Source organism: Pinus tabuliformis, chromosome 8, assembly GCF_031772625.1.
Source record: "Pinus tabuliformis cultivar Carrire ecotype Pingquan chromosome 8, CPIR1, whole genome shotgun sequence".
NCBI classification, from domain to species: Eukaryota; Viridiplantae; Streptophyta; class Pinopsida; order Pinales; family Pinaceae; genus Pinus; species Pinus tabuliformis.
The window spans coordinates 967,127,762-967,199,850 of NC_142294.1; the positions used below are offsets into that span (position 1 = coordinate 967,127,762).

The window sequence follows — 72,089 nt, forward strand, 5'->3', positions numbered from 1 at the left end:
GTTTTTATGTCAAATAAAGAATCGATGTAACATGCATTTTTGTTTTCAACGCTTGCATAGAATTCAATGCCTCCATTACTCAGCTATGCCGAGGAATCACCCTCTTCTCTAAACTAAGTGAAGCCATGGCCTTCTACCTTCACTATGCAACGCAAGCCATGGTCGTCTACCATCAGGGTTCCCTGGTTGAAGAAAAAGATGAAGTTTAGACTGTTATTGTTTCAGTTATAACCTTATAACTACATTTTAACGGCAGCAAACATTTCAATCGTCTAACATCAGATCAAACAGATCATAGTTTGATAAGTAAAATAGTTTGATAAGTAAAATAAGAGGAGAGTGGAGTTAAGAGGGGAATGCCTTACGACGTAGAAATAAAATTAGTGCATCTACCCCATTCAACCAATTAGATCCAAAAGCCAATCACAACACGTTTCTATATTCAGAAACCTCAAGGATATGCTGACCTGGGGAGATTGTATTTGTAGTTCAAGGTTGAAGGGATCAGCTGCCAAAGCCAAGTCTATGTTGGTTAAGTTATCTCTATACTATTTATTCCTAAGCCTTTGTTCTAATAACCTCTTTGCAATAACCTCGCATAAATTTCTCCCTCAACTTATACCTTCTTTGGTCATCTGTTCGTAATGGACAAGATTCGTAATAGCTATAATGCTACCAACAAAGAAAAGGTTGTTAAGATGGAAGCATAAAACTAGATGTTATCAAAGCAACTACTCCATTACTACAACTGAAACAAAACTTGGTAATGTTGTAACTGAAGAGGACATCATAGATTAAAACTAAAAAGGGTAGATGATTGTCCAAGTAATACTTGAAGTCTGTTATAGATAGTTGAGTTCTACCCACTCTCTTCAAATTTCTATCCTTTGCCTGCCGAAAATGGATCAAGTGGGTCATTTATGAGAGCATTCCTTGTTATGACAGGGATTGACAAATTTAAGCTAGAGTCCAATCCAGGCTAACTCTCTTTAGTTGAAACTTGAAACCATCTGAAGAACAAGTCTCGTCTAAATTATCATCTGCAGGAGCATCATGAAAGACCGCAAGAGCGTCGTGAAGATTATATAGCCAAAAAGTCCCCTTATTAAAATTGCTAGATCACACTTTCAAAATTTGTTGAAAGATTGGAAATTTACACTATAATGATAAGGACCATCAATCATCTCGTCAAACAAATGAAGCAGGCATCATACATTTGGACTACTCATTCAAAACATGACTGAAAAATTTTAAGAACAAATAATTCACTACTTTCTTCATTGAAATGAATTGTTAGCTTTTGCAAAGATGAGGTGTTTACTTTTGCAAACTACAAATGAAACAAAACTTGGTAACGTTGTAACTGCAGAGGGCAGCGTAACTTAAAACTTAAAAAGGCAGATGATTGTCCAAGTAATACTTGAAATCTATTATAGATAGTAGAGTTCTGCCCAATCTCTTCAAATTTCTATCCTTTCCCTGCCCAAAATGGATCAAGTGGGACATTTCTGAAAGCACTCCTTGTTATGACAGGGAATGACAAATTTAAGCTAGAGTCCCATCCAGGCTAACTCTCTTTAGTTGAAACCATCTGAACAGCAAGCCTCGACACTTTTTTAAAATTACCAATCATATTGAAATACCGCAAGAGCAATCATGAAGATTATATAGCGAAAATGTCCCCTTATTAAAATTGCCAGAAGTGGAGCGTTTACCTGGATTTCTTTGGTGAAAAAAGAGAAACTATGAATAGGAAAAATCATATTAAAAATCTATCTCTCATAATCTTTGCAAATGCTTTTATTGACAAATTCAATGCCTGTCTCATTTTAATAGGGATTTTGTTCAGATCAGATACAACTTACAATGATGAGCTTTTTATCTACCACTAAATTTTCTCATGAATTTCAAAGACTGGCAGTTCTCTACCGAGCTATTCTCATGCTAAACATAATATTTCCCAGCTGCAATATCATCTGTATAAAAAGACCAAAAAAAAGTAATCCACCAAAACCTAACATCGCACTTGGTTCTAAAACACTTAGACAGATTACAAAATTTGCTTCTCTATAATAGAGCTTATCTGTAGAAATAGCCATATTTTGTCCTCTGGTCACTAAAGAGTAGCCATATTATCCCTTGTTCATTCTGACCTATATGCTGATGTGTGTAGACAAGCTTGATCTCCATGTTGATGATGTGATCTCACCATTCGTTCACTGAAATATCCTGCAACAGATTTTTAAATTCTTTTCATTTAGGATGACTTTCTTCATGACCTAGCCTTATCCCTACATGTGATTCAATAAGCGTTTCCTTCTCCACGCTCAACTTTCCAGCTTTCATGCCTTGGCACGTGGTGAATATCCTTGGCCCTATATCTGATTCACTAGATATCTCCTTGTCAATGTTCAACACTCCACACTTCACATTGTGGTAAATATCTCGCAGAACTGAGGATTCTGCATTCGAACCCACATATATCTCCACGAAACGTTTTTCTGTCAAATAAATAATCGATATAAAATGCATTTTTGTTTTCAACGCTTGCATAGACTTCAATGCCTCCATTACTCAGCTATGACGAGGAATCACCCTCTTCTCCAAACTAAGTAAAGACATGGCCTTCTACCTTCACTCTGCAACGCAATCCATGGCCGTCTACCTTCAGGGTTCGCTGGTCGAAGAAAAAATAAAGTTTAAACTGTTATTGTTTCAGTTATAACTACATTTTAATAGTAGCAAACATTTTAATCAAATCAAACGGATCATAGTTTGACAGGTAAGATAAGAGGAGAGTGGATTTTAGAGAGAGTGGATTTTAGAGAAGAACGCCTTACGACGTAAAAATAAAATTAATGCATCTACCCATTCAACCCATTCGATCCTAAAGCCAACGGCAACACGTTTCTATCTTCAAAAACCTCAAGGACATGCTGACCTGGGGAGATTGTTATTGTAGTTCAAGGATGAACGGGTTAGCTGCCAAAGCCAAGTCTATGTTTGTTAAGTTCTCTCTGTACTATTTATTCCTAAGCCTTTGTTCTAACAACCTCTTTGCAATAACCTCTCATAAATTTCTCCCTCAATTTATACCTTCTTTGGTCATCTGTTCATAATGGACAAGATTCGTAGTAAGTGTAATGCCACCAACAGAGAAAAGGTTGTTAAGAAGGAAGCATAAAACTAGATGTTATCAAAGCAACTACTCCATTACTACAACTGAAACAAAACTTGGTAATGTTGTAACTGAAGAGGGCAATATAGACTAAAACTAAAAAGGGTAGATGATTGTCCAAGTAATACTTGAAGTCTGTTATAAATAGTTGAGTTCTGCCCACTCTTCAAATTTCTATCCGTTGCCTGCTGAAAATGGATCAAGTGGGGCATTTCTGAGAGCATTCCTTGTTATGACAGGGATTGACAAATTTAAAGTAAAGTCCAATCCAGACTAACTCTCTTTAGTTGAAACTTGAAACAATCTGAACAAGAAGTCTCGTCTAAATTATCATTCGCAAGAGCATCATGAAAGATAGCATCACGAAATACCTCAGGAGCATTATGAAATACAGCAAGAGCGTCATGAAGATTATATAGCCAAAAAGTCCCCTTGTTAAAATTGCTAGATCACACTTTCAAAATTTGATGAAAAATTGGAAATATACACTGTAATGGTAAGGACCATCAACCATCTCGTCAAACAAATGAAGCAGACATCATACATTTGGACTACTCATTCACAACATGACTAAAATTGTTCAAGAACAAATATTTCACTACATTTTTCATTGAAATGAATTGTTAGCTTTTGCAAAGATGAGGTGTTTACTTTTGCAAACTACAACTGAAGCAAAACTTGGTAACGTTGTAACTGCAGAGGGCAGCATAGCCTAAAACTTAAAAAGGCAGATGATTGTCCAAGTAATACTTGAACTCTGTTATAGATAGTAGAGTTCTGCCCAATCTCTTCAAATTTCTATCCTTTCCTTGCCCAAAATGAATCAAGTCATTTCTGAGAGCACTCCTTGTTATGACAGGGAATGCCAAATTTAAGCTAGAGTCCCATCCAGGGTAACTCTCATTACTTGAGACCATCTGAACAGCAAGCCTCGACATTTTTTTTAAATTACCAATCATATTCAAATACCGCAAGAGAAATCATGAAGATTATATAGCCAAAATGTCCCCTTATTAAAATTGCCAATAGTGAAGCGTTTACCTGGAGTTCTTTGGTGAAAAAATAAAAACTATGAACAGGAAAAATCATATTAAAGATTTATCTCTCATAATCTTAGCAAATGTTTTTACTGACAAATTAAGTGCATGTCTCATTTTAATAGGGATTTTGTTACCTGGAGTTCTTTGGTGAAAAAATAAAAACTATGAACAGGAAAAATCATATTAAAGATTTATCTCTCATAATCTTAGCAAATGTTTTTACTGACAAATTCAGTGCATGTCTCATTTTAATAGGGATTTTGTTCAGATCGGATACAACTTACAATGATGAGCTTTTTATCTACCCCAAATTTTCTCATAAATTTCTGAGACCAAGAATTGCAGAATCTGCCAGTTCTCTGCTGAGCTATTCTCATACTAAACATAATATTTCTCGGCTGCAATATCATCTATACCAAAAAAAAGAAAAAAAAAGTAATCCACCAAAACCTAACATCGCACTTGGTTACAAAATTTGCTTCTCTATAATAGAGCTTATCTGTAGCCATAGCCATATTTGTCCTCTGGTCACTAAAGAGTAGCCATATTATCCCTTGTTCATTCTGACCTATATGCTGACATGTGTAGACAAGCTTGATCTCCATGTTGCTGATGTACCACTGAATCTGAGGAAAGTGTGAGTGATCTCACCATCCGTTTGAAAGCCACAGAATAGACAGATCCCGATCTATCATTTGCGAAATTTTTTTCTTTGAGAAACCCAGACTGCTCAAACACTGTAATCTTTTCTTCTAAGGTTTCTTTCGCTAGATTAAACGTTCCATGTACCGCAACTACAAAAAAGTTCATTTTGGATCTATAAAAAAGGAACCTAGGGTTGAGATAGACCACTCTTCGAAACTGAGCAGGGGTGGTCAAACGACAGCCCTTTAACAATTCCAACACTTCTTCCAAATTTTGAGTCGATTTTTCCCTAAGAAGACTGTTGTGATGTCTAAAGTATTTTGCAAAACAAAAATAAAGAATCTGTAAAATTAACTAGCAGACAGGCAATCGCATTGAAGAATTTCAATCCAACCGACAGTTCATCATTCATGGAGGAGAAACTATGTCAAAGGAAGAAATGGAAGCAATTTTGAATAACGCTTCATCTGTGTTTAGGCTTATGTCAGAGCTTGAAGGCAGAGTTGAGACGGTTTCAAAATTACTCCATCTCATCCAATGCCATACTTCCTGCTCCATGAAACAATAATGAAACAATAATCTGAACTAAACCACACACAATTAAAGTAATCCACAATCTACACGTCATTGATACATTGAATAGATTTCATTTGCACATTTTATGATATTAAAAGAGAGAAATACATGAAACTAAATTTTAGACATTGAACAGTTTTCTTAATGCCTGATAAGGAAAACACATACATATGCATCTGTGTAATTTGGAGGTCCGATCGGTATAAAACTCTGGTTTTGGTAGCCTTTAACCACCAAACTAAAACCAAAGAAGATGCCGATAATTATGTTCATGAATACATAACTAAATAACAACCAGTAACTATGTTCTTGACTACATAACTAAATAACATCCAACAAACCGAAAGTTGCTGGGTGCAGACTCCACTTCAGTTTTTTCCCTATGAATCGTGGAGATAGCACTTATAACAATTGCCTGACACATTTCAATGCCTTTATTTGCAATTACAAAAACCATGAACGTCTGATTGTTCATGTATCCTCAATTCAAAACAATTTTTTACAAGAGCTTAGTTGTCTGTAAAGTTCAAAACTTGTACTCAAGTCAGATGCATTGTCCCCTCCATAATGGAATGCATCATGGATTCAATGGCTTCATCCTTAGAGGGATTAGTTTTTTTCCAGAGAATATTATTCAAAGAAATCATAAATGCATCCTGGAAAACCTTAAATCTTAAATCTGTGTCACCATAGACTAGAGCAGGTATAATTTCCTGGATTATGGTCTTTCTCATTTCCTTCCTCTGTTCCTTGGGGATTTTCTGAAGAGCCTCTATCACATTTATATTATTTTCTTCAACTGTCTCTTCTGCTATGCAAACTGAAGATGCCATGGATACTTATAATATGCTGTAAAGGGATTGAACAACACATGAATGCACCCAACTTTAAGAGAATCGAACAGGGATCTCCGAGTAGGGCTATCACCAGGAGGCTGAAGGTAGAATTCGGATTGCATGAAGAGCTTCACTGTGTTTTTGGGACCTAGGCAAACGTAGGAATTGCAGTTCAAAAAATTGCAACTCTATGGTCTGCCTAACACTGTTCAATGAGGACGGAACGAATGGATTTTGTATTGTTGCATCTTGGAGAACCTGCAAAGCTTATTAGATGGGGTCTCTGGCTTATCCTGATCTGCCATTGCCATTGCCAAATATCTTCATCAGAAAGAGGATGAAAGAAAATACAAGCATCCAAGTATTTAAAGTGCAGTAGAGATTCAACAGTCCCATGTGCATGAAAGAGAACTCCTACATTGCCAGCTTGGTTAGCACAGTAAATGTGAAAGGAATCATACCATCGTGGGTTTTTGGGTTCGTCAAGGATCTGAGTTCAACCCACTAGAGCTTTCTCTAGACCGAGTTCAACCCACTAGAGCTTTCTCCAGATCGATGGTCGCGTACAGTCTGTTAGCTCCTTTTCCAAACCCCATAGTCTCTTGAATGCCCCTCAATGTCTTGAATGAACTGTAACCATAGACACAAACAATAATAAAAAAAAGGACAAAAAGACAAAATGAATCACAGAGGATTCGATCGTTCTATATCTTAGAACTCAAATTACGCCATTTTTTACCTTTCTGAAGAACTTGGGAGCTCCTCCCGTTACTCGACCAGGATCACTCAGTGAATCTGCCTCGAAGATAGTTACATGGAGATTTCCATGAATCAATAGCCGAGCCATTACTGATCACAGCCCATTTAGAGCGATTTCTAAGCCAATCTAAAGATAATCCTTGCAAAAATGGAGTCTTTGTTCCATACACAGGAAAAGGAGCCTCCATAGTTATTAGCAGGTGGCTTACAAAGTCTTCCTCTATCACCACCATTGCTGGTCTACTGAAGCCCTCCTATTTTACTTATTGTGTGGTTTCTTTACCGTTACAGCTGCTTGGCAGTTAATAAACTCATGGATATGCCGGGAGTTAATAACCGCATGGATATGCCCCGTATCCCATGGATATGCATAATGGAGTTATCAATCTCACGGTATAAAATAGTTAATAACATCATGGATATGTCAGGAGTTAATAACCGCTGGATATGCCCCGTATCCCCTGGATATGCGTAATGCAGTTCTATGGCAGTTGGGAGAGGGCATACTATTGGGTATTAAATACTCGGTTATATGGTTCTTGATAGTTGTTTAACATACCCATTTATTTTTTATTTAATGCTCAATAGTATGCCCATTAGCTCTTGCGGTTGGGAAAGAAAAAAAGAAAAAAAAAAAGTTGCTATATTACAGCAAGGTGTTGGAGATGGCATAGTCGATTTAATAGAAACTTTTCCATAATGAATATTTTTACAGAAAGCATCTTAGCGTGATTGTTGTAATATTGGAAAAAAAGGGTATAGTTTTAAGTGGTTAGGTTTTTCCGAGTTTAAGCTTCTCTCACATTATTTTTTATATGAGATTTTTTAACCATTACTAAGTTTTTGAAGTCTTATTTCAAAACAAATAACATTTTTATTATCTTATTATTAATATTGTGAATTAATTAAATTTCAATGTTAAAAAAACATAATTTTAAATAAATTAATATAGATTGATTTTAAATTTATTAAAAAATAGACTTATTGTTAAATATTCATAATTAAAATAAATAGTTTCATTAAATTTATAACAATATATATAATTTTAATAGTTGTTAATTATGTGAAGAGGTGAGGTGAGGTGTTTTCTGGCTCAATATGGTAGAGATGGTGTAATGTAATATTTAACATTTTGACTAAGTCAAATTATATAAAAATTAAAATTAAAATTAAATTAAATAAAAAGATTAATGTAATATAGTGTAACATTTTAGCTTGGTCAAAATAAAAATAAAAATAACACTGTTAAAATAAAATAATATTAAAAATAAAAGTGACTCGCAGTATTGATCTGTTGTATTAAGAATCCATGATTTTTCCCATGATATTCATGTGGAATATATCCTATTTAAAGGGAGAAATTAAACCAACCTAGATCTATCTTAGCTCTGGATTTACCAAGAGCCCATACCATATTTAAAGAGAGAAATTAAACCAACCTAGATCTATCTTAACTCTGGAACTACTAAGAGCCCATATCCTATTTAAAGAACATATACTTGTCAAATTTTCAAGAAAATAAAAGTACTAAATTGTATATGTTTTCAAGATCTTTATATGAAATTAGAGATATTTTACAGTGATTAAAAGTTTCTCAAATTCATAATCACTTTATTTTTTTTAAATCATTTGAAAAATTTATTAAGAGGGTGCAAGACGAAGGTGCTCACTCAAGTGTGTTATCACGTAGACCTGATACCGGACAGACCTCCTCAGCTAAACCTGGTTGTCTCGATATTAACAGGTCTTCATCAAATTTTTGCGCGCCTATCCCTGAGCCATCGGATGATAAGGTTGTCCCTTCTCCTTCGCCAATGCAATTGAAAGATTTTATTGTCGGCTCCCATCCCATTCCGATCTCATCCTCCTCCCCGTCGCCGGTTAAGAATCTTCTTCCATCCTCAAAAGGAAAAGAGCCTTGGGTGGCAGCCACTCCTTTCAATTCCCCTGAGACATCTCCGGTTAATAGGTATGACAGTGACATTGATTTCTTGCTCTGTAAAAAATCTCTCGAGCTGGAACCTCTGACCATTCATAAACCGAATAGCCCTGCTTCCCCTTTCATAAGCCCTAATTCCGCAAGAAATATTACTGTTAGGAAAAAACACATTGGAGGTAGTTCGCATTTTAGGGGGAGATCGATTGTTTCAGAATCTGGAGTAAGAAATTTATCCCTTGTAGATGTCCCCATTCATGATATGATTGATCTTCAGCGCCTTAGAGCGAGCATGGCTGGTGAGCCTTCCAAATGACTTTTATTGTTTCCATGAGTATTAGGGGTTTAGGTGCAAAACCAAAATTCTTGGTGCTAAAGGAAATCTTCCATTCAGCTCGACCAAAAATCATTTTAATCCAAGAAACCATACACAGCAGCCGAGTCTCCATATCCTACTTTAGGGAAATGTTTCCTACATGGTTTATGGTTGCTTCTGAGGCAAGCGGTCTATCAGGGGGGCTGGCAGTCTTATGGGATCCCGATTGGATCATTGCCAAAGCCTACAAGTGCTTTGCTGGTATTCTTATTTCCGCATTTCTCAGAGGAAGTTTTCATATTAATATTCTGAACACCTATGCGCCCTATAAGAACATGCTCCCTTTCTGGGAAAAATTGTTTGCCTCCGAAATTTTTGAACTTGAATCTCTGATAATAGTAGGAGACCTAAATCTAACCTTAAGCTCTGATGAATGTTGGGGTAAATGCAGAAAAAGAGACCCGCTCGCTGACCATTTTAAGCTGGAACTTCTTAACAAAAATTTTGTGGATATTGCTCCTACTAAACTGATGCCTACATGGGACAACAGTAGAACGGGAGAAGCATATATTGCCAAGAGGATTGATCGGTTCATTCTGCATGCTAGCATTATAGACAAAATGGGTATGCCCATCTCATCCATAGGAACCGCCTTCACTTCTAATCACAGGCCTATTTTCCTCAGCTGGCGGGAGAAGGGCTTCAGAATGGGATATCCATTCAAATTTAATAGAACTTGGTTAGAGGACCAAGATTTCAATGAAATTATATCCAATTCATGGAAGGATCTATCGGCAAGAGATTTATCCCCCCCATTTATGACTTTTAGAGAAAAGTTGGCGGTTCTGAGAAAGGTGGCGAAGGAGTGGCAACATGATAAAAGGAAAAGGGACAGACAGTCGCTTCAAGACATAAAAAAGGAGATGGACAGCATTTTAGGAGCTATGAATGCAAATGATTTTCCTCTCAGCATCAAATGCCGCATAAGAGATCTGGGAAAAAGAAAACAAAAGCTTTTGGAACAGGAGGAGGCATCATGGAGGCTCAAAAGCAGGGAAATCTGGCTAAAGGACGACGATTGTAACAGTAGATTTTTTCATAAAGTTGCAAATGCCAGGCGGGAAAAAAACACAATTTGGAGAATTAGTGATGGTAAGGGTGGTTATTATGTATCCCAACAAGATATTTCAAATGAAGTTGTGAGGCATTTTAAAAATCAATACAAAAGAAGGGAAGTCTATGATTTTCAGGATGTTCTTTAGGGGATTGAATTGGCTCTAAAAATGTTTGATGATGAAAGAAATGTGAGCTTTTTCCAGCCAATCACAGAAGAGGAACTCCTTGGCATTCTCAAAGCTTTTAAAAAGGATAAAAGCCCAGGCCCGGATGGCTGGACCATAGAATTCTTCACTCACTTTTTTGACATCATCAAAAAAGACCTGCTGAGGATGGTTGAGGCATCTCGTATGTCTGGAAGTATTCACCACATCATATCATCCACCCAGATTGCTCTAATCCCAAAAAAGGCAGAAGTGGAATCTTTCCAAGAGTTCAGGCCGATATCATTATGCAATATCTCTTTCAAAATCATTTCCAAAATTATTGCGGAGAGATTGAAATCGACAATGGCCTCTTTCCTCTCCAAGGACCAACATGCTTTTTTAAAGGGGCGCAACATTTTGGATGTTGTTGCTATTACTCAGGAAAGCCTGTTTTCAATGATATCAATTAAGATGGATGCGGCCATTCTTAAAATCGATCTGCAAAAAGTTTACGATTGCTTGGATTGGGGATTCATGAGGTGTTTACTGGCAAAGATTGGTTTAAACTCTCAATCCATCAATTGGATCATGTCATGCGTAGAGAACGTCCACTACTCGGTCATCATCAATGGAATGCCTTCTCCTTTCTTTCCAGTGGAAAGGGGGCTTCGTCAGGGGTGTCCCCTCTCCCCTCTTTTATTTATTCTGACGATGAACTCTCTTAGCCTTCAGATTAATAAAGTCGTGGCCGAAAAGCGATGCAAGCCGGTTAGGATATGCAGGGACATCTATTTATCTCACAACCTTTTTGTTGATGACGTGCTCATCTTCGCCATGCTGTGTAGAGCTTCCTGGATTTGCCTCAATGACATTCTTAATAGATTTCAGAGGGCTACTGGATTATATATCAACAAAGGAAAATCTACCCTTTACCATAATGATACAAACATGGAAATGGTGAACTGGATTGCTGATCTGCTTGGTATTGATTCGAGATCGCTTAAAGAAGGTCTGAAATATCTGGGATTTCAACTAAAGGCCAAAGGCTACTCCAAAGCGGATTGGCAATGGGTGTTGGAAAGATTCTATAAAAAGATCTCCGCCTGGGAATTCAAGACTCTTTCTCTGGCAGGCAGACTTGTTCTTACCCCGTCAGTTTTTTAGCGCAATTAGCTGTTTATTGGGCCCACATCTTCTTCCTTCCAGCTAGCATTATTCACAAGATGAATAAACTGATGGCAAATTTTATATGGGGCGGTAGTTCCAGTCAAAGTAAAATCCATTTGTCGAAGCTGGAGAAGATCTCTTTGCCAAAGAAGCTTGGCGGTTGGGGCTTGCTAGATATGCGAAATTTTGGAAGAGCGCTATTATGCAAATCGCTGTCGAGAGGCATTTATGGTGAAGGTCTGTGGAGTCTAACTATTAGAAAGAAATATCTGCAAGATAAAGATCTGGAATTTTGGTACAAGAGGGGATCAATCAGAGTCAGACAAGGTTCTGCTATATGGCTCAGTCTCAGGAAAGTCTAGAAATACTTCTTGGAGCACTTGAGATGGAACCTTTTCTCTGGCAACCGAATCTTAATCGGGATCGACTCCATCGTGGGTGCACAAGAATGTGTTATCTTCCCTGAAAATCTTATTCTTTTTCTTCATAGGAATGGTATTTTCACGTGGGATAAATTAATTTCTTCTTGGTGCGGTCCTATCCCCTTATGGAAAGATGGCCACGATCTTCATTTGCCAGTCCCACTGCTTCCGGTATGGAAAATAGTTAAAGATGCTCTATGTAGCTTGGGAATCCATCGTTCTGGGACAGCGGACCATCTTGTGTGGATCGTTCCAAATGCAAAGTCGCCTGCTAGTGTTAAAGACATCTACGCTAATATGATTTATTCAAAGGCTTCAAACTCTTGCTTAATATATCCCTCGTGCTTCTAGAAGTTGGGATGCCCTCTCAAAATGATCCTGTTCTTGTGGCTGGTCTTCAACAACCGCAATTTGTCTTGGGATAAGTTGAGGAAGAGGAGCTGGCGTGGTCCGAGTAGATGTTCTATGTGTGAAGCTGCGGAGGAATCCAATCTTCATATGTTTTTCCAATGCAGCTCCTCTCTTCAGATCTGGTATGAATTGTCTCTGCTTGATGGTTTTCCTCATGTTGTCTTTGTTTCAATTCAGGTTGCTTTTCAATGGTGGTGCGTGCAAAAGGACTCTTGGCGATCTCTGTTTATCATTGTCTTATGGAGCTTATGGAAATGGAGGAATGCCAAAATTTTCCAAGACTCAAAAGAGCCTCTAAAGTCATCCTTGCATCATATTCTGTCCACACACGATATGATGCATGTTAAAAAGCCCAAGATGAAAATGGATCACAAAAAAGAGGTGGAAGATCCTCTCAATAGTGTTCCCTGTGTTTCTTTGATGGGGCCGAGCAGAATAATATTTGTGGATGTGGGGTCCACGTTATCATGGATGGGAAGCTGCAATATTTTTTATCATGGAATGGTGGAAGTGGTACAAACAGCTTGGCTGAGGCGAGAGCTCTTGCAGGACTGCTTGCCTTCTGTGTGTTTTTTGAGATTCAGAACATTTCAATATTTGGTGATTCAAAATCCATGATTGACCATGTTAGGGGAGCCTGCCACATCAGTTGTCCTCATTTATCTGGGTGGATGGACAGGATTATGTATTTCTGGAGAAATATGAAACAATGCTCTATTCACCACATCTTCCGCTCCCAAAATGTTCAAGCTGACCGTCTGTCGAAGAAAGGGCTGTCTTTAGAGCCTGGTTCTTGGTCTATGATGGTTTCTGATGGTGAACGTTCTTGCTTCATCCAGGACTTTTCCATCCCTGGATTATGATCTTTTCTTTTCATCCTTCTGCTTATTTGCTATTCAGCTAGTCCCTTTTTGTTATATGTGTATAGACATCTGTTGATCCTGTCCTTGAAAAGACTGTTTTGCTGTGATTTTGGTATGATGATGTTTAGATCTCCTTTGGGATGTCCTATGTCTGCAAGGTTTTGATTTCATGTGCTGGCAAGGTGGCTAGTTTTGATCCTTGTTGTATCTTATGTACTTTTTATATTGACTCAATATAATACTATGAAGTTTTTTTTCTCTGAAAATCAATGGATTATTTGCAATGCGCAATTTTTTTTAAAGTCACGTGGGAATTGAGAATTGGGAGTAGGAAGATGTAGCATTCCCACGATGATTCTCTGTAATATTCCGTGGGACCACACTGTATACGATCGACGTGTTGGGATGTCATGTATGGATGCATATCTTTTTCATGCCATGCCATTCATACATACATAAAATGCGCGTAACTAAAATAAAACCTAATTTTTTTTGCAACATTGTTCATGCCATGTGGAAAATTGAACTTAGAATAATATTTGACTTTGTGATGGAGGGCGCTATGGTAACCGCGTTCGCCATTACATCATGGGCTGTATATGCCAAGTTGCCAAAAAATCTGGTAGGCTGGAACTTCATCAGTAGTACTTATAGAATAGGTATTAATTAGCAATTGCACCAGATGTTGTAAAGGAAACGTCGTAAGGCATAAATTCAAGAAGCATTGTGACATATAAAGAAATTGAATATGAAAATTTCATTCTACTAAAACTTACTGGAATCTAACAACCATAGTCACAAAGGAGTTCTTAACTTATTAAGGCGCTCACTTTAATAAAAAAAATTAGCATTAAATTTATGGAGATATTTTCTCACAGTTGTCAAAGATCTCAATTTTCACCTTCTATAACCACAGACCAGTAACAGACACCTTCAAATAAAGTATAACATAGATGACCATATTGTGAACCACTGCACAAAAACAAATATTGAAAAGATGAAGAATTGTTCAATTCCATTCTACTTGTCTGTAGTTCTCTTGTGGTTACCTTGTGCAACCTTGATTTAGATTTCAACTTATTGAGCCACACTAACCCTGAAAGAGTATCACAATTATGAAATGAGTATGGATATTTTTCTCTCTCTATGCACACATTGATAGTGATTAATACCGTTCACCATAGCAAAACATTTCTCAGCGCTAGATATGGAGCTTCCTATGTTTCTTTTGACCAAGCAATCTCCCAAAATATTAACTTATATTCCCATCAACTAGGCAATTCCAACTTTCCACATTACGAAACTTGTCAATTTGAACACAAAATGTGTTGTCCAACCACTCATTTGAAAGATTATTGTCCTCTACTTTGTGCAACAGACAATTTGTAAATATTAGTTCATGAGAGTGGGTTATGGTTTGATGAAGCCAAAAAACCAAGGGAGTTTGTTGGTTTCCATTTCAGTGAATTTAAAATAGTTTGACAAGTTTCAATTTGCTTCATTTTTGAGCCATGGAGACAAGGCTTATAGGATTAGTATTAAGCATTTCAAGTAGAGGATTTAACCTTCTTCCAATGTGCAGAGAACCATGTAAATCTCAAAATCTTACTGACATGCATGATCATTAGCGCACCAAGGAACCTTGGCAACCAACCAACTCCTCATGAAGATTGATTCACCCTACAAGTGATCAAATCCTTAATGAATTAGGAGAGAACTAGTGAATCAAAGGTTCAACAAAGTTTTTATTAAGTTTTTATTCATGTTAGGAGCCAACGTGCCAACTAATTGAGTTCAGAGGCTTGTAGTTCAAGGCTTGGTGAGTTCAAAGGCTTGTAGTTCAAGGCTTGGCACTTTAATAAAAGTTTCCTTTGCCAAAAGAGCCAAAATGCCAACTCCCCAAGTTCAAAGGCCTAACAAGGTTGTAAAACTAGCAACATCTTTTTAGCTAAATTTGGTGAGCTTAAAGGCTTAGAAAATGCGTCTTCCTGAGCTGGGATTGGCAGCTTCAAACCCACCCTTGCTTTTCTCTCCCTTGAACCCATCTTCCCACTGAAACAGAAAGCTTGCCTTTACTTCTATATACCCTCTTTCTCTCCACAACATTATTTCACACAAGGAGAACCGTTTACCTTCATTCTACAATGCAAGTCCGTTGAAACCATGGCCATCTACCTTCATTCGGCAATGCAAGCCCGTTTCAAGCCATGGCCTTCTACATTCACTCTACAACGCAAGCCATGGCCTTCTACCTTTAGGGTTCGCTGGTCGAAGAAAAAGATGAAGTTTAGACTGTTATTGTTTCAGCTATAACTACATTTTAAAGGTAGCAAACATTTTAATCATCTAACATCAGATCAAACAGATCATAGTTTTAAGATAAGAGGAGAGTGGATTTTAGAGGGGAACGCCTTACGACATAAAAATAAAATTAGTGTATCTACCCCATTCAACCCATTGGATCCTAAAGCCAATCACAACACGTTTCTATCTTCAGAAACCTCAAGGACATGCTAACCTAGGGAGATTGTTATTGTAGTTGACGGTTGAATGGGTCAGCTACCAAAGCCAAGTCTATGTTGGTTAAGTTCTCTCTGTACTAATTATTCCTAAGCCTTTATTCTAACAAACTCTTTGCAATAACCTCTGATAAATTTCTCCCTCAAATTATACCTTCTTTGGTCATCTGTTCGTAATGGACAAGATTCGTAATAACTGTCATGCCACCAACAAAGAAAAGGCTGTTAAGATGGAAGCATAACACTAGATGTTATCAAAGCAACTACTCCATTGCTACAACTACAACAAAACTTGGTAATGTTGTAGCTGAAGAGGGCAGCATAGACTAAAACTAAAAAGGGTAGATGATTGTCCAAGTAATACTTGAAGTCTGTTATAGATAGTTGAGTTTTTCCCACTCTCTTCAAATTTCTTTTCTTTGCGTGCCCAAAATGGATCAAGTGGGCATTTCTAAGAGCATTCCTTGTTATGACAGGGATTGACAAATTTAAGCTAGAGTCCAATCCAGGCTAACTCTCTTTAGTTGAAACTTGAAACCATATGAACAATAAGTCTCGTCTAAATTATCATCCGCAAGAGCATATCATGAAAGGTAGCAACACGAAATACCTCAAGAGCATCATGAAAGATAGCATCATGAAATACCGCAAGAGCATCATGAATATTATATAGCCAAAAAGTCCCCTTATTAAAATTGCTAGATCACACTTTCAAAATTTGTTGAAAGATAGGAAATCTACACTGTAATGGTAAGGATCATCAACCATCTCGTCAAACAAATGAAGCATGCATCATACATTTGGACTACTCATTCAAAACATGACTAAATTTTTTTAAGAACAAATAATTCACTACATTATTCATTGAAATGAATTGTTAGCTTTTGCAAAGATGATGTGTTTACTTTTGCAAACTACAACTGAAACAAAACTTGGCATTGTAACAGCAGAGGGCAGCATAGCCTAAAACTTAAAAAGGCAAATGATTGTCCAAGTAATACTTGAACTCTGTTATAGATAGTAGAGTTTTGCCCAATCTCTTCAAATTTCTATCCTTTCCCTGCCCAAAATGAATCAAGTGGGACATTTCTGAGAGCACTCCTTGTTATGACAGGGAATGACAAATTTAAGCTAGAGTCCCGTCCAGGCTAACTCTCTTTAGTTGAAATCATCTGAAGAGCAAGCCTCAACTCTTTTTTTAAAATTACCAATCATATTGAAATACTGCAAGAGCAATCATGAAGATTATATAGCCAAAACATCCCCTTATTAAAATTGCCAGAAGTGGAGCGTTTACCTAGAGTTCTTTGGTGAAAAAAGAAAAACTATGAATAGGAAAAATCATATTAAATATCTATCTCTCATAATCTTTGCAAATGTTTTTACTGACAAATTCAACGCATGCTCATTTTAATAGGGATTTTGTTCAGATAAGATACAACTTACAATGATGAGCTTTTTATCTACACCAAATTTTCTCATGAATTTCAGAGACCAACAATTGTAGAATCTGGCAGTTCTCTGCCGAGCAATTCTCATACTAAACATAATATTTCCCGGCTGCAATATCATCTGTACAAAAAGAAAAGAAAAAAGGTAATCCACCAAACACTTAGACATGGATTACAAAATTTGCTTCTCTATAATAGAGCTCATCTTTAGCCATAGCCATATTTGTCCTATGGTCACTAAAGAGTAGCCATATTATCCCTTGTTCTTTCTGACCTATGGTCACTAAAGAGTAGCCATATTATCCCTTGTTCTTTCTGACCTATATGCTGACGTGTGTAAATAAGCTTGATCTCCATGTTGTTGATGTACCATTGAATCTGAGGAAAGTGTGAGTGATCTTACCACTCGTTCACTGAAACAACCTGCCACAGATTTTAAAATTCTTTTCATTCAGGATGACTTTCTCCATGACATAGCCTTATCCCTACATGTCATTCAATAAGCGTTTCCTTCTCCATGCTCAACTTTCCAGCGTTCATGCCTTGGCGCATGGCGAATATGCTTGGCCCTATATCTGATTCACTAGATGTCTCCTTGTCAATGTTCAACACTCCACCCTTCACATGGTGGTAAATATCTCGCAGAACTGAGGATCCTGCATTCGAATCCACATATATCTCCATGAAACGTTTTTATGTCAAATAAAGAATCGATGTAACATGCATTTTTGTTTTCAACGCTTGCATAGAATTCAATGCCTCCATTACTCAGCTATGCCGAGGAATCACCCTCTTCTCTAAACTAAGTGAAGCCATGGCCTTCTACCTTCACTATGCAACGCAAGCCATGGTCGTCTACCATCAGGGTTCCCTGGTTGAAGAAAAAGATGAAGTTTAGACTGTTATTGTTTCAGTTATAACCTTATAACTACATTTTAACGGCAGCAAACATTTCAATCGTCTAACATCAGATCAAACAGATCATAGTTTGATAAGTAAAATAGTTTGATAAGTAAAATAAGAGAGAGTGGAGTTAAGAGGGGAATGCCTTACGACGTAGAAATAAAATTAGTGCATCTACCCCATTCAACCAATTAGATCCAAAAGCCAATCACAACACGTTTCTATATTCAGAAACCTCAAGGATATGCTGACCTGGGGAGATTGTATTTGTAGTTCAAGGTTGAAGGGATCAGCTGCCAAAGCCAAGTCTATGTTGGTTAAGTTATCTCTATACTATTTATTCCTAAGCCTTTGTTCTAATAACCTCTTTGCAATAACCTCGCATAAATTTCTCCCTCAACTTATACCTTCTTTGGTCATCTGTTCGTAATGGACAAGATTCGTAATAGCTATAATGCTACCAACAAAGAAAAGGTTGTTAAGATGGAAGCATAAAACTAGATGTTATCAAAGCAACTACTCCATTACTACAACTGAAACAAAACTTGGTAATGTTGTAACTGAAGAGGACATCATAGATTAAAACTAAAAAGGGTAGATGATTGTCCAAGTAATACTTGAAGTCTGTTATAGATAGTTGAGTTCTACCCACTCTCTTCAAATTTCTATCCTTTGCCTGCCGAAAATGGATCAAGTGGGTCATTTATGAGAGCATTCCTTGTTATGACAGGGATTGACAAATTTAAGCTAGAGTCCAATCCAGGCTAACTCTCTTTAGTTGAAACTTGAAACCATCTGAAGAACAAGTCTCGTCTAAATTATCATCTGCAGGAGCATCATGAAAGACCGCAAGAGCGTCGTGAAGATTATATAGCCAAAAAGTCCCCTTATTAAAATTGCTAGATCACACTTTCAAAATTTGTTGAAAGATTGGAAATTTACACTATAATGATAAGGACCATCAATCATCTCGTCAAACAAATGAAGCAGGCATCATACATTTGGACTACTCATTCAAAACATGACTGAAAAATTTTAAGAACAAATAATTCACTACTTTCTTCATTGAAATGAATTGTTAGCTTTTGCAAAGATGAGGTGTTTACTTTTGCAAACTACAAATGAAACAAAACTTGGTAACGTTGTAACTGCAGAGGGCAGCGTAACTTAAAACTTAAAAAGGCAGATGATTGTCCAAGTAATACTTGAAATCTATTATAGATAGTAGAGTTCTGCCCAATCTCTTCAAATTTCTATCCTTTCCCTGCCCAAAATGGATCAAGTGGGACATTTCTGAAAGCACTCCTTGTTATGACAGGGAATGACAAATTTAAGCTAGAGTCCCATCCAGGCTAACTCTCTTTAGTTGAAACCATCTGAACAGCAAGCCTCGACACTTTTTAAAATTACCAATCATATTGAAATACCGCAAGAGCAATCATGAAGATTATATAGCGAAAATGTCCCCTTATTAAAATTGCCAGAAGTGGAGCGTTTACCTGGATTTCTTTGGTGAAAAAAGAGAAACTATGAATAGGAAAAATCATATTAAAAATCTATCTCTCATAATCTTTGCAAATGCTTTTATTGACAAATTCAATGCCTGTCTCATTTTAATAGGGATTTTGTTCAGATCAGATACAACTTACAATGATGAGCTTTTTATCTACCACTAAATTTTCTCATGAATTTCAAAGACTGGCAGTTCTCTACCGAGCTATTCTCATGCTAAACATAATATTTCCCAGCTGCAATATCATCTGTATAAAAAGACCAAAAAAAAGTAATCCACCAAAACCTAACATCGCACTTGGTTCTAAAACACTTAGACAGATTACAAAATTTGCTTCTCTATAATAGAGCTTATCTGTAGAAATAGCCATATTTTGTCCTCTGGTCACTAAAGAGTAGCCATATTATCCCTTGTTCATTCTGACCTATATGCTGATGTGTGTAGACAAGCTTGATCTCCATGTTGATGATGTGATCTCACCATTCGTTCACTGAAATATCCTGCAACAGATTTTTAAATTCTTTTCATTTAGGATGACTTTCTTCATGACCTAGCCTTATCCCTACATGTGATTCAATAAGCGTTTCCTTCTCCACGCTCAACTTTCCAGCTTTCATGCCTTGGCACGTGGTGAATATCCTTGGCCCTATATCTGATTCACTAGATATCTCCTTGTCAATGTTCAACACTCCACACTTCACATTGTGGTAAATATCTCGCAGAACTGAGGATTCTGCATTCGAACCCACATATATCTCCACGAAACGTTTTTCTGTCAAATAAATAATCGATATAAAATGCATTTTTGTTTTCAACGCTTGCATAGACTTCAATGCCTCCATTACTCAGCTATGACGAGGAATCACCCTCTTCTCCAAACTAAGTAAAGACATGGCCTTCTACCTTCACTCTGCAACGCAATCCATGGCCGTCTACCTTCAGGGTTCGCTGGTCGAAGAAAAAATAAAGTTTAAACTGTTATTGTTTCAGTTATAACTACATTTTAATAGTAGCAAACATTTTAATCAAATCAAACGGATCATAGTTTGACAGGTAAGATAAGAGGAGAGTGGATTTTAGAGAGAGTGGATTTTAGAGAAGAACGCCTTACGACGTAAAAATAAAATTAATGCATCTACCCATTCAACCCATTCGATCCTAAAGCCAACGGCAACACGTTTCTATCTTCAAAAACCTCAAGGACATGCTGACCTGGGGAGATTGTTATTGTAGTTCAAGGATGAACGGGTTAGCTGCCAAAGCCAAGTCTATGTTTGTTAAGTTCTCTCTGTACTATTTATTCCTAAGCCTTTGTTCTAACAACCTCTTTGCAATAACCTCTCATAAATTTCTCCCTCAATTTATACCTTCTTTGGTCATCTGTTCATAATGGACAAGATTCGTAGTAAGTGTAATGCCACCAACAGAGAAAAGGTTGTTAAGAAGGAAGCATAAAACTAGATGTTATCAAAGCAACTACTCCATTACTACAACTGAAACAAAACTTGGTAATGTTGTAACTGAAGAGGGCAATATAGACTAAAACTAAAAAGGGTAGATGATTGTCCAAGTAATACTTGAAGTCTGTTATAAATAGTTGAGTTCTGCCCACTCTTCAAATTTCTATCCGTTGCCTGCTGAAAATGGATCAAGTGGGGCATTTCTGAGAGCATTCCTTGTTATGACAGGGATTGACAAATTTAAAGTAAAGTCCAATCCAGACTAACTCTCTTTAGTTGAAACTTGAAACAATCTGAACAAGAAGTCTCGTCTAAATTATCATTCGCAAGAGCATCATGAAAGATAGCATCACGAAATACCTCAGGAGCATTATGAAATACAGCAAGAGCGTCATGAAGATTATATAGCCAAAAAGTCCCCTTGTTAAAATTGCTAGATCACACTTTCAAAATTTGATGAAAAATTGGAAATATACACTGTAATGGTAAGGACCATCAACCATCTCGTCAAACAAATGAAGCAGACATCATACATTTGGACTACTCATTCACAACATGACTAAAATTGTTCAAGAACAAATATTTCACTACATTTTTCATTGAAATGAATTGTTAGCTTTTGCAAAGATGAGGTGTTTACTTTTGCAAACTACAACTGAAGCAAAACTTGGTAACGTTGTAACTGCAGAGGGCAGCATAGCCTAAAACTTAAAAAGGCAGATGATTGTCCAAGTAATACTTGAACTCTGTTATAGATAGTAGAGTTCTGCCCAATCTCTTCAAATTTCTATCCTTTCCTTGCCCAAAATGAATCAAGTCATTTCTGAGAGCACTCCTTGTTATGACAGGGAATGCCAAATTTAAGCTAGAGTCCCATCCAGGGTAACTCTCATTACTTGAGACCATCTGAACAGCAAGCCTCGACATTTTTTTTAAATTACCAATCATATTCAAATACCGCAAGAGAAATCATGAAGATTATATAGCCAAAATGTCCCCTTATTAAAATTGCCAATAGTGAAGCGTTTACCTGGAGTTCTTTGGTGAAAAAATAAAAACTATGAACAGGAAAAATCATATTAAAGATTTATCTCTCATAATCTTAGCAAATGTTTTTACTGACAAATTAAGTGCATGTCTCATTTTAATAGGGATTTTGTTACCTGGAGTTCTTTGGTGAAAAAATAAAAACTATGAACAGGAAAAATCATATTAAAGATTTATCTCTCATAATCTTAGCAAATGTTTTTACTGACAAATTCAGTGCATGTCTCATTTTAATAGGGATTTTGTTCAGATCGGATACAACTTACAATGATGAGCTTTTTATCTACCCCAAATTTTCTCATAAATTTCTGAGACCAAGAATTGCAGAATCTGCCAGTTCTCTGCTGAGCTATTCTCATACTAAACATAATATTTCTCGGCTGCAATATCATCTATACCAAAAAAAAGAAAAAAAAAAAGGTAATCCACCAAAACCTAACATCGCACTTGGTTACAAAATTTGCTTCTCTATAATAGAGCTTATCTGTAGCCATAGCCATATTTGTCCTCTGGTCACTAAAGAGTAGCCATATTATCCCTTGTTCATTCTGACCTATATGCTGACATGTGTAGACAAGCTTGATCTCCATGTTGCTGATGTACCACTGAATCTGAGGAAAGTGTGAGTGATCTCACCATCCGTTTGAAAGCCACAGAATAGACAGATCCCGATCTATCATTTGCGAAATTTTTTTCTTTGAGAAACCCAGACTGCTCAAACACTGTAATCTTTTCTTCTAAGGTTTCTTTCGCTAGATTAAACGTTCCATGTACCGCAACTACAAAAAAGTTCATTTTGGATCTATAAAAAAGGAACCTAGGGTTGAGATAGACCACTCTTCGAAACTGAGCAGGGGTGGTCAAACGACAGCCCTTTAACAATTCCAACACTTCTTCCAAATTTTGAGTCGATTTTTCCCTAAGAAGACTGTTGTGATGTCTAAAGTATTTTGCAAAACAAAAATAAAGAATCTGTAAAATTAACTAGCAGACAGGCAATCGCATTGAAGAATTTCAATCCAACCGACAGTTCATCATTCATGGAGGAGAAACTATGTCAAAGGAAGAAATGGAAGCAATTTTGAATAACGCTTCATCTGTGTTTAGGCTTATGTCAGAGCTTGAAGGCAGAGTTGAGACGGTTTCAAAATTACTCCATCTCATCCAATGCCATACTTCCTGCTCCATGAAACAATAATGAAACAATAATCTGAACTAAACCACACACAATTAAAGTAATCCACAATCTACACGTCATTGATACATTGAATAGATTTCATTTGCACATTTTATGATATTAAAAGAGAGAAATACATGAAACTAAATTTTAGACATTGAACAGTTTTCTTAATGCCTGATAAGGAAAACACATACATATGCATCTGTGTAATTTGGAGGTCCGATCGGTATAAAACTCTGGTTTTGGTAGCCTTTAACCACCAAACTAAAACCAAAGAAGATGCCGATAATTATGTTCATGAATACATAACTAAATAACAACCAGTAACTATGTTCTTGACTACATAACTAAATAACATCCAACAAACCGAAAGTTGCTGGGTGCAGACTCCACTTCAGTTTTTTCCCTATGAATCGTGGAGATAGCACTTATAACAATTGCCTGACACATTTCAATGCCTTTATTTGCAATTACAAAAACCATGAACGTCTGATTGTTCATGTATCCTCAATTCAAAACAATTTTTTACAAGAGCTTAGTTGTCTGTAAAGTTCAAAACTTGTACTCAAGTCAGATGCATTGTCCCCTCCATAATGGAATGCATCATGGATTCAATGGCTTCATCCTTGGAGGGATTAGTTTTTTTCCAGAGAATATTATTCAAAGAAATCATAAATGCATCCTGGAAAACCTTAAATCTTAAATCTGTGTCACCATAGACTAGAGCAGGTATAATTTCCTGGATTATGGTCTTTCTCATTTCCTTCCTCTGTTCCTTGGGGATTTTCTGAAGAGCCTCTATCACATTTATATTATTTTCTTCAACTGTCTCTTCTGCTATGCAAACTGAAGATGCCATGGATACTTATAATATGCTGTAAAGGGATTGAACAACACATGAATGACCCAACTTTAAGAGAATCGAACAGGGATCTCCGAGTAGGGCTATCACCAGGAGGCTGAAGGTAGAATTCGGATTGCATGAAGAGCTTCACTGTGTTTTTGGGACCTAGGCAAACGTAGGAATTGCTGTTCAAAAAATTGCAACTCTTTGGTCTGCCTAAACACTGTTCAATGAGGACGGAACGAATGGATTTTGTATTGTTGCATCTTGGGGAACCTGCAAAGCTTATTAGATGGGTCTCTGGCTTATCCTGATCTGCCATTGCCATTGGCCAAATATCTTCATCAGAAAGAGGGTGAAAGAAAATACAAGCATCCAAGTATTTAAAGTGCAGTAGAGATTCAACAGTCCCATGTGCATGAAAGAGAACTCCTACATTGCCAGCTTGGTTAGCACAGTAAATGTGAAAGGAATCATACCATCATGGGTTTTTGGGTTCGTCAAGGATCTGAGTTCAACCCACTAGAGCTTTCTCTAGACCGAGTTCAACCCACTAGAGCTTTCTCCAGATCGATGGTCGCGTACAGTCTGTTAGCTCCTTTTCCAAACCCCATAGTCTCTTGAATGCCCCTCAATGTCTTGAATGAACTGTAACCATAGACACAAACAATAATAAAAAAAAAGACAAAAAGACAAAATGAATCACAGAGGATTCGATCGTTCTATATCTTAGAACTCAAATTACGCCATTTTTTACCTTTCTGAAGGACTTGGGAGCTCCTCCCGTCACTCAACCAGGATCACTCAGTGAATCTGCCTCGAAGATAGTTACATGGAGAGTTCCATGAATCAATAGCCGAGCCATTACTGATCACAGCCCATTTAGAGCGATTTCTAAGCCAATCTAAAGATAATCCTTGCAAAAATGGAGCCTTTGTTCCATACACAGGAAAAGGAGCCTCCATAGTTATTAGCAGGTGGCTTACAAAGTCTTCCTCTATCACCACCATTGCTGGTCTACTGAAGCCCTCCTTTACTTATTGTGTGGTTTCTTTACCGTTACAGCTGCTTGGCAGTTAATAAACTCATGGATCTGCCGGGAGTTAATAACCGCATGGATATGCCCCGTATCCCATGGATATGCATAATGGAGTTATCAATCTCACGGTATAAAATAGTTAATAACATCATGGATATGTCAGGAGTTAATAACCGCTGGATATGCCCCGTATCCCCTGGATATGCGTAATGCAGTTCTATGGCAGTTGGGAGAGGGCATACTATTGGGTATTAAATACTCGGTTATATGGTTCTTGATAGTTGTTTAACATACCCATTTATTTTTTATTTAATGCTCAATAGTATGCCCATTAGCTCTTGCGGTTGGGAAAGAAAAAAAGAAAAAAAAAAAAAGTTGCTATATTACAGCAAGGTGTTGGAGATGGCATAGTCGATTTAATAGAAACTTTTCCATAATGAATATTTTTACAGAAAGCATCTTAGCGTGATTGTTGTAATATTGGAAAAAAAGGGTATAGTTTTAAGTGGTTAGGTTTTTCCGAGTTTAAGCTTCTCTCACATTATTTTTTATATGAGATTTTTTAACCATTACTAAGTTTTTGAAGTCTTATTTCAAAACAAATAACATTTTTATTATCTTATTATTAATATTGTGAATTAATTAAATTTCAATGTTAAAAAAACATAATTTTAAATAAATTAATATAGATTGATTTTAAATTTATTAAAAAATAGACTTATTGTTAAATATTCATAATTAAAATAAATAGTTTCATTAAATTTATAACAATATATATAATTTTAATAGTTGTTAATTATGTGAAGAGGTGAGGTGAGGTGTTTTCTGGCTCAATATGGTAGAGATGGTGTAATGTAATATTTAACATTTTGACTAAGTCAAATTATATAAAAATAAAAATAAAAATTAAATTAAATAAAAAGATTAATGTAATATAGTGTAACATTTTAGCTTGGTCAAAATAAAAATAAAAATAACACTGTTAAAATAAAATAATATTAAAAATAAAAGTGACTCGCAGTATTGATCTGTTGTATTAAGAATCCATGATTTTTCCCATGATATTCATGTGGAATATATCCTATTTAAAGGGAGAAATTAAACCAACCTAGATCTATCTTAGCTCTGGATTTACCAAGAGCCCATACCATATTTAAAGAGAGAAATTAAACCAACCTAGATCTATCTTAACTCTGGAACTACTAAGAGCCCATATCCTATTTAAAGGGAGAAATTAAACCAACCTAGATCTATCTCAACTCTGGATCTACCAAGAGCCCAAAATGATCAAATCTCTTGATATGCAAACCTCTTTTAGAGCGAAAAGAGATTTGATTGATCCCTCTAGGATCTGGAGTTAAGATGGATCTAGGATGGTATAATTACAATGTAATAATATTTCTATAGAAATATAATATTTATAGTAATTTTATTTATATGTAATTTGATTATTTATTTATTTATTTAATAAATCAATGTTTTTTTATTAATTTAAAAGATTACATCTCCCCATAATGTTTTTCAAAAACCTATTGGCCTCACTCTTACTAGATTTATCATCCAATAGATGCATATCATTACAGACAAAAAGTGCCAAAAAAGCCATAAGACCAAGAGACAACAAATTAGCACCAGAAATTTTCAGAATTTACCATTGCAGGATGGTTTGGACCCGAGTCAGATGATGACAAAGGTTTAAATTCATAGTGAACATGCCCCTCCATGTGAGCCAATACAGTTTCCATACAGTCAAGCTTCTCTTATATGTGTCACTACCCTCTCTAGAGACTGACCAATCTATCATGCATCTCCCACAAATTTCGTTGACCGTGACTCATGAAATCTATGATGTCATTGTGATCATCCTACTAGGCTCGATTGTTCGATTCTCGAAGGAGACTAGCGTTGTCTTTCGATAAGGAGGCATACACTATTGAGGGAAAAGAATGAGAGGGTGGTGGGTCCACAATTTCTCCATGCCCCTGCTCATTTTGCTATTGCCGCACCCAAAAACCCCTCACCTCCATTCCTCTTCTCTCCCAACCTCACTAAGGAGCCATATTGAGTGCCCACCTCATAACTTCTTGCCAAAGAATGGAAATGTCTTTGTTGTACCTACAAGTTCAACTAAATAGCTTGGGATGCCTCTTATTCACACTTGGGGCCATAGACTTCCTTGTTCCCAAATGAAAACGCCTCTCACTAGGTAGGCCCCTGCAAGACACCACAAAAACAAAAACTTGAAATACAATAGTCGCTTTGTCACTACCCAGTCTGACCCTTGTGAAGAGTACACCTGCCAACCTCCCCAAGAGGGTTGACAAAACCTTGACCTGGTGTGTGCAGGATTTCAGAGCTTCCAAGGCCACACTAATAGCTAGCCGACCAAGCTTCCTCCTTCCCGAAAACACTGAACCCGTACATAGTGGTAGTCCAGAATGCTCGAAACTCAAGTGTCCATGATTAGGCTCCATCACCTGCCTACAAACAACTAGACTTCCCACCTTACCTAATGTAGATAGAAAAGGCAGGGGACGAAAGTACCTTGCCAGACAACCACTCCACCCAAACATACACAACAAAACTAAATGCTATAAACAAAAAATTAACCAACACAAATTGAGTAGCTAGGCTTAAAGCTTTATACCTATGGATAACCCCCAACAACTCTGTGATTGACATAGAACATTTTAGGGACGAATTTTTATATTACACCCCTTTTCTATAGTTAGCCCAAAAATTATTTAAAAAATAAACAATTATTACATTTTAGCCATAAAAAATAAGCTTGATAAACAATCCAAAGGCTTGATTCATCTAGTTTGGAGGTTGGATTTGCTTTCAATCACCCCGATTTTTTGGTTTGTAGGTCGTATTTGGTTGCAATCACCCTGATTTCCTGGTTTGCAGGTCATATTTGGTTGCAATCGCCCTCTACCATTCTAGGAAATCAAGGGTAGGGTTGAATTCATGGGGGGATTTACCTGTATAAATTCTACAGTCCCCATTATTAAGTTGTGGGTGTGTAAGTTGTGCGTGTGTAAATTCTACAGTGAGGGTGTGTGAATTCTACAATGAGGGTGTGTATTTTCTTTAGTCGTTTGTTGAATGCGCTCTTGTTTGAGGAAAGGTGGTTACTACCACTGGCAAGGTATTTCCGAGCCCTTGTGTTGGGTTAATTTTTTGTGCTTTCATGTTTTCCCATAGCCATTGGTAGAGCTATTTGATATTTGTCTTCTAGTGTTATATTCTATTAATTATTTCTATGGACTATGACTTGTGAAGTTTTTAAGGGAGAAAGAGGCTTTTGGATTGCTTTTTAGATTGGTTTTTGCTGTGAAGGAGCAAAATACAGGCAACTGATATTCCATATCATTTGTGGGAGAATATCTTGGCTAGGCTGTCGATTTCGAACCTCTTCAAGATGTTGAGAGTTTGCACAACCTAGAATTCAATGGTGTGCAGTCAGATTCATTTCCGATGACCTACAGGAGGATACCCCTACAAGACCTTTTCTTCATTCAGTTTGCAAAAAATCGTAATAGAAATGTTGTTGTTACCTATAATCCTATAGGTGACAATGTTAGTTTTTGTAGCATCAGATGTGTTCTAGCCACAAAACTTTGTGGAGAGGCTAGAATGAATGAGTTCTCCAAACCCTGAAATCATTTATGGAAATTCCACCCATAAGTGTCTCAATTAGGTTATTAACCATTTTTTAATTATTTCCTAACTTCAAATTTAGGGAACATGGTTAATTAATCATTATCAATTGAGATGTGGTGAGAATCATTTAGAAACTCACACAAATCAACAGGGAATTAATTTGGGCCATCGATTATGTTTTAATCTTGGTCATTGGTGCTCCAACAGAAGATTATAAGAAGTCAATGGGTAGTTAGAGAACACACCAGGGAAGATACTTAGTTCCTCAAGTAGATCAATTTTCTCAGTGGCTAAAGTTTTGCAAGAGAAAATCAAGTCGGAGAGTGAGTTGCAGGTGGGAGAGAGAGGACATAAACAATAGTCTGAGAGTGCAGGACAAATCTGGAAGGGCCAGTGGAGAGGAGGGACACATTTCATCAGCGCAGAGGAGTGACGCAGGGCCTACACAATCACTGCACAAAGGGTGACACAATGAGAACAATGAAAGGGTATAAGGTCCTCTTCGAGGTCAGAAAAAGGCTGAGGAGTGTGAGAAATTCATCAGTAAATTTCTCTTAGAGATTCTTTCTCTATTTTAGATATCAGTATTTTGTACAAAAATTATTGTTGAAGATTAATAAAAGAAACCCTCATCTGCTACGCCGATTTTCCCACATTGGGTTTTCCGAGGACGATTGACAAAAATAATTGTGTCATTATGGTTATGTGTGTGCTTGCATTTATTTTCCGCAGATTTTCATTTGTGTAGGCTGCAGTGTATATGTTTCGATATTTGCCATAGAAAACTGTAAATAATTTGTTTAGTCAATTTAAAAAATAGAAGAAATAATATCAGTTGTTGCAGTAAAATTCAAGACAACGAACTTTCACATGTATCAGAGCATAGGTAAAGCAGGAATATCTTGGTTGCGGACGGAAGAAGGATTTCAAAAGCACTGTGTAGGCATCAGTTCCAAACCCTAGAGAGGTTGTGTAGTCCATTGGCTAGGTGGGAATTTTTTTGTGGAAAATTAATTCTCTGAGGGAGTCGAAAGAGAATAAAATTTTCCAGATCGAGATTTGTCAGAGGCAGAGGGAGGAACACAACAGTTTCCATGCATAGCATGACGTGTATTTTGCAGCTGTGAATTTAGTGTTGGGAACTATTGTACTGTTCAACATCCCCCCATTTTAATATATTATAAATTTCCTATGAAATTTGTTATATTAAAATAGGGACCCTTCAATTTGAGAAAAATCTTATAATCAAAGCTTAATACATAGGTTGTTTTATTAAAAACCAAGTATTAAACCTTGATTATCCTAAAAAACCAAATTAAATAGCCCCCAGAACCAAGACTTATACTTAGGCTTTAAAAAACCTTAAGTAATAAATAAAATGGGTTATTTAATTAAAAAACAAAATAAATTGGAGTTTTTGATCCCCTAAGGTTGGAATCCTCACAAATTCTGACACTCCACTATACCCCACATCACAAATAATGAAAGTTCCTAAAGGCAAAGTCTTCCCCGCTCTACTCCATAATTGTGATTGCGATTAGTTGGAACCAACGGGAAAATACACATCTCAATTCATAATTCCCTGCGTTTATGACTATCGCGAAAGTTGAAAAGGCTTAAGTCCATACCCCATTACCTTAGCCGAATTGCGATTGCGATTAGGCCAACCAAATGCGATTGCGACGAAGCTTAGATTCGATGGCTTAATTAAAACAATTCATACATTCCCTGTGTCCAGAGCTATCGTAATAAACCATAAAAGATTAAGTCCTTCCTCTTGCCTATTGTGATTACACCGAACCTGATGGGAAAATCAACTGCAATCTATAAAATCCCTCATTCACAAGCCATCGCAAATTTCATTAGACCAAGCACTCTGCCCCTTCCCGATTGCAATATGCGATATAGCCGGACTCACAGTGATTATAAAACACGTTTAAATTAAATATTGCATTCGTGCAATCACAAAATTCCAGGAGCCATGCCTCATTTGAATTGTGATTGCGATATGATCTTGATTTCCGATTGCGATATGACGTTAGAAGTGACGTCATTTCCATGTCATTTTCCACGTCACATACCACATCACTTGTCACCTGTGACGTGCCACATCAACATTCCATTTCATTCTCCACGTCATAGTGACATCACCATGACGTCAGCCTCGACGTCATCCTGCATATCGCAAATCACAAGTATTTCGACCACCTCTTATAGTCTGCAACTCCGAATGTCGATTGCGATAATCCTGTGTATTGCGATATGCGATAAAGCCCCGGACCCAATAGAATTATACACTGCAATTAATTTAATCCTCACGTCCGTGGCTATTGAAAATAACAAAGGATCACTGTATCACTGCCTCCTGTCATATCTCGATTGTGATATGCGATTAGGCCCGAACTCGATGGGATTATAAAATCCATACCATAAAACCCCGCATATGGAGCTATCACAGTTACCAAAGGGTCCTACATCACACCGATTGCGACTGCAATAAAGCCCCAGACCCAACGAGATTATTCACTCCAATCCATAAATTCTCATGTCCACGCAATCACAAAAGTCACAGGCCTTAATTCGTTCCTCCTCTGCCCATTCTGATTGCAATTTGGTCTTATTTGAATTTTTGTCTATTTCAATAAGGATTCTCCTTGCTTGAAATATGATTATAATTCAACCCTCGGTCTAAAAGCGATTATGATTTTGCTATAAAACCGTAAAAGTCCAACTCATCTTACCACAAATCTCACTTTGCATGACTCTCCATGATGGTTGTGTTCGTAATTTATTATGAATGTATATTTTTCTTGATTTCCTACAAAAGTGATTTGTTTCAAATAAAACTTGCTTATCAGTTTCATTTATTTCCAGCTTATCAATTCCTGTTTTTCTTGTTCAGGTTCATGATAGAAGAAGATAGATATGCTGAAAAGCAGCAGTTAAGCTCAAACAGACAGACAAGCATCCGTATAATCTGATGAAACAAACAAATCTGATAAAGACATCAAATCACATTTAGAAATTTCCACCAAACAACTGTTTTCCATTAAGTGTTGTTGAAGGGATCTGTTTAAATGCCCTTAACGCTCTGCACAATAGATTCAGTTGTTTTTGATATTTAAGCTTACTCGTTGTATGAAATAAAGGTCCTGAATTTTATGAAGAAAGTCTTACGAAAGCTCGCACTATTTTACTTTCATACTTTTCTCAATAGAATGAATGGAACATTGTTTTTCAAATTTTCATAAAGAATTTTGAGAAGTTGCACTACTGTACTCCCAGAATCATCTTTGTGAGAAGGACTAAACTGTTGCTATTTCTTTTATGAGCTGAGCAAAGTGCATCTGGTATTTCTATCATTGTACCTCTGTTTTGTTCATAAATAAATAGTAAATTTATCTTTTCAGATTTCTTATTACTTGATATTTAAAGAACATAGTTACATGTATTCACTACAGATCATGCTGCCATTGATATTTTTATACATCTTAAGAAATTTGCTTTGATATTCTAAATGCGATATGAGTTTACACATTATTTTGATTAACTATTTAATCAAACTAATCATCTTGAAATAGTTTCATTTCCATTGGTGTTTGAGAAATCTATATTGTCATTTACTAAGGAAAATCATTATAGATCACATCTAGATAAAAGTTAAACAATCTCGGGTTATAGAGTAGATTAATGTACATATTTTTCCATTTAATTAATTACTGAAAATCCATCTATTTCACTTCACTATAAGCATTAGACACTCATTCAATCACCTATCATTGGGAAATTGGTCCCATACATTCTAGTCTGAGCCACTACTTAAATGAAAAAGGATTTGTCTTAGCGTCCAGACCAAGTGGTTTTCCCCTGTGTTGAAGCAACGATTTTCAAGGCCTCAACACTTTTTGGCACTAGAAGGAGGGCATGCAAACTATGAACGGAAAGTAAGTCCAATCCCAAAACAAAAGGCCATTCCAAGAGTCATTCTTCCTCCAAATCTCCTCCAGAATATCCTACTTTTAGATCAAGAGTTGCAATCACCTCCCAAGTATCCTAGAATACTTCCTGAGGTAATCCCTGCCAATTATACTCCAGAATCACTAAAAGTTACAGCTTTGATAAAGAAATTGGAGATGTCTCCATTTCAACAGAAAAGCCTGAATCATCCAAAGATTCTGAAGGAAGAATAACTTCTTATTTTCAAGGAACTAGTGTTTTAACTCGGTCCCAAAGTGAAAAATGTGGCATCTTTCCATTTGAATTTCCACTTCACTGTTGAACGAAAACTACTACATCATATTCCCAAACATCTACCAGTGACATTACCTCATTCTCTCATTCACCAACATGTCCATTTATTACTTTTTCATTTCCTTTCTCTCTACTGTTCACTTCATCTATTTCCATTTCCTCTACACAAACAACTAGTGCTACCTCAAGCAGTACTATAATAGCTACCAGTTCTTATTTCATCACATCCACCTCCCCAAATGTTACAATGGCAGCTAGACCATGGTCCAATTCGAGAGCGATTCAAATGCCAACATCACTTCATCCTGTACCAAAACATCCTGAAAGATGGCTTCCCAAATTCAATCCTGATGATGGGTTACTTGTTGAAGAGCACCTTCATAATTATATGTTAGCCATCAATCTCAATGAGGTAGATGAAGAAGACGTTGTTAGATTATTCTCGTACACTCTTACAAGATCAGCAAGGTCCTTGTACTTTTCATTACCAGCCAATTCTATTACTAGCTGGGATATTTTTGAAGAATTATTTTTGACTAAATTTGGTGATGATCGCTCAAACACATCTCTTATCAATGACCTTTACAGTTTAAAAAAAAATCAAGGGAAAAGATAAAAGATTTCAATTCCAGATTTAACAAATTGTTAAATAAAATCCCAACTACTTCTAGACCTGGTGTCGATGTACAAATTGAATGGTATATTTCATCTCTTCCTTCTAACATAGGAATTTTTGTAGATAGAGCTAATAAAAATACCTTGGTAGATAACATGAAAGAAGTTGTGTCTGTAGAGAAAGGGATTAATGCACTAGAAAAGAAAAAATATCAGGAAGACAAAAAATTAAAAAGAGTTAAATTTAAAAATGAAGCTAAAAAGAAAACACCTAAAGATCCCTTTGATATTGAAGGCTTACAGCAAGTCCTTAAAACTTTATCTAACGAGTTGGTAGAGATCAAAAAACAAGTAGTTGAATCCTCTTCCAAAAAACCTTTTAGACCATTCATAAGAAATCAGCCACCTAATCCACAACCTCCAAACACGATTTCTAATGCAGAAACTGATGATGAAGATGAGGAAGAAGAAACATTTTCTGTTATTGAATCCCAAGATGAACAAATAGCTGAGTTAAATGGAATGTGGGATTTTATTATTCCTATTTCTGATAGTGAAAATGAATATGAAGCATTACCTGTTAGCACAATAAGCAAAATTCCAGTTGATCCTATACAACCAATTAAAAAAAAGAAACCTTCAACTTCCACTGCTAAGTATAAAGTTGTTAAAAAATCCACTTCTACTTATCCCCAAGTAATTCCATCTTCATCCAATTCTCCATATTCACCCAGAACCTTAGTAGTTTCAGATACTATTGAGTACAATATAGTTAAGGATATGAAGAAAATAAAAGCAAACATTTCCCTTCATGAACACACTAAACTCAAACAACAACATAAATTTTTACTAAAAGAATTGAATGCAGCACCCGCTTCTCCTCTTCTTACTACTGTGGTATCTAAAGATTCTAATGGAATGCGTAAACCTCCTAGTCATCCATTATTCGATTTCTCTTATTCTATTATTATAGGTAACAAGTCTAACTCACATACTCCTCATTTTATTTTGATTTTTGAAATATTTAATAAAAATGTACATAACTGCTTAGTAGATTCAGGGGCATCTTCGAATATCATGCCGTATTCAGTTTGTCTGAAATTAAACATGTCACCCCAGAAAACTCCAGTTCACATTGTGCAACTCGATAGGAAAAAAGTTAAAGTCATGTGAGAAATGAATTCAGTTCCTATTAGATTATCTTCGAATCGTGAAGTTTGACAAATAATTGATATACTTGTTGCTGATATCACAAATTTCTATGGTTTAATTCTTAATAGAGATTGGTCAGAACAACTACACGGTTATTTTGCCATTGATTGGTCTCAATTATGGCTCCCATTTAATGGAAAGTCGAATCAAATCAGAATCAAACGAGAAAAACATATGAAACATTCAGTAACAGATTTCGAAGGTGAAAAAGAGGTAGTATAATTTAATAACAACATTCTTGGAAACTAATCTACTGAATAATTTTTTGAAAATTTTAAAGCACAAACGTCACCTTTTTTGAGCAATTCTATAACTCTCAAATTGAAAAAATTTCACAGACATAATTTTCCAGATGTGTAAATATGCTAGAAAAACCATTAGTTAATTCTTTATTCTGAACATTGTATTTTGATGGGTCAAAATCAAGCGATGGTGTAGGAGCAAGTTACATATTGATTAATCTTGAAGGCGTGAAGACAATGCTGACTTGTAGATTGGAATTCGAATGCACAAATAATATTGCAAAATATGAAGCACTAGTCCAAGGTATATATAAATAAATTAGCCTTGACGTTAAATACCTTCAAGCTTATGGAGATTTAGAAATTGTAATTAAACAAGTAAGAAACATGATGCATTTTATCTCTACACACTTGAAGCATTATCAGTCTTTGGTTCAGTCTCTCACTTCACATTTTTTAGTGTTTAACATTTCTACTATTCCTAGGATTCAAAATGCCAACACTGACCTTCTTGCTAATGTTGCATCAAAACTAATCCCATCCAAAGATTACAGTCCCGATAGTTTTTCTATAGAATTAATATTTAGGCCATCCATTCTTGATAATATCACCAATTGGCGGGTATTTAATGATGATGAAGACATTTTAAACTTCTTAACTTCTGAAAAATCATACAATGACCAAATAATTGATGAAGATGAACATGACAATAAATTAAAACAAAAAATTGAGGATAATCCCATACCCAAATCTGTAGTTAAACTTGAGGATCTCTATGATTTAATTAATAAACCTTGGGACAGATCTTAATCCTCAGAACATGAATTTGGGACTTGGTCTCTCTTTTGAATAAAGATTATCCTTCATCCATTTTCTACAGAAATATAAGGATGTCTTTGCTTGGAGTTATGAAGATCTCAAAACATTTGACACTTCCATCATTCAACATACAATTCCGATGACATCTAACGATAAACTTGTCTAACAAAAATTAAGGAAAATTCATCCGAACTTAGAAAATAAAATCAAAACAAAATTGAATAAAATCCTTAAGGCTAAAATCATTTTTCCTATTAGGCATTCAAGATGGGTTTCCAACTTGGTACCTGTTAGGAAGAAAAATGATTGTTGGACACCTAATCCTCTATGGGTTGGTGTAGAATGTGAACAACCATGAGAGTCCAAGAGACCTTGGGATGTGGAACCCAATGGTCACACAAATTTACTATAAATGTATATCATGTCAATAATAATGAAATTCAATGGTTTATCATCCACCTTTGTTGTTTACATTCCATGTGACTTTAACATGGTATCAGAGCTGCAGGCATTTTCCTGCCCACTAAATTTATGGCCAATTATGCCCTCATTGTCTGATTCTTTCAACCGTTCTAGCTTGTTAGCATCTTAGACCTCCCTATGCATGGAAAATCTACTGCTTCAACCTGTCCTGCCACCTATTATTTTCCATCCCTATTAACATTGCATGCAATTCTTTGCCGATTTTTATGCTACAACTACATATAGTTCTTAAAAGAAATTCGGAAACAACTTATATCATTTATGAGCGTTGTTAGTATATGTTATTTTCTACGAGAATTTTTTGTATCAGTGTTCTGTCCTGAGACTGTCAAATCTTTAGCAAGTGTTACACTAGCATTTTCTGCCATATTTTGTCCCAAATTTTTTGCATTGTAACTCCTCTCACATTCTATGCCACAGACTTTGGTTTCCATTTGGATTATGAATAATGACATGATTCAAGCCACTCAATTGGCATCCACACCCGCGCCTGCAAATGACCGAGCATTATATGGTCAAAATGAACGTTGCTTGAACGTTGCTTGCCATGATGAACACAACTTGGTGGGAACGTTGTAGAAAGCTGTGAAGATTAAGGTATTTTCTGTGTATTTTGAAGTATTAAGTGCCGAGATGAATTTGGAAGGATTCGGCTGTAAAGGCTCAATTTTTAATGTGGTATTAATGTGTTGAAAGTTGTGTATTGATACCCACTCTCCCACTGTAATACCCGCGGTGAACGATGTCCGTTGCATCAATACCTTTTTAATATATTAACACTGTTGGTTGTTTAAGCACATTGGTTGCCTCCTCCGCTGATTCATACATATGCTCGGTCCCCCATACCACTTTACTCTCCCCATACCACTATGCTCGCAAAACCAATTTTATATCTGCTCCCACAACGATTCATACTCCATCGACTCTCTACACCACTAGTAGACTCCTCCCACTTCGATTGTGGTTCTGACATGAAGAGCGCTCCACTATGTGCTTGAGGTTTGTGCCCACGAATTTTTGGAGTTTCTCAAGGACTGTGGTCATTTCCTGCTCGTCTAGAGGTCTCATCCTGAAGATAAAATTCTTAAAATCTAGGTAAAATAACGTTGTTTGGCGAATTAGGTGCTATCTAAAATGGATTATGGAGAACAGGAAAACCGATTCTTCTATGGGCAGAAAATAATTTGCAAGGTTTAGGGTTTGGCATGGCTTCCAAATCTACTCAGGACTGTAGAAAGCTTGACCCTAATGCAATTGTTTCTTATCATCAGTCTAATATTGGCAAGTATTTGCGCATAGAAGACGGACTTTAAAAGAATTAAGTTTTCCCTGTGGGTAACAATGTTATTTGTTGGTATGTTGTCATGCGGCCTATGTGTGCATTTGTTGTGTATATTTCCTCCTTGTTCGAGCGGAGGAAAATAGTTGATGTTATATTGAATAAATGCTGGAACATGTGTTTGAAATTATGCTTTCAATGAAACATTGAAGAATTTGAAAGCAAAGTGTTGGTTCAGTGTCCAATTCTTTGCATACATTGGTTGTTATTATAATATGTCATTGAATCTCGGATGGTGAGACATCAGTGACACTACACACACAATATATGGTGTTTGGACACAATGTATGTTGAATGACGTTGTTGCGGTATAGGTTTTAGGGAAAAACAAACGGACTTTTCAGAATACCTAATGGTGATAGTCTTTAATTTGTAGTTCACATCTTGGACCAAAAACAACCCACGAGGAGTCAGAAGGAGGAAAACGCTGGATCCCTTCACATTTTTCTTGTAACACAGGATTATATTTCCACAAGAGTTGTGGCACTTTTCGCCATTAAAGTTGTTATTTCTACCACAAATGGAACTCGTTGTAATTAAAATGCATGTTATTCTTAAAATCCAACCTGAGATTTTGGATCTGTTCATGCTTGGGCACAGTTACAGTCAGTCTGCCTGAAGATTAGAAGGTTGAAGGGAATTAAAAATAGTTTGGCGTTGTATTGAATGCAAGAACGGTGAATGAAGCAATGAGTTTCTCCTTCTATTATGTGTGTTGACCTAAATCAAAACATATAATTTAATCTCTATAATTGTCAAGAAGGCTTGGACAAAGGGGGGGGGATATGAATTACTTCATGGGGAGGAACATAGCGCAGTCGTATTTCCTACACAAGGAGCTCTATTGTATTTCTTTATTGTAATTTTTGCTCCATGCAATAAAGTGAAGTTATCAACTAAAGTAGTGAATCTCGCACTACTCGATATATCCAAAATATTTCATGCATAGGACTGAAGAAGGACATTATATCGGTGGCATCACTAAATGATTCAAGAAAATTTATGCCTGCATTATATATTCAATGATGGTTTGATGCACAACTTGTATTCTTCATTTTTGAAATCTTCAATAGTTGAGGTTTGTCTAGCCTTGCTACAGTCTCCACTAGGATTGTTGAGCCTTCATTTATTTGCTGAGACAATGGCTAGAATTGATGATACATTAGAGTTGTTAAATATCCTAATTCATTCCACTATTGATGGAATGGTAAAAATTGGGCCTGATACACTTTCTAATATTAAAATTTGTCTGCAAAATGCACATGAGAAATTTGATTTTTTGCAGCTCGAATCTCAATTCCAACAAGAAGAGCTACATCAAAATAGACAACATTCTGAACCTGTTTTTGTTCAGAACATTAACACAACTACCCATCAGCAGCAAGTCAATATTGTTGAAGTTCATTCAGATTTAGTACCCAATGAAGCAACAATTGTACATGCAGAACGTTTGCACTTCCCAAGCCCATCATCAGACCTTGGGAAGAGCTTGTCCACAACAAGCACAAAACAGGTCTTGGATATGATAAGGAGGTTTCCTTTCATATTCCAAATTACTCAAAGCCCATCCAGTTTTAGAGTGTTGGATTCCTTTATGACATTTCACCTTCAGCTGTTCCAGATTTTCCCCCTCTTCCACAGCAACAACAACAGATTGTGAAATGCCAAAATTGTGACCGAGTTAGCCACATGAAATATCACTGTTTTGATCTTCATCCATGTAAGCACTGTTATAAAACTAGTCATTCTTCAAACATATGCTTCAGAAAAAAACCTCCTGCAAGAACAAAGATTCATCTTGGATGGATCACTTCTTGGCAATGGGTTTCAACAGCCAAGAAGATATTTCACTCATACAACAGGATTTGTTCTCGAATATTGAAAAGTCTTGCAGTTGAGATCTCTTAATCTTCTCACCTTGTATCTGACAGGGGGGTAATGATGGTCATGTATAAGCTTCAAAGCCACATTAAGCGAGCCTGAGCCACAACCTGCCATACCAAATTCAGAGTTGTAGCTAGAGACAAAGATGCCACTGAGCATGCCTTCAGTCGATGATACCTCTTCAAAGAATTGGGGACACTTCCTCTAGCAGAATACTTCAGCTTCTTGCTAGCTTTGGAAGAGTTCCAAGAATTGCATTAAGCATTCCAGAGTTGTTGGTCATCCTTAAACCATCACAGGTCGAGACCTCCCTTTTCAGGTTGAGGTTCTCCCTTTTATGCGGGATGAGACCTCCCATGCATGGTTGAATGTTTCCCTCTTCAAAACATCAGGAGCACTTCCTCTAGCAGAAGACCTGAGCTTCATGCCAGACTTGGAAGATTTCCGGGAACTACACTAAGCATTCCAGTGTTGGTGGTCATCCTTAAACCACCCCCTTATACCAACATTTCAGAGAGCACATTTATCCTAGTGTTTCCATGCATGTTTTTGCAAATTTTGTATTACAACTCTCTTCTTGGACTCATACATACCTCTTCGGATTAAGGGGGGGAATGATGGACACCTAATCCTCTATGGGTTGGTGTAGAATGTGAACAACTATGAGAGTCCATGATACCTTGGGATGTGGAACCCAACGGTCACACAAATGTACTATAAATGTATATCATGTTAATAATAATGCAATTCAATGGTTTATCATCCACCTTTGTTGTTTACATTCCATGTGACTTTAACAACGATGATATCCATATTTGTATAGATTTTAGGAATCTTAATAAGGCCAGTCAAAAGGATAATTTCCCACTACCCACTATGGAACAAATTTTACAGTCAGTTGTTAGTTCTGAACTTATGTCTTTCCTTGATGGTTTCTCTGGATATAATCAAATTATGGTCCACCCAGATAATAGGCTAAAGACTACTTTCAAAACCAAATGGGGAACTTATACCTACCAAAAAATTCCATTCGGTTTAATAAACGCAGGGGCCACTTTCCAACGAGCCATGGGTATATCTTTCAAAGGTATGTTAAATAAAACGGTTGTTGTTTATCTGGATGACATTACTGTTTATTCAAAGAACAAAAATAGTCATTTTCAGGACTTAAAACAAAATTTTGAATGCTATAGAAAATATGGTTTTTCATTAAATCTGAATTTTTTTTTTTTTTTTTTTTTTTTTTTTTTTTTGCGCTCTTAGTGAAGGGAAAATTTTAGGATTCATTGTGTCAAAAAATGGAATTTACATTGACCCTTATAGAATAAAAGAAATTTCTCCACCATGTAACAAAAAAGCATGCAATCATTTTTTAGACAAATCAATTTTTTCAAAAGGTTTATCCCTGATTTCTCACAAATTATTTTGTTGTTACAACAAATGATTAAGAAAAATGCAGTTTTTAAATGGGGTCACCATGAAAAGAAAGCATCCGATTTAATCAAACAGGAAATTATCGATGCTCCTTCTTTAAATACTCCAAATTTCTCAGATCATTTCATCTTATATACATTTGCTTCTTGAACGTCTTATGCCACTATTTTGACACAAATAAATAATCAAAAAATCAAAGCACCCATATCTCTTTTCAGTTCAAATTTTTAGGGTGTCGAATTGAATTATTCATAAGTAGAAAAATAGGCATTTGCTGTATATAAATATGTAAATCATTTTAGACCTTTTCTTTTAAAAACACACATGAAATTAATATTCTCATTCGGGCCAGCAGTGTGGCAATTACTAATGCAGAAAGAATTAGGAGAAAAGAGAGCAAATTGGGTAACAACTTTGCAGGAATATGATATTGAAATAAAACTAGCCAAAATTGTTAGAGGGCAAGGTTTTTGCAAGATGCTTATAGGAAAATCCAACATACTAGCCAAAGGGGACATAGGTAACAATGAACACATTTATGAGGTAAGTGTAATTGATGTTGATTCCAATACACTGATTTAATTTTTTATTTAAAAAATGGATATGCTCCTCCTGAACTCAATTATAAAAGAAAAAGAGCTTTACGATTAAAAGAAAGTCATTATGAGATTGTTGATAACGTGTTATTTAGGAGAAACTATGATTCCATATTGTTAAGATTCTTAGAAAAGTATGAAGCACAAACAATTTTGTAGGAACTTCACGATGGACCAGCAGGTGGACACTTTGGAGGAGATACTACAACACACAAAATCTTACATGTTGGATACTACTGGCCCACTCTCTTCAAAGATACCCACGCATATGTGAGGAAATGCAAAACATGCCAAACTGCTTCTGGAAGACAAAGGAAACCAACTTTGCCTCTGCAGCTAGTCAACATCAAACAACCTTTCGAACAATGGGGACTGGATATCATAGGTGAGATCGTTCCTCATTCTTCTAAACATCATAGATATATTCTCACTACTACAGATTACTTCACTAAGTGGGTGGAAGAAATTCCGCTAAAGGTAGTCAATTTTGAATCTGTTATTGAATTTATTGATTAATTTATCATTACAAGATTTGGTTTGCCTTTTGCACTTATATTTAATGATGCATCTTATTTTTCTAGTACTAGTATGATTGAATTTGTAATTAGGAGAGGTTTTAAACTCAAATATTCGGCTAATTACTATCCCCAGGGAAACGGTTTGGCAGAATCCACTAATAAAAATCTCCTTAGAATAATCAAAATAATTGTATATCAAAATCAAAGAAACTGGCATAAATCTTTAATATTTTCTCTATGGGATGATAGGATAACTCAAAAGGCCTATATAGGCACTTCTCCATTTAACCTAGTCTATGGGAAAGAAGCCATTATTCCATCACTTTTAGCTCTTCCTTCATTAGCCCTAGTTCAATTTATTGAAGAAACACCTACTTATTCCTTGCAATTAAGAAATTCACAAATCTTAAAACCAGAAGAAGAAAGGGAAAAGGCTAAACTCACACACACCAAACATCAACAGATGGTAAAAGCTTCTTTTGATGGAAGTTTAGTCACACAAAGATCCTTCCAAGTTGGAGATCTAGATCTCAAGTGGGACAAAGCACATGAAGAAAAAAGGAAACATACCAAATTTAAGAAATTATGGCTTGGTCCATTTCAGATTGTTGAACAGATAAGCCCATCTACATTTATACTTCAAGATTTATTAGGAAAGAGAGATTCTATCCCTGTAAATAGGCTCATCTTAAAGGAATTCTTTTCTTAATTTCTTAAAAAAAAATATAATAAAGAATAAAATTTGTAAAAAATCACTCCCATTGTACATCTCGCTGCAATTTATTTGAAAATTAGATAAAAATTATAGAACTCTGAGAATCTTTTCCATTAAGTTGTAAAATCTATAAAAAAAAAACCTCAAAAAATTATATCCTTAAAAAGTAAAGACTGTGTTACGACTTAAACACTTTCAACTCAAATTGGTCATCCAAAACTCTTAAGGAGTCAACGATCCTCCCCATCCATCAAAAAGATAATTTTTAGAGTGTAATTCTAAAATATAATAAATCTAAAAAGATAAGAGGTCTCATCACGAGCCTACTTACGATGTTCATAGGGAACCAATTAAAATAACATTACCACACTGAACACCAAATTAGGGTAATGGCTTATGATTTTAAATGTAAGAGAAGGGGTCTCATCATGAGCTAGATTGTTCAGTTTTAATTATTATCGGTGAATGGCATTGTCGTTATCTGGCCATCAAGCCAGGACAATGGATTTAGCATCATAAAAAAAATACTTCTAATTATTGCACTATTAAATGGATGGGACGATGGATTGTTGTTGGTTAAAAGGTAACCCTATCGAGGCTATGAACACCTGCTAGAAGTAGTGGCTCTACCTGTGATGAACGAGTACATTTTAAGCCAAGTCGTAAAAGACTCCCTACTTTATTTTTATAGACTGATTAATGACTGATATAAGTAAATAAGTGTTTTTCATTTACAAAAGGTTTTTAAAAGAGATTGCAATTTAATGATCTTTATAGTCAGAGTAATTTTATTTATCTAAATGTTTCGAAAAGTAGTTTTCACTTCTTAAATTATTTTTACTGATTTTTTGGAAAATTTCATTTATCAGAGATAATTGGTTCTTCTAGTGAATCGCCAATTGTTGTACTATTCAACATCCCCCCGTTTTAATATATTATAAATTTCCTATGAAATTTATTATATTAAAATAGGGACCCTTCAAGTTTAGAAAAATATTATAATCAAAGTTTAATGATTAGGCTTTTTAATTAAAACCCAAGTACTAAACCTTGATTATCCTAAAAAACTAAATTAAATAGCCCCCAAAATCAAGACTTAAACTTAGTCTTTAAAAAACCTTAAGTAATAAATAAAATGGTTATTTAATTAAAAAAACAAAATAAATCGGAGTTTTTAATCCCCTAAGGTTGAAATCCTCACAAACTTCGACACTCGCTATACCCCGCATCGCAAATAATAAAAGTTCCTAAAGGCAAAGACTTCCCCTCTCTACTCCATAATTGCTATTGCGATTAAACTGGACCCGAAGGAACATATACATCTTAATTCATAATTCCCTGCATTCGTGACTATCGCAGGAGTTAAAAAGGCTTAAGTCCATGCCCCATTACCTTAGCCAAATTGCGATTGTGATTAGGCCAACTGAATGCGATTGCGACGAAGCCCGGACTCAACGGGATAATTAAAACAATTCATACATTCCCCGCATCTGCAACTATCACAATAAACCACAAAAGCTTAAGTCCTGCCTCCTGCCTATTGTGATTAGACCGAACCTGACGGGAAAATCAACTGCAATCTATAAAATCTGCATCCACAGGCCATCACAAATTTCATTAGACCAAGCACTCTGCCCCTTCCCGATTGCGATATGCAATATAGCCGGACCCGCCATGATTATAAAACGCGTTTAAATTAAATATCGCGTCCGCGCAATCACAAAATTCCAAGAGTCATGCCTCATTTGAATTGCGATTGCGATATGATCCCGATTGTTGATTGCGATATGATGTCAGCAGTGACGTCAGTTCCACGTCATCTGCCATGTCACTTGTCACCTCCGACATGCCACGTCACAATTCCACATCATCTGCCACATCATAGTGATGTCATCATGACATCATCCCTGATGTCATCCCACATATCGAAAATCACACGTCTTTCAGCCACCTCTTATAGTCTGTAACTCCAAATGCCGATTGCGATAATCCGGTGTATTGCGATATGCGATAAAGCCCCAGACCCGATATAATTATAAACTGCAATTCATTTAATCCCTGTGTCCACGCAATCGAAAAATTCATGAACCTTAAGCCATTCATCCTCTACCCATTCTAAATACGATTTGGTCTTATTCGAATTTTTGTCTATTTCAATAGGGATTCTCCTTGCTTGAAATATGACGATAATTCAACCCTCAGTCTAAAAGCGATTGCGATTTTGCGATAAAACCATGAAAGTCCAACTTGTATTATGACAGACCTCATTCTACATGACTCCCCATGATCATTGTGTTCGGAATTTATTATGACTCTACGTTTTTCCTGATTTCCTGCAAATGTTATTTGTTTCAAATAAAACTTGCTTATGAGTTTCATTTATTTCTAGCTTACTGATTCCTATTTTTCTTGTTCAGGTTCATGAAAGAAGAGGACAGTTGTGCTGACAAGCAACAGTTCAGCTCAAACAGACAGACAAGCATCCAAATAATCCGATGGAACAAACAAAGCTGATAAAGATAGCAAATCACATTCAGAAATTTCCACCAAAAAATTGTTTTCCTTTAAGCATTGTTGAAGGGATCTATTTAAATGCCCTCAATTCTCTGCACAATAGATTTAGTTGTTTTCTGCTATTTAAGCTTACTCATTGTATGAAATAAAGGTCTTGAATTTTATGAAGAAAGGCTTATGAGAGTTCGCACTATTGTACTTTCATACCTTCCTCAATAGAATGACTGGAACATTGTTTTTCGAATTTTCATAAAGAATTTTGAGAAGTTGCCTTACTGTACTCTCGATATTATCTTTATGAGAAGGATTAATTTGCTACTATTTCTTTTATGAGTTGAGCGAAGTGCATCTAGTATTTCTATCATTGTACCTCTGTTTTGTTCATAAGTAAATAGTAAATCTATCTTTTCAAATTGCTTATTACTTGATATTTAAAGAACAATGTTACATGTATTCACTATTGATCATGCTGCCATTGATATTTTTATACATGTTAGGAAATTTTCTTTGATATTCTAAATGTGATATGAGTTTACACATTATTTTGATTAACTATTTAATCAAACTAATCATCTTGAATTTGTTTCATTTCCATTGGTGTTTGAGTAATCTATATTTTCATTTACTAAGGAAAATCATTATAGATCGCATCTACATAAAAGTTAAACAATCCTGAGTTGAGTAGATTAATGTATATATTTTTCCATTTAATTCATTACTACAAATCCATTTATTTCACTTCACTAGAAGCATTACACACTCATTCAATCACCTTTCATTGGGAAACTGGTCCCATGCAATCCAGTCTGAGCCATTACTTAAACGAAAAAGGAGTTGTCTTAAGGTTCGGACTGGGTGGTTTTCCCCCTGTGTTGAAGAAACGATTTTCGAGGCTTCAATAGGAAGGAAAATAACACAAGAAATTATGGAGATTCAAGAAGCCTTAGAATTATCTTCCAGATTGGAAGATGATTTTGCGTGTCTGTCAGGATCGACATCACATGACTAGATTAAGGGAATATTTCTCGAGCTATCAAGAGGAGAAAATGGACTTTCAGATCACTATGGAAAACAAAACTGTGTACTCTAGTAGGGAGAGGCACCATATATTTTCAGATGGAAGCAGGAACCAACACTAGTGCCACTAATGTAATGCACGTGCCAGGATTGGATATGAACCTAATTTCAGTATCCCCGTTGTAGGACAAGGGGTACGATGTATTCTTTGTGTTAAAGGAAGAATATGTCAAGCATCATAGCTTGAAGAAGGTGAAACAGATTGGAGCTCGAAGCAATATGCTATATATGTTGTAGATTGATTCTCCAATGGCACTTATGGCAGTGATAAAAACAGTAAGAAGGAGTTGAACGAACTATGGTATAGGAGGATGGGACACTTGCATCATGGAGCACTTAGGATGCTCAGAGAGACTGTAACATGAGTTCCAACTCTCAACACCAAGCACGCTGATCTATGTCAAGTATATGTAATTGGGAATTACGTAAAAGCAATGTTTCCCATAAGTGACAATAGAGCCAATGTTGTATTGGGATTGACACTCAGATATTTGCAACCATATGTCCACCAAAGCTTTTAGTAGTGGTGAGTATTTCGTCACATTTATAGATGATCATTCCACAAAAACTTGGATATACTTCTTAAATACAAAGGATGAGGTCTTTGATTGGTTTTGAGAGTTCAAGGCTCTTGTAGAAAACATGACAAGGAAAAAGATCAAGGTACTATGTTCAGATAATGGTGGAGAATACATGGATAAAGACTTCATAGATTTTTGTGCAAAGGAAGGTATAAAAAGAGAGTGGACAACTCCCTACAGTTCACAACATAATGGAGTAGAGGAACGAAAGAATAGAACTATAGTCAGGGAAACAAAGGCCATGTTGTATGATCGGGATTTTCCTAGATTTATATGGGTAGAAGCATGCGACACAACAATGTACATTCAAAATAGGAAACCTCACAAAGCTTTGGGGAAGAAAATGCTAGAGGGACTCTTCACAAGGAAGAAACCTGAGGTAATTCATTTTAGGATATTCAGAAGTGTGGCCTATTGTCACATTCTAGATGAGAAGCGGAGTAAGTTGGATCATACTACAGAAAAGGGGTATCTCGTAGGATATAGTGAGACCTTAAAGGCATACATAATCTACATTCCTAACAGCACGAAGATTGTAGTGAGGCGAGATGTAAAATTCATGGAAGACAAAGATTTCAAAAAATATCGAGATATGCCTGTAAGAGATCAGTCAACATGTTTGTATTAGTCCAGAAGCAGTAGGGATCACAGGTAGAACAAGTAGGGGGACAATCACAAGATTCAAGTACAGTGACTAGTATTAGCATCTCTTTAGTAGTAGGAGATCCAGGAAGTTCTTAGCAGACAAAGCAACAAGAACAGGTGGAGGAACAAATTGAACCTCCCACGACCAGTGGTAGGACCAGTAGGGAAGTGTGTCACACCTTGAAGGACACAAAAGAGTTTGTTGGAGCTCCTAGAATCAACAAGAGGCAGCGCAAGCAACCTAACAGATATCAGGTCTTGGTGGCTTAGGTTGTAGAACCCTCTAGTTTTTGGAAAGCCACACAACATTAGGTGTGGGTGGATGCCATGGTAGAAGAGTATAATTCTATCATGACAGATGATGTTTTGGAGGTGGTTCCGAGACTAGAAGATAGATCACTTGTGGGCTCCAGATGGACCTCTAAGATCAAGTACGTTGCATATGGTAGTGTAGAGAAGTATAAGGCTAGATTCATGGAAAAGTGGTATGCACAAAAGGAAGGAATAGACTATGAGGAGACCTTCACCCCATTTGAAAGATACACCTCTATCAAATATTTCATATCCCTAACAACATAGATGGGATGAGAAATTCACCAGAAGGACGTCAAGACAACATTCTTGAATGGGGTGATAGAAGAAGAGGTGTACATAGAGCAACATGAAGGATTCAAAATTCTTGAGAAGCACACTCATGTATGAATATTGAAGAAATCCATGTATGGACTCAAGCAGGTGCCAATGGCATGATATGGTCAGATTAATAGTTACTTGCAACAGTTGGGATCCATCAAGATTAATGCAGATCCCAATCTATACTATTTGATGGTGGAGAATGAGCCTCTCATTCTGGTTTTATATGTAGATGATCCATTTTTGACAGGATCATCGGGGCTCATAAAGGACTGCAAAAGGAACCTTGCAGCAAAATTCGACATGAATAATATGGGGTTGATGCACTATTTTCTAGGGTTGGAAGTATGGCAGAAGAATAGGGAGATATTCCTTGGGCAAGGGAGATATGCTACAAAAATTATGAAGAGAATCAGAATGCATGATTGCAGACCCATGACAACAACTATGATTACCAACTGGAAAAAGATAGTTGCATCAGGGGATAAGGAAGTCGATCCCACCATGTACAAACAACTAATTGGGTCACTCATGTATCTAGTCAACATGAGGCCAGACATTTTTTTTGCTGTCAATAGCCATAGTCAGTTCATGGTGGAGCCGAAAAGGGTACATTGGGAAGCAACTAGTGTTGAAAATATCAACAAGAAATTCTAAATATAGAAGCGCTAAATTTAGCACTATTATAAATAGCATTTCGGGATACCTTCCTATTTTAGTTAGTCCCTGAACTAAAATAGAGAAGTAAAAATTCGAATTTGATCTTAGCAACTGTTTGTAAAATAATTAATTAATTCATCTTGAGTTAATTAGTTGTAGAAAATCAAACATGAAGTCTATGTGGGGACATGCAACAGTTTCTCCATTGATTGAGGAATTTATCCATCAGTTAAAGAGATAAGGATGAGTTGTAATATTGAGTTGCAATTAGTTGGCTCAGTTAACTGAGTCAAGTCCAGTTAGATTAATTCAAATAGTTTGTTGAATTAATTGTGAGTTTAGTTAGTTAATGCATGCATGCATGTAACTGTTGCACTTCAGATAACTGAATATTCTCTCATAAATAACTCATGCATGTCAGTTCAGAAAGAGACTCAGTTGAGATCAGATGGAGGGACAATGTACTATTAGTTGCAGGAATATTCCATTGTGAACATCTCTTGCATGCAGAAAGAATTCATTCCTTGGAGATTGCGTAGTTACTTCTTCAGTTTAGTGAGTGTGTGATGAGGCCAATCACACAGGTGGCATCATTGGACCCCAAGAAAAATTGTGCAAGGAAATAGCAGGCTTGGAGGGCTGAGGAAAGGCATATCTTGTGTCTACTAAGTTTGTGAGCTGTATTGTTTTGATTGCAGAGAGAGCAGGATAGCTTGTGAGCTGATTATTTTTGTAATACTGGCCTATTTCCACTTGTATGATAATACAGGGATTGGGGTTTTAGACTGAGGCTTTCCCTGGGTTATTCTTCTGTGTTCATGTGTGATTGATTTCTCATTCTCAGTTATATGTGTTATAATTGATCTTGCTCATATTCGATTAAGCTTCCGCAAAGTTTGTTGTAGAAGTAGATCTTGTATTTTGCTTTAGTATATTGCATAATCTGTTGATCTATAGTGGGAATTTCTACATGGTATCGGAGTGAAGGTGATCAAAGTGAAGAACAATATACAAGAAGGGAGAAGTTCAAAGTTTGAGGTTCCTGAATATAGAAATTGAGTTCTTATCACATCTCAATTTCACCAATGACGTTCAATGGTTTAAGACTCGGGTATGCCCTTGATGGTAGCTTGAATTATATAGCCTGGAAGGATCGCATGGAAGCAGTATTAGAGTATAACGGTCTAAAGGACTTCATTGATCAAGAAGTCCCCAAGCCGACTAATGCCACAAAATTGGTGGAATGGAAGAAATGTGTGGGTAGAGCAAGGAGAATCCTTCTGGAGGGAGTTCGAGACCACATAGTCTCGAGTCACCATGGGAAGGAGACACCATTTTTGATGTGGAAAACATTGAAATATCTATATCAGAACAACAACAATCAGAGGAAGATGGCACTGAAAGATAAGCTTCAAAAAATCAAGTGTGAAAAGGGCGACACGATCTCTACATATCTAAACAAGTTCACCACCTGCGGGGATGAGCTTGGAATTGTAGGGATCATGACAACCGATGATGACATGGTGAGTCTTGCACTCCTTGGTCTTCCTAGGAGCTGTCATAGCTACCAAGACTCGGTTAATGGAAGAGAAAAACTACCAAATTGGGAACGACTTTGGTCAGATCTGATGCAGGAGGAGATAAGAAGAAGCACCAGAGATGGATCCTCATTAAAGCAAGATGATGAGGAAAATCTAGCCTTAGCAGGTAAGAGGAGGAAAGGGAAAGGGAAGGCGTCCTATCCCAAATCCAGTTCTTCCCATGGTGGGAAGAAGTTTGACAAATTGAAAGTGCGATGCTTTCATTGTCATGAAGTGGGCCATTATGCTACAAATTGTCCACAGAAGAAATCCAGGAAGGGATCCTCGAAGGGATCTGATGGTTATGCACTGGCCTCACAGTTTGAGTTGGATTTCTCTCTTATCACATGCATGGTTTCATCCATGATGGGACGTGTGGGGTACCTGTACAGTGGAGCTTCATTCCACATGTCAGGCGACAAGAATCTTCTCAGTACCTTGGAGGAGAAGGATCTCCAGATGCGGATTGAGATGGGCGATGATGGAAAGTATCATGTTTCAGGTGAAGGTACGGTTATGTTTTAGAGGGAGCATGGAGCTCCCCTCACCTTGACTGATGTAAAGTATGTACCAGTTCTGAAGAAGAATCTTGTGTTTGTCGCTATGCTAGAAGATAAAGGCTATGATGTAGTCTTTAGTAAAGGAAAGGTATTCTTGAGGCATATCGGTACTAGACAGACCAAGAGAATTGGGATTCGAGTAAAGAATCTCTACAAGCTGGAGGTAGATGACTGTGCTACATTGAGTTCCAAAGAAGAGATGGTGCAGAACCAAGATGTTGGCGAGCTATGGCATAGAAGACTGGGCCACTTGCACCATGGAGCCCTGAAGATCATGCAACAAATTTCTACCGGAATTCCCAAGGGAAAACTGGAGTTGACGAATACATGCAAAGGTTGTACCTTGGGTAAGTATGCGAAATACTCCTTTCTGAATCGAGATAGTAGAGCTGGAGAAATCCTGGAGCGAGTTCACTCAGATGTTTGTGGACCTTTCTCTACAGCCTCCACCACTAAACAAAGGTACTATGTTATTTTTATTGATGATTTTTCTCATAGATGCTGGATCTACTTTATGCAAAAGAAGGATCAGACCTTCTTAAGGTTTTGTGAGTTTAAAGCCTTGGCAAAGAAAGAATTTGGAAAGAAAATAAAAGCCTTGCGTAGCGACAATGGTGGAGAGTATGTCTCCCAATAGTTTAAGGACTTTTGCGTTGCAGAAGGAATTAAACGGGAGTTAACGGCACCCTATAACCCACAACAGAATGGGGTGGCCAAAAGGAAGAACAGATCAATTGTGGGAGCAGCTCGAGCGATGTTGCATGACCAAAGCCTACCATTGCATTTGTGGGCTGAGGCATGCAATACATCAGTATACTTGCAGAATAGAAGCCCACACCTTATATTGGGAATGAAGACACCTATGGAGGCCTTTTCCGGGGAGTGACCAGAGGTGAGTCACTTCCAAATATTTGGATCATTAGTTTACTATCATGTGACCAAATAAGCCCGAAAGAAGCTAGATCCAACAACTGAGTTGGGAATGCTTGTGGGGTACACGGATACACCCCACAACTATCGGGTGTACCTGCCTACCAGTCAGAGGACAGTGGTATGTAGGGATCGTTCGACAAACAGAAATCCATGCGATTATCACTTGAGAGGGAGCTCAAGTTGCATGCAGAGGAGGAAATTTTAGTTGCTAAGGAGGAGGAGCCTCAGACTGATGCGGAGCAGTGACATGCAGAGGATCCGAGAGTGGAGACATCCACTCATGTTGAGACTTCCAGGGATGGGCAGAAATGCTCAAGGGAGGTTGACATGTTGATGCTAGATGCGCGGGAGAATGTGGGACAACCATCTTCTTAGCGCAGACAAAGGAGATCGCCCGAGTGGTACACTGGGTACATGGCCCTGGTTGGGGAGTTTGTAGATACCAAACCTTCTTCATTCAAGGAGGCAGTGCAACAACCAAGGTTGATGTAATGGTAGAGGAGTACGACTCTATCATTTGGAACAGTGTGTGGGATGTTGTCCCAAGACCTCAGGGCAAGTTAGTGGTGAGTTCCAGATGGATTTGCAAGGTAAAGCAGGCAGCTGATGGCGGTGTTGAGAAACATAAGGCAATGTTTGTTGCCTGAGGTTTCTCATAGGTCGAGGGGATCGACTACGATGAGACCTTTGCTCCTATAGCAAGGTACTCATTTATCAGATCGATGTTGGCATTGTCAGCTCAAATGGGTTGGAAGATCCATCAAATGGACATGAAGACAACATTACTCAATGGGAAGATTGAGGAGGAGGTGTACATTGAGCAGCTAGAGGGTTTTGAGACCTTCGATCATGAGTCACATGTGTGCTGACTCAAGAGGGCTTTGTATGGGCTGAAGCAAGCACCTCGTGCTTGGTACACCAAGATCGATAGCTATTTCACCAGGTTGGGCTTTACCAAGAGTGAAGCAGATGTGAACCTTTACCACATCATGGTAGAAGGTAAGCCATTGATCATTGTTCTTTATGTCGATGATTTGATTTTGATAGGTGATGATCAGCCGATCCAGTCTTGCAAGGAGGACCTTGCAAGAGAGTTCGAAATGAAAGACATGGGTCTTATGCACTACTTTCTAGTCATGGAGGTGTGGCAGAAAGATGGTGAAGTATTTGTGTCTCAAGGCAAGTATGCCAATGAGATACTCAGGCACTTTCACATGGAGAAGTGCAAGCCCATGTAGACTCCTCTAGCTGGGAACTGGAGGAAGGAAGATGCTACTTTAGGTGAGGTAGTAGCTGCTACTGTTTATCAGCAGCTGATGGGTTCACTTATGTATCTGGTGAAAACACGACCCGACTTATGCTTTGCGGTGAACTAGCTGAGTCAAGCTATGGTTCAGCCTACCAAGTTGTTTTGGAAGGCAGCGAAGCATGTGCTGAGATACCTCAGAGGCACATCTCAGTTCGGATTGTGGTACAGGTGGACAGAGGGAGTGAAGCTTCAGGGCTTCATAGATGCAGATTGGGCAAGGATTCCATCAGATCGAAAGAGCACTTCTGGAGGAATCTTCAACCTTGGTTTAGCTACAGTTTCCTGGTATAGTAGGAAACAGAGATAAGTTGCACTTAGCTCAGCAGAGGCTGAATACATGGCTAGTAGTCAGGTTGCATGTGAGGCCATTTGGATGCGGAAGATTCTAGTGGGATTTTTTGGTCAAAGGATGGATCCAACCATGATCTACTACAATAATCAAAGTTGTATCAAACTCTTTGAGAATCTAGTTTTTCATTACAGGTCCAAGCACATTGGTATCCGGTATCACCATCTTCGAGATTATGTGGTTAAGAGGATCATGTTGTTGTTGTATGTTTTGATTGAGGAACAGGATGTGGATATTTTGACTAAGGCATTGTCAAAATGCAAGTTAGAGTTCCACAGAGACAGGATTGGGGTTACTGATAATCCCTTTCTTGTTGAGAGGAAGTGTTGAAAATAACAACAAAAAATGCTAAATATAGAAGTGCTAAATTTAGCATTGCTATAAATAGAATTTCAGGATACCTTCCTATTTTAGTTAGTCCCTGAACTAAAATAGAGAAGTAAAAATTCGAATTTGATCGTAGCAGTTGTTTGTAAAAGAATTAATTAATTCATCTTGAGTTAATTAGTTGTAGAAAATCAAACATGAAGTCTATGTGGGGACATGCAACACTTTCTCCATTGATTGAGGAATTTATCCATCAGTTAAAGAGATAAGGATGAGTTGTAATTAGTTGGCTCAGTTAACTGAGTCAAGTCCATTTAGATTAATTCAAACAGTTTGTTGAATTAATTGTGAGTTCAGTTAGTTAATGCATGCATGCATGTAACTGTTGCACTTCAGATAACTAAATATTCTCTCATAAATCATTCATGCATGTTAGTTCAGACAGAGATCCAGTTGAGATCAGATGGAGGGACAGTGTACTATTAGTTGTAGGAATATTCCATTGTGAATATCACTTGCGTGTAGAAGGAATTCATTCCTTGGAGATTACGCAATTACTTCTTCAGTTTAGTGAGTGTGTGATGAGGCCAATCACACAGGTGGCATCATTAGACCCCAAGAAAAACTGTGCAAGGAAATAGGAGGCTTGGAGGGCTGAGGAAAGGCATATCTTGTGTCTACTCAGTCTGTGAGCTGTTTTGTTTTGATTGTAGAGAGAGCAGGATAGTTTGTGAGCTAATTCTTTTTGTAATACTGAACATATTTCCACTTGTATAATAATACAGAGATTGGGGTTTTAGGTTGAGGCTTTCCCTGGGTTATTATTCTGTGTTCATGTGTGATTGATTTCTCATTCTCAGTTATATGTGTTCTAATTGATATTTCTCATATTCGATTAAGCTTCCACAAAGTTTGTTGTAGAAGTAGATCTTGTATTTTGCTTTAGTATATTGCATAATCTGTTGATCTACAATGGGAATTTCTACAACTAGATACATTCTCAGATATGTGCATGGAATAGTTGGACTCGGGTTGAAATATACTTGAGGAGATTATGTCAGTTTGAGCGAATTCATAGATGAATATTGGGCAGGTAGTTCAGTGGACAGGAAAAGTACCTCTGAGTACTGCTTTAGTGTTGGATCAAGGATTATCTCTTCGTGCAGCAGGAAGCATAATTCAGTAGCACTGAGATTGACATAAGTAGAATATATGGCAGCCAACACAACTGCGTGCAAAGCCATATGGCTTAGGAAATTGTTGGTGAGTTTTTTCAAAAAGAAAATGGGAGCAACGAGTGTTTACTGTGATAATCATAGTTGCATAAAACTCTCTAAGAATCTAGTATTTCATGAAAGGTCAAAGCACATTGATATCATATGTCATTTCATCAGAGATTGTGTTCAACATGGGGCATTCCAGCAGCAGTATGTCTCCACATGTGATTAGGTAGTAGACATCCTCACAAAATCTATAGGGAGAGCTAAGTTCATCCATTTCAGAGAACAAATGGTTATGGTGGAGAATCTATTTCAATAGATTCTCAGTAGCAACAGTTGAGAGGGAGTTGCAGTGCAGATGTAGTATTTGACAACAGTTTGGCAGGGTCAGAAGTAGCGCAGATGTAACACATATCAGAGTTGCACAATAGTTGGTGGGAAACAACAACCAGACATCAACAATGTGACAGGAGGTGATGCAGAGACAGGGTGTTGCTACAAGGGGTAGCAACATTAGAACACTTTCCTCGCTAAGAGGTTGTGTTAGTTTTTGCACCATCGGATGTGTTCTAGCCACGAATTTTTTTGGAGAAGCTATAATGAATGAGTTCTCCAAAGCCCATAAATCATTTCTGGAAATTCCACCTAGAAGTGTCTCAATTAGATTATTAACCATTTTTTTAATTATTTCCTAAGTCTAAACTTAGGGAATATGATTAATTAACCAATATTAATTGGGATGTGGTGAGAATCATCTAGAAACTCACATGAATCAACAAGGAATTAATCTAGGCCATCGATTATGTTTTAATCTTGGTTGCTGGTGCTCCAACAAAATATTATAAGAATAAGTTGATGAGTAGATGGAGAACACACCAGGGCAGATACTTGGTTTCTCAAGCATATTGATTTCTCAGTGGCTAAATTTCGGCAAGAGAAATTCAAGTCAGAGAGTGAGTTGCAGGTGGGAGAGAGAGGGCATCAACAATAGTCTAAGAGTGTAGGACAAATCTAGAAGAGCCAGTGCAAAGGAGGGACACAATTCATCAGTGTAGTGGAGTGACACAGTTCATTAGTGTAGAGGAGTGACACATGGCCTACGCTATCACTGCGCAAAGGATGACGTAGTGAGAACAACAGAAGGGCAGAAGGTCCTCTTCCGGGTCAAAAAAACGTTGTGGAGTGTGATAAATTCATTAGTAAATTTATCTACGAGATTCTTCCTCTATTTTGGCTATTAGTATCTTGTACATAAATTATTGTTGAAGATTAATAAAAAAAACCCTCATATACTACACTGGTTTTCCCACATTGGGTTTTTCCGGGGACGATTGTCCAAAAATAAATGTATCATTATGGTTTATGTGTGCTTGCATTTATTTTCTGCAGCATTTTATTTGTGTAGGTTGCAGTGTATATGTTTCAATATTTTCCATAGGAAACTGCAAATAATTTGTTTAACTAATATAACAAATAGAAGAAATAATATCAATTGTTGTAATAAAATTCAAGACAACGAATTTTCACTGACAAGTGGGTTGTTATTCAAATTTTCTACATGTCATCTTCATGCCCTTGTTTTGTAACATGTTCAAGGTATCGTAAACCTATAGTATCAGGTGGGTGTCTATTGGTAGAAGAGAACAGAAAAGGGGTCCCTTGTTGTCTGTAATTTATTCACAAAAACCCATAGGATTTTGCATCCCATGTTACATATGAAGTCTCCCTATGTGGTAGCAATGGTGGTGTATCCAGAGAGAGACAGTGAGTATCAAATTTTGGTTGTAAGTATTGTTGATGGGATTTATTCATAGGTGTATGATTCTAGGAGTGATTCATGGAAAATTTGTGGTAGTTTTGATGGGAGGTTTTCCATGTTGGGGAATGTTGCTCATTTAGATGGATTTATGTTCTGCCTCACCCATGGTCCTAATCACTTGTTGGTCGTTCATGTTGATGCCAAAACTTGGGATTTGGTTGTGGTTACCATGTCCCCTCTAGTTTTCCCAAATATATTGGAGTATGATGGGTCCTTAATTCTTGTTGAAAATATCAAGGAGCTTGGAGTTTTGAATAATATTAGTATATGGTAGCTCGATGAGTCTATCAAGCAATGGTAGAAAGTGTGAAGTATGCTTGATAATCTCTTTAGTAAATTCAGTCATGGTAATATTAATCACTTTTTCACTGTTGGTATTTGGGGCAAGATTTTCTTTTACAAAAACTACTCTCCAGTCATTTTCATGTATGATATTTTGGAGAATAGATTGTGGGGATTGCCACATTGTCCTCTTTACATTCACTTGTGTAAGACAAGCTAGTTTTTCCTTGCATTGGAGCCCCATCTTGAAGTGGTGGTATAATGCATGTATCTTATTTAACTTATTACTAATAATGCAATCTCATAAATTGCATTCAACATGTGGGCTTTCTTACCTTCATTTGTGTCTCTCTGTAATTATGTGACAAAGTTAGGGACAATTAACAAACATAATGACATCTGAAGTGTAAGGGTTAGGTTGTGCTATTCTATATTCTAAAAATGAAGTGTGATTGTTGTGTTGATGTCTCATTTGATGTTAATGAGTTAGTAATAATTTTCCCATATCATCTGCCACGTTTACTTCTCGAAATTGTTGAGTACTCCTTAGCTACTAATGCCAAAAGTGAACACTGAGAGGATGTAATAGGATCTTAATCCATTTATAACAAATTCCATAAGGTAACTTCTATGGTACTAGGGTGCGTACAAAAATATTTAAGTGAGTAAAAAAAATTTGGAACTATGGATCTATATTCAACTATTTCTGTAGATATGAAAGGGATGATAGGTGTCAAAGAGGCAAACTCAAATAGTCTTGCTAACAAGAATCACAAAATTTTATTAATAAGCATTGCAGGTGGGATGGGGAAGCCACCAACACTTCCTGTTTGTAGTAGGCGTATGTAACATTGGAATGAATCACCTTAAAACAAATAAATGTAAAAAAACAAACTAGTGACAACAAGAAGAAAGAAAAACATCTTCTCTCACTGCTTGGAATTCTATAGCCATTGCTAAAGAACACGGAGGATGGGGCCTTAAAAATATAATATGGTCAACAAAAAATTTAGTCAGAAATGGAATCTAGAAGCTTTAGGCCAATGTGAAGTCTGCATGCTTGGTGTTGGGATTTTCAATTATTTAATGATGATAAAATTTGGTATTTGGCTACGTAGTGACCTTAAAATTAGAGGATTATTATTATTAATTATTTCAAATGAATAATGTAAATATAGCAACATAAATTATGAGGGAGCTTTTCTTAGGACTATAACAATCTATTTTACTTTCACAATAGAAAACATCCAACAATGTGTTGTAGCTAGGCAAGAATTGCCTTGGAGTTCAGTTCTCTAGAGTTTGAGTTCTCCCAAAAACCTCTAGTCTACACAATAAACAATCCAGGAACAATTTTCACACAATTTTTTATAATGACCAAAAATTAGGCTCTGCAAACCTAGGTTTTGATGTTATATTTACTGTGTGTATGCACATAATTCAATGGTCATACCCTTTCCACAATTTGGTTGAATTTTCTAAGCTCTATGTTGTATGATGTATCTTGCTAGAGGAAGACCTTTTCCATAGTTTGCTTGACATTACTCAGTGCTCCGTTGTATCTTGATGTAGGAAGAGATTGCACTGAATATCAATTTCACTATGGATATAGTTAGAGTGCCACGACTCATAGCTTTATAAGAGAGGATGTGGTAAGGAGTCTACGATTGTATTTTGAGACATTTCAAACCTCATTCAAACCCATTAACTCAAATGAGCAGATAATTGTTGGTATGGTCAAGGATGTTCGAATCAAGTTGGGGGAATGGATCAGAAGGAAAAGTCTCGCCATTGTTCTATTGGATGAATATTAGGCAATTTTTGGACAAGAGTTCATCCAAACAAAGAAGGCAATTCCCATTCTATACTTAAATATAATGTGGATGCAATTTTAAATCCCAAACATGGAACATGGAAACCTTATTTCAGATGTGAACACAAAATATTGTTATGGTTTATGAAATTTCATGTTCATGGTATACTACGAAGTGTAAGGGTAAGGTTGTGTTATTCTATATTCTAAAAATGAAGTGTTACTGTTGTGTTGATGTCTCATTTGTTGTTAATGAGTTAGTAATAGTTTTCCCACATCATTTGCCACATTTACTTCCCCAAATTGTTGAGTACTCCGAAGCTACTAATGCCAGAAGTGAATAATGAGAGGATGTAATAGGATATTAATCCATTTATAATAGAGTTTATAAGAATTTTCTTATAGCAACACAATTAGAAGCATACAAGAGCATTTTAGTTTTCAAATAGTTGTCCCAACTCATAATTCTACAAGACAAAAAACATTGCCACTTATTTATACTATCAAAATGAAGGAGAATAACTTCAGTGAATATAATTTTAGAGAATGGCATATTAGAGTGTATACTTCACAATTTGCAAGTGAGGATGTTTTCTCCACTTTTCACAGTTATCCCAACTCATATTTCTATAGAACAAATAAAATTGTCACTATTTGTAGTATTGAAATGAAGGAGAGTGACTTCAATAACTTGAATTTTAGATAATAGCATATTGGCCTATGTACTTCATAGTCTATAGGTGAGGATGTTGATAAGTAATGCTGGTGGTAGTTCAATAAGTCCATGCATCAAGAGTCAAATTTATTAAAAATTAGAATTATTCTAAAAAATCATCTGAATATACCTTACAATTTCAAGTGAAAAAGGCTCTATGATACACATAAGTCATTCATTGTCATATACCTTACACATTCAAGTGAAAAAGCTGGAGTGAAAAACTTCAATTACAGAGGAAATATGAGCATCCATAGACAATGAATGAATTATGGGTATTGTAGAGTTTTTTTCACTTTAAACGTTTAAGCTAGACATGGAAGATTTTAAGGCACCCGTGACATTTTGAGCCGAAAACCTTCACACAAGGAGTGCCTTAATGGAACACACTATTGCCAATTTATCTACATGTTGTAGTGGTATTGGGGTATGCTACTGTAGTAGAATGACTTCTTATTATTATGGCCATCTCATAGATAATAACCACACGCCAAAGAGGGCTCACAAGGCATGAAACAAAAACCACATGTATTTTAGCACCAGAAACAAAAAACCACAAGTATGAATATATGAAATGTGGATCTTTTGAGTCACTGTATGGTGGGGATACATGAAGTAAATATCTATTTATTCTTGAGCATGTATAAGTTGATTTATAAAGACATCAACCTTAAAAACTGTATAGTGGAAAACTATAGGTGCAAGAAACACATATTCTAATTAATATTTGATCTTGGAGAACATTCTCACCACACAAACACACACACATATAATCTTTGGATGGAGAGGTGTTTTGCAAAGAATGATTAAATTTATTGTAATACTTTGTTGGTTTGTTTAAATCTTTTGAGTGTTCATCAGGTGATTTGGAGATATGAATTAATTTATTGGAATTTTTTATATATTTTACATTTGAATGATGTTCTTTGTTTTATAGATGATGAATCACGGTGTTATTGTTTTTCGTATAATGATTTGTTTTTTCTTTCTGGCTTGGCATAAAATTTTAATAAAAGAATTCTTAATGATTTTTGTGAAAATTACACTTATTTTACTTTGAATGCTACTTACAAATCTAGTAACTCTCAACTCTTGGAAACTATTGATGCAGGTTTCTAGATCGATTTGAAATTTTACTTGTGGAATATTCAGTGAGATGTCAAAAGCGAATCATGCGAAGAAAACATCAGGGAAAATGGATGTATTATCATACTTTCAAAAGCCTGGATCCAAGAATGTACATATTCTTCATGCTTCAAGCTCCTTTGAATAATATGTTACTGAGAGAGATGTTATCTTTTGTGAAAATGCATTTGATATCCATATGATGGATAAAATAATAGGTTCCTCAAGTGATCAAGGTGAGATAAATGCAGTTTCAATAGAAATTGGTGATGAAAATATTGAAGATTTTTCCTTGAAAGGTAACACAATCCATTCACGGGAAAGGAAAAAAGGCTAGTGGACCAAAGGGAGACAATTCCAAGAAGATTAGGTCTCAAGTTTTCCATTTATTGAAGAAATACCTCCTATAAATGAGAATGATGTTTCCACACAAGTTAGATGTAATGCATGTAGTTGGAAAACTCACAAGGTATTGGTGAAATTTTAGATGAAGCTAGATACAATACAAAAGTATGCATGAAAGGTGTATGAAAAGAAATTTGTAAATGGTGAAAATAAAACTATTCTTAGATGAATGTCGACATACCCAATATGTAGAAGAATACAAGAAATATTTAATAAGTAATAGAAAAATTGAGGCAACTGGAGGAATCATCATATCTCTATTTGAAAATAAGATGGAAAGAAGTTTGTTATCCAAGACGATACAATTGAGCACTGTATTTCACATCTTATCTATGGGTCGTCTTATGACAAATTATCCAGATCACATGAAATATCTATCTTTTCTTCAAGTGTCAAAATTTCCATCTTCTCATTGGTCTGTAACTAGTGGTTGGGAATGGGAAAGATATCTAACTCAAATAGAAAAGGATTATTTGAAAGAGAAGATTGCAAATGATAGGTTGTTGAAATTGTCTTTAGATGAGGTTACGAATATAGGTATTAATTCATGGATTTCCACGAGCATTTATATGGTTAACGACCATATTCAGCATTCCAATCTACTTGGGATTAAAAAGATGAGAGATAGTTCTACAACTGAAAATATTTATGAAATTTTTCTTAATAGTTTAAAGGAAAGTGGAATGGATCATTTAATGACTGCAAAAAAGTTGGTATGTGTTGGAGCAGATGGAGCATTAGTAATGCAAGGATAAAGGAGTGGCCTTTGTGTTAGACTTCAAGTAACAACTTCACCATGTATGCTTAATATTCATTGTGTGGCTCGTAGGATGAATCTTGCATATAAAATAGTAAGAAATTTTCCATTAGTTTCAAAAGTTAAATATCTTATACGTGAGACTCATGCATATTTTTCTCATAGTCCCAAATGTTTTTTAGAGTTTCAACAATTTGTAGATGGTGTTACAAATGGAAAAAGATATTGAAAAATGTTGATACACAAAGGAGTGGCCTTTGTGTTAGACTTCAAGTAACAACTTCACCATGTATGCTTAATATTAATTGTGTGGCTAGTAGGATGAATCTTGCATATAAAATAGTAAGAAATTTTCCATTAGTTTCAAAAGTTAAAGATCTTATACGTGAGACTCATGCATATTTTTCTCATAGTCCCAAACATTTTTTAGAGTTTCAACAATTTGTAGATGGTGTTACAAATGGAAAAAAAATATTGAAAATGTTGATACAAAATGGATCTCATTGAATGGACCATCTCGAAGATTATTAGTGAGTTCAACTCTTTGGTAGGGTTGATGTATGAAAATCGCTACAATGTAGATAAAACTCAAGATCTTATTTTTCGACTAACTGATATAAAGACATTATTGACATTGGATGGAATTATTCCTATGCTACATGAAATGAATGTCATTGTGAAGATATCTTAGAATTACACAATGTATATTGCAAAATAAAAAAATTCGAGAAAGTCAGTATGCCTTGCATTGGATAATTTGTATATGATGTTAGACTCTTTTACTGGTCCAGAGTTTACAAGTTTGACTAAGATAATCAATATAGAAAATACTAAAAAAAATTGACGTTTGATGAAAAAGGGATACTATGCATCGCAATGTGTGGGTATATGGTTCCCTTTCATTATATTAGTAAGACGGGATGAATCATCAAAGATTCCCCCCTGTCAAGAGAGCAATTTGATAATATTGTGATTTTAGCAAGACAAAATTTGATAGAAATTGCAACATCACTATCATCACAAATAAGATAATGATTTCCTCGAGATGAATTGTTGGAGGCCATGTGTGTGGTATACCCTCAATATTGGAACAATTATCAATGTCCAAAAAATTTAAAAGCCGATTTCTAAAAGAGATTAAAATGTTTAGTATACCACTTTTGCAAGAAAATCTTGATACATGGAGAACAAATTGAAGGTATTTTAGATTTATCAAAATTGTATCAACAAGGTGGATGCTTTGTTGAAACAATGTGGAAGCAATATCTTTTTTTGGAGAATCCTAATGAAAATTGTGTTATAACAATATTATGGACTACTTTAAGTGCTAGCCAATACCTATAAGAAAACATATAAAAATATTTTAAATTAGTAGATTTGTGTCAAACCATGATTTTTGGATTAGTGGAGGATGAGAGAATGTTTAGTGCACTATCATTCTTAAAGTCAATATTGAGAAACAAGATCGATAAACATGTGGATACATGTTTAATATTATATGTAACAAAGTATGGCATTGACAATTTTCCATATGAAAGAGCACTAGCTTTTTGGCAATCATATTGTGATAGAAGGGGAGAAAACAATATAACAAATTTCTCTAATGAACTTGATACAAAATATAATGTTTTGGAGGCTAATAGTGATTGTTCATTTGGAGAAGATCGTGTTCACAAAGTAGAAAATGAGGACCAGGATGAGAACTGGCAAATTGAAATACCCTAGGACTCCTATTTTGGTATACATGTTCCATTGATCATGCAAGATTACTATATGTCAAATTCAGGTAAAAATAGGTTCTATATTTTGTATCATTGTACATTGTAGATACATTTCTTTGATGCGTACTTTTTAAAATTGTTGTTTCATATTTAATTAGTACATTTTTTGTTTCTTATCTGTGATAGGAAATGAAGATGGATTTGATGAGGCTGGGATCTATTTCTTTTCACATAGATAGTGTCCGACTAGTATTAAATGATAAGTAACTAATTTAAAAAGACCAACACAAAGCATCAATGGGATCATTCAAGTACATGAAACTACCTTGACGTCTAGCTCTGATATCTTGGAAAATTTTAATGGTTTATATGTTGCTTGTGTTTGGGGCATTTCGTTGAGTTTTGAGTTTTGTTTTGGTAAAAAATTATGTTAGTCCCTTGAATTATTTTAGTTCTTACTTCATGCTTAGATTCATAGATCTAGTTTTATAATTATTATTGTTTTTTTTATATATTTGGTGGTTTGAAGAATGTTGTTTTTATTTCCTTTCACTTTTTGGCGTGACTTTATCATCTTCACTTTTAGAATCTAGTAGACTACTATGCTTATTTTATATTTTCTTGGAAAATAATTATTGATATTTGGAAAGGGAAATGAGCCATGGGTAGCTCAGCGAAGAGAATTTTTTTTTATGTACTAGGTTCATGCACATTCATCGTAGGAGACCTATTGACATGAGACTGACATTATTTTGTATAGAGTCTTGTAAATCATTTGTCGATCATGCTTTCAAGTATTTAAGGTACTAAGTTTTTCAGGTCCCCACATGTCCTTAGGACCACTAAGGGATGAGATAACATGAGTCAGTCCAACTCATGTCCCAAATTTACTTTTTACCTATTGATGTAAGTCTTTTGTTACCACTTATTATCAGCAACAAAATTATACCTTAACATAACCCAACTTGAAGCCAACACTTCTAATCTTCCTTTTACATAAATGATCTATGGATCTCCCTACTATAATTTCCCAAGACCAACATCCCTTCTTTGTAGGTCTCTCCACCATATCACTAATCACACAGTAGACACACACTAGTAACTACCACATTATATAAATATCTCTAGTCTCAGTTATTGGTGTCCCTGTCACACTCAACAAATATAGTCTTGCAGGTCTATTTTTTTGTCATATCTTTAATTTTTGTTATTTTTTGTCTTTAACTTTAGCACCATCTTGTATTTCAACATTTGTAGGTAGTGAGCAATAGTTACTTTGACACAACACTAGCAACTCAAGTGTTAGCATAATTATTGATTATAAGAATGTGGCATTCAATATCGCAAAAGGAGCTAGTGATTTTTCTTCTTTGCATGAAGGTTGATTGAACTGGCATTGAATTGCTATCTATTTAGTAGTGTTCATATTTAGTATTTAGTTTCTTACATGATCATGTTATATTTTTGAAAAGTTCAATTTTTGTCATGGATATCTTTTTGTTGGGCTATGAAAAGGATTATATGAGGGGTCTAAGTGGTTAGGTGTTAAGATTTGTAAAGGGTGTGATTTTATATTGGTACTGGAAATTAAATTGTATTTGATCTTTAACTGGAAATGAAGTCGGATTTGATGAAGTTGGGACCTACTTCTTTTTACATACATAGTGTCCTAGTATTAAATGATAAATAACTAATTTAAGACATACATAGTGTCCTAGTATTAAATAATAAATAACTAATTTAAGAAGACTAACCCTAAGCAACAATGGGATTTTTCAAGTACATGAAAATGCGTTGATGTATATCTCTGATATTTTGGAAAATTTTAGTGGTTTGTTTGTTGCTTGTGTTTAGAGGATTTTTTCGAGTTTGAAAATTTTGGTTTGTTTTGGTCAAAGATTTTGTCAGTACCTTCAATGCTTATAGTTCTCTTTTCATGCATAGATCCATAGATCTAGTTTTATTATTATAATTATTATTGTTTTCTTTATATATTTGGTGGTTTGAGGAAATACATTTTATTTCCTTTCACTTTGTGGCATGATTTCAACATCTTCACCTTTTAGAATATAGTAAAATATTATTCTTATTTTATATTTTCTTGGAAAGGAATTATTGATATTTAGAAAGGGAGATAAGCTCTGGGCAGCTAAGCGAAGAGAAAAATGGTATATGTATTAGGTTCCTGTGCATTCATCATAAGAGACCTATTGGCATGAGACCGAAATTCCTTTTATTCAATTACACTTTTGAAGCCAAGGTGGAGCCGAGTTTGCTGACCTGGGAAGAACATCAAATCTAATTATACTATGAAGGAGATTAGAATGTTTGTTTCACCAATAGCTGAACATGCCATCAATGGTGGTGGAATCAACCCTCCTTGTTCATTTCCTTCCATAAAGTTTTATGATATATTTTTTGTTCTTGTGGGTGGTTGAAGAAGTGAAACTTAACTCATGTTTCAAGCCTGTTGTTGTCATCCATATGCCTTGCAAATTTGGTCTCATGACATAAATTGGGGTTTGATATGCATCTTGAAGTTGAGAGCTCAGTCAATGCACCATTACACAAATACACATGCTCAAATACACATGCACAAATACAAAGAGTTGATGAGTCACCTAACCTTCAGCTTTGGCTACAAAATGCAATGCACCTCATTTTTCAAATTGCAATCACATAAGACTTCATATTTTCATTCACTTTTGTAGAAAATGGGCACTGGTTTGTAATACAATTTTTTTCTTTTCTTTTTTGTTTTCTCTTATTCAGGATTTTGATTTCCCATTGTTTGTATTACTTTCTTTTCCCATTTTCTGATGCCCAAAATTATTTTTTCAAAAAAGAAAAGTGTTGAAGGACTAAATGGTTTTGTTATATTGATGCACAGAGTTAGAATAGTACTTCATTTTATGTTTCAATTTTTTTTATAGTTATACTCAATCTTCAGTGTTGCTTTGAAAATGTTGTTGCTGATATCTATCAAAATAAGAAAATCCCTTAATGTATCCCCACTCTTATCCCCTATACTGTCGAAGAGAATTTCCATGGCCTTTAGTGATGTATGAAGATAGAGGCCAATCTTACTATGTCCTAGGATCTTGCAACCACGTACGACTCAAATGAACATTGACCATACACATGACCTAAGATTCTGCAACCATGTGCAACTCAAATGAACATTAACCATTTTGTGACAACAATTTGAAGTTATTTTCAAGCATGTTCACAAGTTACAGACAATATTTCCCTTAATCCTTCATCCTTCAGCCAATCAAGTGTATCTATGTCAAGTTTGACATGTTCATAAACTTGAGAGGACCATTTATATCCTAGTGGTCTAATAGAGGTTCACCTTGAAGTTGGCCTGTATTAATTTGTACAGTTGGTTCTTCTGTTGTTAAAACTTTGGAGCATAATATATAAATTTTCTTTTTGGTAGGCTTCAAGGTTGTTGAAACTTGAGAAACTATCTACTGTAGGAACAACCTCCAAGAGAAGGGTTGTGTTAGAGTTGTGACTGTGCCCCTCTGATGATTGTGTCTTATAAAAATGTCAAAGGAAAGGCCTTAGTCTAGGCTGAGAAACCTATGTTATGTCAAAGGAAAGGCCTTAGTCTAGGCTAAGACACCTATGCTAATCCTGCATCTTCGGAGCAAGTTTCGAAAGCCACATGTAAAGATGTCCACAACCTTCCTTACTTGAGGAAAACAAACAAGTATATTCTTTGTAAGAGAAAGAATGTGCCCTAAGGAGAAGACTTTTCTATCCTTTTAGTCTAGGAAAATAATGAAGGAATGTTGATAGATTGACCCTAGGGCCCAACTTTCCTTTCTCCTTATCAACTTTTTGTCTTGGAATGTTCATTGGCTTGTTGACCTCTAGAGAGGAAATATGGTTAGGAGAACTAAAAATATATTTAAAGTTGTGATTGGGAAAGTGTGATCGAAATGACCTATGGAGAGGAAATATGGTTAGGAGAACTAAAAATATATTTAAAGTTGTGATTGGGAAAGTGTGATCAAAATGTTGACAGAAGAATGGAGTTCTATGACCTTTGGTTTTACCTTGTGAAATTTTTGATAGAAGGTGAACCAAGTTCTCATAAGGCAGATTAGAGTTTCTTTGTCTTTGATAATTTGGTTTGTAGAGCCCACTCTTTTAAGCCACCAGTGGCCAACAACTTAACTTCATAATGGTGTGGGACTAAATTCAACCAAGGTTTAGAAATGGGGGGATAAAATAGCCTACAAGTACGAACTTCAGTACTTCTATTTTGGTATTTTTTTGTTATTTAAAAGTGCAATTTTTGTAATTAACCTGCCAATAATGACATATGGTAGTCAGAGGCTTGTCTGATGTGAGCCTACTTCATTAAAATATGTATTATATCTTTTATTGATATCAATGGATATTAGAAAAACCATTTTCGAGTAAAATAATGTGTGTGAAGGTTAACTTGTGCTCTCCATTCTTTCCAATGCCTCAATTATCTCCTCCTTTTGGGTTTTGACAGAATTTTTTACTGTGATGCCTCTGGTGAATGTTTTTTGGTTTGTCAATGTTTTGCAGTATGGTAGTATCAACATGAATTTCCTATGTTTGTTTTGAGTGTTCCAATTTGTCTACTTGTTTCTGAAGCAGGTTGAACCTGTTAATAAATTTTTTATCTGTTATTGCTTTTATTTTTATGTTACTTGGTGTGTAAGAATGACCATTGTTCTTTGTGATTTGCAGAGTTTTTGAAAGCTAAATGTTTGATGCATTCTGAGGTTGCACTAGTTCTGGAGAGAAGACTTGAACAACTCAGGCAGACAATCGATGATCCCTCATCTCAAGTGTCACAGTAAGAACATATCTCATGAAAAAAACTTTTTTATGCCTTCCCTTCCCTCCAGACTACATAACAACTGTATTTAATAAGAGTTAAGTGGAAAATTGTATTATGTATAACGGAAGAGGGGTATGTTAGTATGGGTGCCAATATTTTGTTGAATTTATTTTTATTTGAAATCTGCATTTGCAAGTAATTATTCTTGTTATAATTTCTATGCAGGGTGTTTGAAATATCTTTGCAGTACGTAAATCAATTCAGTCGATAAAAAAATCCAGATGTTGTGAAACAAGTTAGAGAGTATTCTTTATGTTAATTCCTGGGATTAGTGTTCTGAAAAGGGCTATAACTTACATTTAAAATTTCTCACCTTTTAAATCCAATAGTTAATCAACTGTTGTGTAGTATAGAATTTTGGAAAAGAGGTATGTAATCCTTTACTAAGGCCTTACAATGTGCTTAGTAGAAATGGATTGGGTGAGTTCGATGTATGAAATCCTTTAATTGGGAAATTAAGAAATTGGGAAATTGGGAAATCGAAATCCTTTAAAGAAGTTCAAGGTATGAAATCCTTTAATTGGGTAATTGAAATCCTTTAGTTGGGAAATTCCCATCTAATTGTGGTTCAAATTCATACCAAGTGTTTTTGCATCATTTTTCTTCGAGATCAGAGCTATGAATGTAGCATTCAAAGCTCCTAGAACTTTCCCATAAAATCTTGATCATTCAATTTCCTTTAACAAATCATCCTCCAGTAGATCATAAATGCCCAAGTAGTTTTCTACCATCGACCTATTAAGGACTGAACTCTTTTCTTTCTTGAATGTTAAAATAAACAATTTTGACTCTTCCTTTGTCACCTAAGACTCCAACTTCCCATTTTATTGTTCATCTATCATATTAGGGAAGTAAGAGGCAAACTTGAGAATCTCAGCTAGACCACTATGTTACAATCTGCAGTCTCCTAAAATAAGTATATGAAGTGCTTTATTCCTCCTCCTGCAATTTCCCATAATGTAGTTACCTTAGAACCATCATTCCTTCTTATCTACCATATGGTGTTGATTTCTTTCTGTGCCTGGAATATTTTTATTCTCATATCCCTCAACCAACCATGTCACCCTCTTCCAAGTCTTTAAACTTCGTGTTGCTTATTCATTCTCCAACAACCCAATTTTTATTTCTTCCAAATTTTTCAGATTAGTTTTCTCAACTTTTGAGAAGATTCCTTCTTTAGTTACATCGTGCATTAGTTTAAATTTTTCATTAGTCCTACCTAAATCATTTTGAGCTGCTCGGGCTTTACTTTTTCCCCATTTTGTGACTACTCTTGACTCTCTTCAATTTTCTTCGAAACAAATCATTGTCATTCTCATGTATTTGTGTCAAATTTGTTCCAATTCAAGGTTACCAGGATTTTGTACCCCTCTTCTTCTAAACAACCATGATTAATTTTATAGCAACCTAGCTTTATTTGTAGTATAGATAATATGGTCAGAGTTGTCTCTATCTCCAACCGTGACTTCAACCTATCTAAATCTTCTATAACTCTTTCCGAAACCAGGAATTTGGCCAGTCATTTTGACACTCCATCTATTCCACTTCTGAAATTTCTCCAAGTTGGAAATATCTCATTAGTTTTAGTATCACATAGAATGAGGTATTCAAACAATTGGACAACATAACTAGTGCAGGGATCTTGATTGTTTCCTAGCTCCTTGTCCTAAGTTCCCCCACCTTTGATTTTCAAGCTAAATCCAACTCCCATTATTATATTCCACTCTTTAATCTTGTCAATTTTTTCAAATGTTTTCCTATCATCATATGGCCATACAAAGTAAAGATAAAGAGCTCCTCCCCACCTTCTTTAGATTTTAGATCTGTTCTGACACTTGCAAGAAAAAAAGATGCATTAATGAGATCAATTGTATCTTTCTAGCAAGTAATATTGTAGTTTGATCTTTCCTCACAATCTATTGAATTAAAAGACCAATCTATTAGAATTGTTGATGTTAAAGCCTCCACATTCTTCCCATTCACACATAGTTTAATGAAGCAAAATGACATCTGGATCGTATTTTGCAAAATAAATTTTGAGGGTTGATTTTTTGTGGGTACTTCTCACCCCTCTTAGACTAAATGACAAAATTATCATGGTTTCAACTTCTATGAGTCTTTCCATACTCTAAGGGTCCATTCATTATCATCTTCTTTCCTTCCTTAACCTCCTTAATGGCTTTATTCTTTTCTAGGGTAAGGTTGCATCATTTAAAGCTGTTGATAGTAAAACCTCTACATTCTTTCTTTCCCAGACATTTTCCTCAAAGAAAAATGACATCTGGATTGTATTTGGAAAAATACCTTTTCAGGGTTAATGTAATGATATAATTATCATGTTTAGACCATCTATGAGATTTACCCTACTCTAGGGACCCCTTTATTGTCATCTGATTTTATTATTTAATGGATTTCTTCTTTACTAGGATAAGATGGGATTTCCAACCCACTAATGATTCCTAATCGTTTTTCTTTGCCAAACCTCCTTCTACCCCTTCTTTCTCCCTTTGGGAACCATCTCTTCTAGGTCCTAGATTATAGCTAGGTCTAGATCTTCTATGATATTTAGAGGTATAATCCCCAAACTCATAGGACGTAGAGGTTTTTCAGGATAATAGTTTCATGAAGAAAAATTACATATGGATTGTATTTGGCAAAACAAATTTTGAGGGCTAATTTTTTGTGGGTAACTCTCACCTCTCTCAGACTAAATGAAATAATTATCATGGTTTCAACTTCTATGAGGCTTTCCCTTCTCTAAGGGTCCTTTCATCATCATATTCTTTCCTTTCTTAACCTCCTTAATGGATTTATTATTTGCTAGGGTAAGGTAGCATCATTTAGAACTGTTGATAGTAAATCCTTTGCATTATTTCCTTCCTAGACATTTTTTGTTATGAAACCAGCTCAAGAAAAAGATAGAAAAGATAGATCAACGCCTTAAAATTCAGCCTCTTCGAGGGGGCAACCTCCTTTACATTACATAAATGAACAATTCTTGGATGATTCAAATGACAAAACCTCCTTTCTAT

General features: G+C 36.0%; 3 protein-coding genes, 1 long non-coding RNA gene and 1 pseudogene across 6 annotated transcripts; 3 read left to right on the forward strand and 2 right to left on the reverse strand.

The window, feature by feature from the left end:
* Positions 1-5,727: 5,727 nt before the first annotated feature.
* On the reverse strand, positions 5,728-7,526 carry LOC149238681 (phospholipase D alpha 1-like). 2 transcript variants are annotated; one of them, XR_016245411.1, is made up of 3 exons: positions 7,015-7,526; positions 6,737-6,905; positions 5,728-6,573 (listed from the first exon to the last, which is right to left on the reverse strand). XR_016245411.1 is itself a non-coding variant. In XM_089367024.1 (2 exons), the coding sequence occupies exons 1-2, from the start codon at positions 7,120-7,122 to the stop codon at positions 6,849-6,851; spliced, it is 165 nt and encodes a 54-aa protein (XP_089223150.1). In that variant the 5' UTR covers positions 7,123-7,526; the 3' UTR covers positions 5,728-6,848. The 2 variants fall into 2 exon arrangements, 1 of the variants encoding a protein (XP_089223150.1); XM_089367024.1 differs by having other exon boundaries at positions 5,728-6,905.
* A 1,909-nt stretch (positions 7,527-9,435) lies between these two features.
* Positions 9,436-10,548, forward strand: LOC149238682 (uncharacterized). Its single transcript, XM_089369641.1, has one exon. It carries the CDS (start codon positions 9,436-9,438, stop codon positions 10,546-10,548), a length of 1,113 nt encoding a protein of 370 aa, XP_089225767.1.
* Positions 10,549-13,015: 2,467 nt separating this feature from the next.
* LOC149238683 (uncharacterized) lies at positions 13,016-13,411 on the forward strand. The gene has a single exon (XM_089369642.1). It carries the CDS (start codon positions 13,016-13,018, stop codon positions 13,409-13,411), a length of 396 nt encoding a protein of 131 aa, XP_089225768.1.
* A 10,387-nt stretch (positions 13,412-23,798) lies between these two features.
* LOC149238684 (uncharacterized) lies at positions 23,799-25,570 on the reverse strand. 2 transcript variants are annotated; one of them, XR_016245413.1, is made up of 3 exons: positions 25,086-25,381; positions 24,808-24,976; positions 23,799-24,643 (listed from the first exon to the last, which is right to left on the reverse strand). It is a non-coding gene; the product is annotated as an uncharacterized LOC149238684 (long non-coding RNA). The 2 variants fall into 2 exon arrangements; XR_016245412.1 differs by having other exon boundaries at positions 23,799-24,976; positions 25,086-25,570.
* Positions 25,571-28,441: 2,871 nt separating this feature from the next.
* On the forward strand, positions 28,442-57,892 carry LOC149238685 (F-box/kelch-repeat protein At5g15710-like; annotated as a pseudogene).
* The last annotated feature ends 14,197 nt before the right edge of the window (positions 57,893-72,089 follow it).

Excerpts from the sequence above, each read along its gene's own strand:
- LOC149238682 (XM_089369641.1), top strand. The coding sequence starts at position 9,436 with ATGTTTCCTACATGGTTTATGGTTGCTTCTGAGGCAAGCGGTCTATCA.
- LOC149238681 (XM_089367024.1), bottom strand. The coding sequence starts at position 7,122 with ATGGCTCGGCTATTGATTCATGGAAATCTCCATGTAACTATCTTCGAG. Across the intron at positions 6,906-7,014 it reads CTCCCAAGTTCTTCAGAAAG|TTCATTCAAGACATTGAGGG; the intron begins GTAAAAAATGGC and ends CTATGGTTACAG.
- LOC149238683 (XM_089369642.1), top strand. The coding sequence starts at position 13,016 with ATGGATGGGAAGCTGCAATATTTTTTATCATGGAATGGTGGAAGTGGT.